Source organism: Gossypium hirsutum, chromosome A13 (assembly GCF_007990345.1).
Source record: "Gossypium hirsutum isolate 1008001.06 chromosome A13, Gossypium_hirsutum_v2.1, whole genome shotgun sequence".
In the NCBI taxonomy this organism is placed as follows: Eukaryota; Viridiplantae; Streptophyta; class Magnoliopsida; order Malvales; family Malvaceae; genus Gossypium; species Gossypium hirsutum.
In genome coordinates this window covers 11,414,701-11,486,789 of record NC_053436.1, presented here as the reverse complement: position 1 = coordinate 11,486,789, position 72,089 = coordinate 11,414,701, and the positions used below count along the sequence as shown (strand labels likewise).

The window sequence follows — 72,089 nt, the reverse complement described above, 5'->3', positions numbered from 1 at the left end:
ATTAGACTGAGTGGAGCATCATCACTCCTTGGCCGGCCACCATGTATTTTATGGGTAATTTGACATGCAAAGCCATGCTTCCTCTCCCTATTATTAATTACTCCTTATAATTCATCTATCATCTTTTCTAACTTCGTCAACTAGGTCCTTTTCGAATTAATTCACATTCCTAAAGCTAATATTAAGCATTTAATTTCTCATATATTCACTGTCACACAAAAATTTATGTAATTAAAACACAAAAATAAATTTTTGGCTCGGTAATGTGGTCTCGAAACCACATTCCGACCAGGGTCTAATTTGGGTTGTCACAACTCTCCCCCACATAAGAAATTTTCGTCCCCGAAAATCTTACCGGTAAATAATTTTGGATATCGATCCTTCATAGAGTCCTCAAGTTCCCAAGTGGCTTCTTCAATTCCGTGTTTATGCCACAGTACCTTCACTAATGAGATTTTCCTGTTTCGTAGTTCTTTTACTTCACGTGCTAAAATACGAACTGGTTCTTCTTCGTAACTCAAATTAGATTGAATCTCGATCTCCGATGGAGGAATTACGTGCGATGGATCGGACCTATATCGTCGAAGCATCGAGACATGAAAAACGTTGTGAATCTTTTCGAGCTCAGGGGGCAAAATTAATCGGTATGCAACTGGTCCAACTCGTTCGGATACTTCGTACGGACCGATGAACCTCGGACTCAATTTGCCCTTACGACCAAATCTAAGCACCTTCTTCCAGGGTGAAACTTTGAGAAATACTTTGTCTCCAACCTGATATTCAATGTCTTTTCTTTTCAAATCCGCATACGACTTTTGACGATCCGAAGCGGCTTTCAAACTTTCGCGAATTACTCGGACTTTCTGCTCGGCATCCTTAATCAAATCAACCCCAAGGATCTTACTTTCACTAAGTTCAGTCCAAAATAATGGGGTACGTCATTTACGACCGTATAAAGCCTCGTAAGGTGCCATCTTAATGCTTGACTGAAAACTATTGTTGTAAGCGAATTCGATCAAAGGCAGATATCTTTCCCATGAACCACAAAACTCTAAAACACAACATCTCAACATATCCTCGAGTATTTGAATTATCCGCTCAGATTGGCCATCGGTCTGAGGATGGAATGCGGTGCTAAAGTGCATCTTGGTACCCAATGCTTCTTGTAATTTCTTCCAAAATCGCGAGGTAAATCTTAGGTCTCTATCCGACACGATGGAAATAGGTACCCCATGCAACCGAACTATTTGGGAGACATATAATTCTGCCAATTTATCGAGCGAAAAATCCGTACGGACAGGGATAAAATGAGCAGACTTGGTCAATCTATCAACAATGACCCAGACTGAGTCTTTCTTACTCTGAGTCAAAGGCAACCCAGATACAAAGTCCATTGTCACTTGATCCCATTTCCATTCGGGTATCATGATTGGCTGAAGTAATCCAGATGGCACTTGATGTTCCGCTTATACTTGTTGACATATCAAACACCTTGAAACAAATTCAGAAATGTCTCGTTTCATACCGGGCCACCAAAATTGGCGTTTCAGGTCATTGTACATTTTAGTACTACCCGGGTGGACTGACATTCGACTACTATGAGCCTCGTTCAAAATCATCGAAATAAGTTCCGAATTTCTTGGAACACATAATCGACCTCTGAATGTCAAGCAATCATTGTCGTCAATCCGGAACTCTGATTCCTTATTCGAAGCACATTCAGCTCGTTTAGTGACCAATTTAGCATCGACTTTTTGGGATTCAAGTATTTGACGAATCAATAATGGTTTGGCCTCTAATTCAGCTACTAGCAGCCCATCGGGTGAGACGGATAAGTGAGCATTCACCGCTCTCAAAGCAAACAGTGCTTTCCGACTTAAAGCATTGGCAACTACGTTAGCCTTTCCCGGGTGATAATCAATAACAAGTTCGTAGTCCTTCAACAACTCAAGCTAACGTCTTTGTCGTAGATTTAGATCTCTTTGAGTCATCAGATATTTTAGACTCTTGTGGTCCGAATAAATATGACACCTTTCTCCAAACAAGTAATGTCGCCATATTTTCAAGGCGAACACTATGGCTGCTAATTCAAGATCGTGGGTTGGATAGTTTCTTTCATGCGGCTTTAATTGTCTCGACGCGTAAGCCACAACTCGACCTTCTTGCATCAACACACAACCTAGCCCAAGTAGGGATGCATCACTATAAATGACAAACTCTTTGCCGGACTCCGGTTGTACTAGCACTGGAGCTTCGGTTAAATAGGTCTTTAGTCGATCGAAACTCTTCCGACAGTTTTCTGTCCATTCAAACTCAACTTCTTTTTGGAGTAGTCTCGTCAACGGTGCAGCTATCATCGAGAAACCCTTACAAACCGTCGGTAGTATCCGGCAAGTCCCAAAAAGCTCCTAACTTCAGTAATATTCCTCGGAGGTTTCCAATCGAGTATGGCCGAAATTTTGTTCGGATCCACTCTAACACCCGATGCGGACACCACGTGCCCCAAAAAGCTAACCTCTCTCAACCAAAATTCACATTTACTAAATTTTGCGTATAACTGCTTGTCTCGTAAAATCTGTAATACTAACCTCAAATGCTAGGCGTGTTCGGCTTCACCTTGTGAATAAACTAAAATATCATCAATAAACACAACCATAAATCGATCCAAGTATGGCCTGAATACTCGATTCATTAAATCCATAAATACCGCAGGGGCATTAGTGAGCCCAAACGGCATCACTAAGAATTCGTAGTGACCGTACCTCGTTCTAAAAGCGGTTTTGGGTATGTCTGAGTCTCGAACCCTCAACTGATAATAACCAGATCTCAAATCTATCTTGGAAAATACTGAGGCTCCCTTTAATTGATCAAACAAATCATCAATACGTGGCAACGGGTATTTATTCTTTATGGTCACTTTATTCAACTGACGATAGTCGATGCACAATCTCATGGTTCCATCCTTCTTTTTCACAAACAATACGGGTGCGCCCCATGGAGAAAAACTCGGTCGAGCGAAACCTCTATCCATCAATTCTTGCAATTGAACTTTCAATTCCTTTAATTCTGTTAATGCCATACGATACGGGGCTATTGAGATTGGCGTGGTACCAGGTACAATCTCGATGCCGAATTCCACCTCTCGAACCGGTGGCAACCCCGGTAACTCCTCAGGAAAAACATCTGAATACTCACAAACCACTGGTACTGATTCAAGTTTCCTTTCCGTCTCTTTGCTATCAAATACATACGCAAGGTATGTTTCACAACCCTTTTTCACATATCTCTGAGCGGTCATTGAAGATATTATCACTAGCACCCCCTTCAAATCGGTAGACTCAACTCGGACTACCTCATCATTTGTACTCCTCAAATCGATGGTTTTTCTTTTGCAGTTCACCACTGCATCATGTACGGTCAACCAATCCATACCAAGAATAACATCAAATTCGTCAAACGGCAAAAGCATCAAATCGGCCAGAAAACAGGATTCTCGGATTATTAGAGGGCATCTCTTACACACTTTATCAACAAGTACGTATTGACCCAAAGGGTTTGACACTCGAATTACGAACTCAGTAGACTCAACAGGTAGAGTCTTACTGGATGCTAAGGTTTCACATACATATGAATGAGTAGAGCCAGGGTCAATCAATGCAATCACATTAGTATCAAAGAGAGTTAAGGTACCAGTGATGACGTCAGGGGAGGATGCCTCCTCTCGTGCGCGAATGGCATATGCTCTAGCAGGAGTATGGTTCTCGGCTCGAACAGCCGTATCAGAGGCCCCTCTCTGACTACCACCCCTACCTCCTAAAATTCTCGGTGGTCTACCTCTAGTTGTCACTCCACTAGGTCTTGCACCTTGAATCTTATTCTTCTCATCAAGCTCCGTGCAATCTCTAATGAAGTGGTCCTTCGAATCGCATCCGTAACAGGCCCTGTTAGTAGACTTACCCCAACATTCACCTAGGTGTCGTCTTCCGCATTGGGGACATTCAGGTTTCTCTTGACGATTATTGCCCACACTAGCTACCGAAGTAGCTCGGGAGTCCGTCGATGGTCGTGCTCTGATGGAAATTCCCGCAGTCGTCCTCGACTTATTAGTGTCCTCCCTGAACTTCTTTACAGCTGAGAACGGAGCTTTACCCGTCGATCTTTTACGATAGTCTCTAGCTTCAAATTCAGCCTTCTTCTTCTCCTTTCCAAGTTCTTCCGCCTTGCAGGCTCGTTCGACTAGTGTTACGAATTCTTTTATCTCCAAAATACCCACTAGTAGCTTTAAATCTTCATTCAATCCTTCTTCGAATCTTTTGCACATAGCAACCTCATCAGCTACACACTCCCGGGCATACCTACTGAGTCTTACGAATTCATGTTCGTATTCAGATACTGTCATACGGCCTTGCTTAAGTTCCAAGAATTCCTTACGCTTTTGATCAATGAACCGTTGACTAATATATTTATTTCGAAATTCCGTTTGAAAGAAGTCCCAAGTAACTCGTTCGTTTGGGACTATGGAAATCAGGGTCCTCCACCAATAGTAGGCTGAGTCCCGCAACAAGGATATAGCACACTTTAGACATTCATCGGGCGTGCATGACAGTTCATCAAACACTCGAATGGTGTTATCAAGCCAGAACTCGGCCCTTTCAGCATCATCAGTAACTATGGCCCTGAACTCTTCAGCCCCGCGCTTCCTAATCAAGTCTACAGGTGGCTTACTCAGCCTCACAGGATCAGTAACTGATGGCATTACGGGCTCTTGGGGTGGATTATTCAAATTCGGGAATTGTTGGACAGCCGGATTGGTTCGGGCATATTGCGCGACCCACTCATTCATCATGGTAAAGAAGGCTTGTTTAGCCCCCTCACCTTGATTATTCGCAGATGACTGAGGTTCAACAGGCGGTGTCCCTTGTGCAGGAGAAGCCGCTACACTTTCAACGTCATCCGCCAAGGTTCTCTCTACACCGGGATCCATTTACTAATCAAAACATAAATTTTAACCGTCAGAAGTCATCACACATTTAAACATTAACATTAAGGCATGTATAGCTATACTCATACGTGCTATGGTAGTCCTAGAACCGACTAAACCATAGCTCTGATACCAATTAAATTGTAACACCCCGAACCCGAGACCGTCGCCGGAGTCGAACACGAGGTGTTAACAGACTTCAAACCACTTATTAAAAATTTCCCAGACAAGCTGCCAATCTGCGTACTAGTCACTTTAAAAATCATATCTTGAGTTCTGAAACTCGAAATCCAGTTCCGTAAATTTTCCCCTGAACTAGACTCATATATCTATATGGTAGAATTTTTGTAGAATTTTTGGTCAGGCAAATTGGTACAGTTTATTAGTTAAAGTCGTCCCTGTTCCTGGGTTCAACTACTCTCACCCTTGTGCATTACGACTTAGATATATCCCTTTACAGAGCTCCAATACTTATGCCGTTGGTTTCTAATGAAACTAGACTCAAAAGGGAATCTATACATATAAAGCATGACTTCTAATTGTCTCTGATTAATTTAGGGTGAATTTCTAAAGTCGGGATAGGGGATCCAGAAATCGCTCTGGCCCTGTTTCACAAGAGTTTAATTATCTCCTAACATACAGCTCATATGGTCGTTTGGTTTCTTCTATATGAAAATAGACTCATCGAGCTTCGATTACATAATTTATTCATTAATTAATTCCTTTCCTACTATTTTTAGTGATTTTTCAATCTCACGTCACTGCTGCTGCCAGCATCTATTACTAAAGCAACTATGCCTATTTCGTGATTTCTCCTTGATCTAACTAGTAATTCATCATACATATCACAAATTATGATCATGACTAGCCATGCCAAAGGCTAATCATTGTCAAACATCTCCCTAATACACTATTGCCATATCATGAATTTTAACACCAAAAATAATCAACCATGACATATGGCATAAAAATCGAATTACCAAGACTTACGACCTAACATTATAGAACCAAATCCAACCGAACATTTATGCCATTTTCGCATGGCTAAAAGTTTACATACCAAATTTCAACAAAACATATTAGCCTATACATGCCGAAATGTTCTCCTAGACCGACTAAAAAGAAGATACCAAAAGTTGCTAGCCGGTGTGATGACTTCGATGACAGTCCCGAGCACGCAAAAAGACGAGTCCAAGAAACCTAAAGTAGGTGACAAGCAAACACCGAGTGAGTATATAACTCAGTAAGTCATAAGCATTACATTGCCGTTCAGTAATAATATATCATAAGAGAAAATAAATAATGCGGGATTAAAATCCCCCATCCATACCCAAACTGTGCTATAATTCCTTAGGCATTTCGGTTCGATCTCATACCAAGCCCTACTTTGACATTTCATACATTACACCATATGACATTGGAAGCATTTATCTTCAAGTATAATCACCACATAGGTTCAAGACTTACCAAGCTCAATCCCAAATATAAATAAAATGTCTATTCCTCATGAGCTCAAGGTGTTTACTCGTACCGTTGTCCATGATTGACTCGATAAGGCTGCACACTTAGAGCATGTATATTTATTAGAGAATGTATAATAAGCCCGCACACTTAGTGCTTAATAGTCGAACTCGCACACTTAGTGCTATATAATCAACCTCGCACACTTAGTGCTATACAATTTGAACCCGCACACTTAGTGCCGAAACCAACAACTCAATACATCTCACCTCTTTTCTTTTTCATTCAATACTTTCATCACCCCATGCATACATGTATACATATATTTATCATTCCATTCAGCATCATTACATAGACGTTATGACCATTTAAATTAATACAAAATATATGCTTAATGACTTACCTTGTGTTGGGTAAGACGGTTCCAACTCGGCTACTCGATGATCTTTTCTTTGCCTTTGCTTGATTCTCCTCCTTTAACTCCTTGAGCTTAATCAATAAATCAACTAGTTTAACCATCTTGCTAAACATTCATAATTCAATTACACATGCATATGTATGTTTGTATATTCGGCAACCATCCTCACTAATTACCCATTTAGTCGATTATACACATAATTAAAGGTAACATCACGAATGGGCATACTTATGTATATATATATGTATATATACTTCGGAATGGGCATCACAATTAGATTTAACACCACCTTCATACTCAATTAGATGGCCGAATGTATGTATATATGTACAATGTCAACTATAACATCATTTAAACACCTAATTTCATCTCATGAACACTCGATCGAATTTTCCTAATCTAGCATATTTTCACATCTATTTGTAACATCATGTAAATCCACATATAACTACATTTCTTAAGTTCCACATCTTAATGCCCATTATAGCCACTCCCATAGTCTAAATCTAACAATCGGCAACACCCACCTTTCCACTATGTTAGCCGAATACTCATTCTCTTCTTAGTCCTAAATTCGGCACCTCCAACAAAATAGCTTAACAATTTCAACTTTCATGCTAACATAACAAGCACCTTAACACATCCATATAACTAGCATGCTAATAGCATCAAGGTATCAACTAAAATTTTTTAAGCTCCTTAGCCGAATCCTAACTCTCCAACAACCCCAAATCCAACCATGGGATAGATAGAATTTAGACTCATCACCCAAAGGTTGTGTAAACTTCCAAAAATATCATTGAACATACCTTGATCTAAAGGACCACCTTGGCCGAATCTTGCTTCCTCTTCTTCCTCTAGTTACGACAATTGCAAAAGAAAGAAAACATGAACACTCCTTCTTCCCTCCTTATTAAGCATTCAAACTCCCTCATTTTCATGCCACAACATCAAACACTCCTCCTAGATACAAGCAATGGCCGAACTTCTTCAAAATTTTTCTCCCTTTCTTTTTCTTGGTTTTTCGGCTAGGAGATGGCAAGTATGAACACCCCTTTTTTTTGTTCACTTTCCTATTATTATTCCCATCATTTGTTAACCAAAAAAAACATATTAAATTAGAATGAGTGGAGCATCATCACTCCTTGGCCGGCCACCATGTATTTTATGGGTAATTTGACATGCAAAGCCATGCTTCCTCTCCCTATTATTAATTACTCCTTATAATTCATCTATCATCTTTTCTAACTTCGTCAACTAGGTCCTTTTCGAATTAATTCACATTCCTAAAGCTAATATTAAGCATTTAATTTCTCATATATTCACTGTCACACAAAAATTTATGTAATTAAAACACAAAAATAAATTTTTGGCTCGGTAATGTGGTCTCGAAACCACATTCCGACCAGGGTCTAATTTGGGTTGTCACATTATTTTTGGTAACGACTTGAAAACGGATGTATTCATCGATTGAAGTTGTGATTAACAGGGAGTTATCGTGAATGATTTTTATTATTTGATTTATTATAGCTAGTTCGGTAAGATTTTTATTTATCCTGTCGAACTTACTAAGCTTCATTAAGCTTATTTGAGTTGTTTAATTTCTTTATAGATTTTCGGAAGGTTAGACGATCGGACCAACACTCATGACACACTATCCAACTTATTCCGGTAGTTTTTGAAACGTTCAATATGGTTTTTATGGCATGTATAGGTTTTTGTACTATTTAGTCAAGGCTTGGCTTGTGAAAATGTTATTATAAATATTTTGTTTAAATAACCAACTTACATATTGGTATGAGAATGAGGTATATTGTGATATGAGTATAAGTGTTATATGTATGTATGTAATTGAATTATAGTGAACTTTGGTAACTTGGTTGGGTAAATAATTAGGTAAGTTTGGACATCTTTTTTAAAGTTCTCATTTAAGGCACTTAATGGCATATTGGTTGTATGTGGTGATAATACATGTTTAAGACATGATTTTAGCTTGTGTTGAATGCCTTATTATGGCTTGTTGATGTACAATTTGTTGAGGCTAGGTTGGTGTCAATTTGGGTGCGAAATATGGCATAAAAAATGGCCTATTTTTGTCCAAACGGGTAGAGACATGGGCGTGTGTCTCAGCCGTGTGACACCGTCGTGTGTCCCCTATATCTTTTGAGAATGCAAGTCAATATGCTCACACGGCTTGGCATATGGGCGTGTGACTTGGCCGTGTGACCCAAGTCAGATAGTTAAACGGGTATGGACACAGGCTAGACACGACCGTGTGTCCCTATTTCGAATGCCCACACGACCTGAGACAAAGGCATGTCACCTGACTGTATGAGTTACATGGCTGTGTGACCCTTGCAGTGTTGAACATTTTAAGTAATTCTGAAAAAAAAGATTCTCTGAGTTTTTTATTTAGTCCCGACTTGTTTCTAATATCTATTTCGAGCTTTGAGGGCTCGTTTAAACGACAATATATAGTATTTTAACTAGTTTTATTATAAATGTTGATATGTAATGAAATGTTTGAAAATTTTGTTTGATTGATCCGTAAACCCTAGTAATGCTCAATAACTTTGTTCTAGCGACGGATACGGGTTAGGGGTGTTACATTTATTGGTATCAGAGTTACGATTTAGTCGATTCTTAGACTGAATGTAGTATGTGAAATGGCTAGAATTACATGCCGTATAAGTCTGTGATAATATGATATGTATAATCCACTCTAACCTTTGTTTTCTTATAGATTGTAAAGATGTTAGACAGATCTGATCGTGCTGACAATAATGAGGTTAACAGTAAAGTATCGACTTCTAAACATAGGACAATTTAGTAATGTCCCGATTCCTTCGGCTCAGGAACATGAACTTAAAAATATGTTCTTTGGGTATATGAACCAGTGGTTTAGTGAGTTTATGCAAGAAAGAAATCCGGTTCAACAACCTCCACCCCTTACTGTACCACATGTTGTACCTCCGGTTGCACCTCCACCTCCTTTAGTGATTAAACCTAATAAACATTCTCCGATCGAGAAACTTAGAAAGTGTGGTGCTGAAAAATTTTGGGGTAGATTAGAGGATGATCCAGTTAAAACTGAGTATTGACTTCAAAATATAATAAGGGTTTTTGAAGAAATGGTTTGCTCTCTTGATGATTCTTTTAGATGTGTTGTTTCGTTATTAAAAGAGGAAGCGTATAGTTGGTGGTCGACAATAGTAGCTATGGTACCGAAGGAGAAAAATTCTTGGGAATTTTTTCCAGACTGAGTTTAAAAATATATATGTCGAAAAAAGTATCTAGACAAGAAAAAGAGAGAATTTCTTGAGTTATGTCAGGGAAATAGATCAGTAGCTGAATATGTGAAAGAATTTGTATATCTCAATAAATATGCTCAAGAAATTGTGCTTACTGAAGAAGAAATGTGTATCCAGTTTGAAGATGGTCTGAATGATGAAATTTGAATGATGACCGGAGGTAATGAAATACGAGAATTTGTTGTCCTGTCTGATCGTGCGCAGAAAATAGAAGAAGTGTATAACCGTAAGATACAACGGGATAGGCAAAATCGAGAATTCACAAGAAAAGTTCTTCCAAGTAATTTTCGGCATCATCGGTGAAAAAAACTAAAGATGATTTTAGCCAAGCTATCTCAGTACCTGAATTCTCGAATAAAAACAAGATGATTCAACATGATTTCAGGGTACCTACTAGACCAGTTGATAGTGTGGGTAGTGTACAAAATACTCTGAAGCCTAAATGTAGATATTGCGGGAAATATCACCTCGGTGAGTTAGAGGAAAAACAAGAGCTTGTTATAGATGTGGATCAACTGATCATTTTACTCGTAATTGTCCTAAATTGCCAAAAGAGGATGAAGATAGAAAAGAAAAGAAAATGTCTACCTCTAAAAAAAGTAGACGTTCGGGCCAAAATAGTGCTATTGGGACTACTCGTTCAGGAATGAAGACACTGTTGTTCGGTCAGAGGCTAAAGCACCTGCTCATACCTACGCTATTCGAGCTAGAGAGGAAGCTACTGCTCCAGATGTGATCGTTGGTACATTCTATCTCTTTGATGTTACTGTGTATGTATTAATTGACCCTAGGTCAACTCATTCATATATTTGTATTGCAGTAGTAACAGAAAAGAAGTTGCCTGTTGAATCTACTGATTATGATATTCAAGTTACAAATCCACTAGGTCAAAGTGTGATAGTTAATTTAGTCTGTCGTAATTGTCCACTGAAAGTCAAGGGCTATGAATTCCCTGCTGATTTGATGTTGTTACCTTTCGGGGAATTTGATGTTATCCTGGGTATGGATTGGTTATCTTTGCATGATGCTGTGGTAAATTGTAGGAAAAAACGGATTGATTTGAAATGTCAGACAGGAGAGATGATTTTAGTTGAGTCTGAGAATCCGAAATATGTTGTTAGAATTATTTCGGCTTTTTCTGCTCAGAGATTGATACGAAAAGGTAATGAAGCATTTCTAGTATATATCCTTGATACCCAAGATTTATAATCAAAGCTAGATTAGTTGCCAGTTGTTAGTGAGTTCATTGATGTATTTCCTGAAAAATTATCGGGTTTACCTCCTGATCGTAAAGTTCAGTTTGTAATTGATTTGATTCCTGGAACTACACCAATATCAATATCATTGTACTGTATGGCACCAGCTGAACTAAAAGAATTGAAAACACAGTTACAAGAGTTATTAAATCGAGGGTTTATTTGACCAAGCATGTCTTCCTGAGGTGCACCTGTTTTGTTTGTGAAAAAAAAGACGGCTCTTTAAGATTGTGTATAGACTACAGACAGTTGAACAGTGTCATAATTAAAAATAAATACCCTTTGCTACGTATCGACGATTTGTTTGATCAATTGAAAGGGGTCGCAATAAGATAGATCTTAGATCCGGGTATTATCAATTGAAGGTTAAAGACTGTTATGTGCCAAAGACTACTTTCAGAACTCATTACGGTCATTATGAGTTTCTGGTAATGCCATTTGGTTTAACTAATGCCCTTGTTGCTTTTATGGATTTAATGATTTGGATCTTTCAACATCATTTGGATAGATTTGTTGTTGTATTTATTAACAATATACTAATCTATTCCAAGACAGAATCTGAGCATGCACAACATTTGAGGACCGTACTACAGACTTTAATAAAAAAGCAGTTGTATGCAAAATTTAGTAAATGTAAATTTTGGCTTCATAAAGTTTGATTTTTGGGTCACATATATCAGCTGATGGGATTCGAGTTGATCCAAGTAAAGTTTCTGCTGTGATAAACTGGAAAACTCCGAAAAATGTCTCAGAAGTGCGAAGCTTTCTAGGTTTAGTAGGTTACTATCGACGTTTTGTTAAAAAGTTTTCAATTATTGCTTCGCCGATGACCAGATTATTACAAAACAAAATGTTGAGTTTGTTTGGCCTGATAAGTTCAAACAGAGTTTTGATCAGCTGAAGAGAATGTTGACGGAAGCCCTAGTTTTAACTCAGCCTGAATCTAGAGTAACATATGTTGTTTATAGTGATACGCCTCTCAATGGTTTGGGTTCTGTATTGCTGCATTTAGGAAAGGTAGCAGTCTATGCTTCTCAATAATTAATGCCGCATTAAAAGAATTATCCTACACACGATCTTGAGTTGGCCACGATCGTATTCGCTTTGAAGATTTAGAGACATTATTTATAAGGAAAAAAATGTCACGTGTTTACAAATCACAAAAGTTTAAAGTATTTGATGACTCAGAAAGAATTGAATTTAAGACAGAGGCGGTGGTTAGAATTACTGAAATATTACGATCTGGTTATTGATTACCATCCCGGAAAGGCTAATGTAGTTGCGGATGCACTTATTCAAAAATCATCATTGTTTGCACTTCAAGCATTAAACGCTTGTTTAACTTTTAATGAAGATGGTTCTGTATTAGCAAAACTGAGAATAAACCTATGTTTTTGCTATGAATTCAGCAATTTCAAGATGATGATCCAAAGTTGGTGCTGAAACAATAGATGGTTAAGAATAATTTGGATTCAGAGTACAGTGTCAATGATAGTGGTACATTGCGTTATCGTGATAGAATTTGTGTTCTGAATAATTTATATTTGAAAAATGATATTCTTTCTGAAGCTCACAGTAGCACGTACTCTATTCATCCGGGTAGCACGAAGATGTATTGTTATTTGAAACCGATGTATTGGTGGCTGGGTATGAAACGGGAAATTTCTGAGTTTATAGCTAAATGTTTAATTTGTCAGTAAGTGAAAGAAGAACATCAGGTACCAATAGGTTTACTACAACTTGTAATGATTCCTGAATGGAAATGGGAGTGAGTCACGATGGATTTTGTATCTGGCTTACCTATAACTCTGAGAAAGAAAGATTTGATCTAGGTGATTGTTGACAAATTGACTAAATCGACACATTTTATTCCAATCAGAACAGACTTTACACTGGAAAGATTAGAGGAACTATATATATCTGAGATTGTGAGATTACGGAGTTCTGACATCCATCATTTCAAATCGAGATCGGAGATTTACATTGAGATTTTGGAGTAAACTTCATGAGGCTTTTGGCACTAAACTTAATTTCAGCACAACATTTCATCCTCAGACTGACAGTCAATCAGAACAAGTGATTCAAATTTTGAAAGATATGTTAAGATGTTGTATACTCGAATTTGAAGGTAGCTGAGAAAAATATTTACCATTAGTTGAATTTGCATATAATAACAATTATCAATCTAGTATAAAAATGACACTGTTTGAAGCTCTTTACAAAATTTCCTAAAGGGGGAGAGTTGTAACAGTCTGATTTTCAGTGGTGTCGGAAATAGTGGTTTGAGGCCACCAAATCTGACTAGTAAGCTTGTAAATTTATTATTTAATATTTACGAGTCAAATATAGTATTCAAAATGTTTTGAATTGGTAATTTGTATTTTATAATGATTTATTAGGTCAAGTGGTTTTAGAAAGTGAGGTATCGGGACCTCGTTTCTATAAACCAAGCCGTAAACATTTTTATAAATACTTACGGAGTGTTATTAAGATGGTATTAAAGTTTTGTTGAAAAATTTAACATTTCGATAGTTAATTAATTAAAAAGGACTAAATTGAAAAAAGTGAAAAACTTACTAATTATAATAATTAAGTGATTAAATGGCTTGATTAATAAAAGATGGAGGACTTAAGAAACAATTACACCTAAAAGAAAAGGCTGAGGAGGCATAAGGAGAGAAAATAATAAAATAAAGCCATTTAATGACAAAATGGTAATTTAAGTAAAATTAAAACAAACAAATAGAAAATTCTAAAAGTTTCTATTGAATTCATCTTCAATTTCGGTTCAAAAACAGACATAGGAGAGAACTTAAGCTGGTTCTTCATATTTTTGCTTCATGTGAGTTCAATTCTTACCCGTTTCTTGTAATTTTTATATTTTTGAGATTGTTCCAATTAGGTCCAACTAAATCTTACCTTAGTTTTTTATTTTATTAAAAATTTTGGAAGTTACCATTGATGAATATTAGATGTTTTTGATGAATGACATGGATTTAGAGCTTTGATTATGTTATGTGATCATTTTATAAAGTGATTTTGTTAAATATTGATTTTAGGATTCAATTGTGAAATTTAAGGTTAAAAATATTAGGGTTTGATAGTAATTTTTGGTTTATTAGGGGTTGTATAATGGCTTAGAATATTTGAATAAATTATTGGTTGAGGAAAATGATATAATTTGATAGATTAACTAATTAAAGGATTAAATTGCAAAAATTGTAAAAGTTTAGGGTAATTGTGAATTCAAAAAAATAAAAGGGTATTAATTGTAAAATGAATTGGAAGTGAAATATATGCTAATGAATGGGTAATTTTATATTTTAGATCAAGATCCCGTAGAAACTTGTGAAAAAAGAAAAATAGCAGAATAGTTCTTGAACTTCTGCAATTGTTACAATTTAGCTCAGGTAAGTTCGTACAGTTAAAAAATTTAATAATTTGTATAAATTGATGAACGCGGGATTTGAGTACATTCGTATTTTGGTGTATGATGGTATTGGAATGAGACAATGACATTTTTCCCAAGTACACTGAGGTTCAGAATTTGTTGTGAACTTTCGTGTTTTACTTTTTGTTCAGCTCTTATGAGTTTTTGTTCAGCTCTTACGAGCTTTTGTTTAGGTCTTTCGAGCTTCTGTTTAGATTTTGAGCTTTTGATTGGCATATTTGGGAGGCCCAGCTCTTATGAGCTTCTATTGACGATGTACTCTTATCCGTAAGTCGTTCTTCGATTTTGGAAAGATTTGGTAAGGTGATTTATTTATTGAAATTGAAAGACATGTTATTTATTTTTGGTAACAACTTGAAAACGGATGTATTTATTGATTGATGTTGTGATTGACAAGGAGTTATCATGAATGATTTTTATTATTTAATTTATTATAGTTAGTTCGGTAAGATTTTTATTTATCCCGTCGAACTTACTGAACTTCATTAAGCTTATTTGTGTTGTTTAATGTCCTTATAGATTTTCAGAAGGTTATACGATCGGATCAACACTCACGACACACTATCCAAATTATTCCGGTAGTTTTTGAAACATTCAATATGGTTTATATGACATGTATAGGTTTTGTACAGTTTAGTCAAGGCTTGGCTTGTGAAAATATTATTATAATTTTTTTTTAAATAACCAACTTACATATTGGTATGAGAATGAAGTATATTGTGATATGAGTATGAGTGTTATATGTATGTATGTAATTGAATTATAGTGAACTTTCGTAACTTGGTTGGGTAAATAATTAGGTAAGTTTGGACATTTTTTTTAAAGTTATCATTTAAGGTACTTAATGGCATATTAGTTGTATGTGGTGATAATACATGTTTAAGACATGATTTTTGCTTGTGTTGAATGCCTTGTTATGGCTTGTTGATATGCAATTTGTTGAGGCTAGGTTAGTGTCAATTTGGGTGAGAAATATGGCATAGAAAATGACCTATTTTTGTCCATACGGGTAGAGACACGGGCGTGTGTCTCAGCCGTGTGACACGACCGTGTGTCCCCTGTATCTTTTAAGAATGCAAGTCAGTATGCTCACACGGCCTGGCAAACGGGCGTGTGACTTGGCTGTGTGACCCAAGTTAAAGAGTTAAACGGGTACGAACACGGGCTGGACATGGCCGTGTGTCCCTATTTTGAATGCCCATACTGCCTGAGACACGGGCGTGTCTCTTGATCGTGTGAGTCACATGGCCGTGTGACCCTTGTAGTGTTGAAAATTTTAAATAATTCTGAAAAAAATTTAAATTTCTGATTTAGTCCCGACTTGTTTCTAATATGTATTTTGGGCCTTGAGGGCTCGTTTAAGGGACAATATATAGGATTTTTGATTGGTTTTATTATGAATATTGATATGTAATGAAATGTTTAAAATTTCTATCTGATTGATCCGTAAAACCTGGTAATGCTCAGTAACCCTGTTTTGGCGACAGATACTCGTTAGGGATGTTACATCCTTTTAGCTCACCCATTTTGTTGAGGAGTATCAGCCCAAAATGTTTGAAAAATAATGTCATTTGCAAAAAAATAATCCTGGAGACAATTAAATTTCGTCTCATTATCACTTCTAACACTTTATTTGTTGAGAAAATTGATGATCAACCATAGTAATGTATAACATGAAAACTTTGAAAACCTTAGTTTTATTAACCAATAGATATACCCAAACAACACAAGAGAAATCATCAACCAATGTCAAAAAATAATGAGATCCACTAGATGAAGCAATGTTATAAAACCGTCATAAATCACAATGAACTAACTCAAAAATACAAGTGGTTTTTGTTCACTAATTGGAAAGTTATTTCTAGTCTGCTTAGCACGATGAAAAATTTCACATGATTTATTCAGATGATTTCTAGAGTTACTAACATAAGGAAGTAATTTTACTACTTTCTCGGAAGGGTGACACAATCTTTTATGTCAAAGTTCCAAAGAGGATGCAGCTTCAACCAAAACCGCTTTGACCATCGAAACCTACTGAAAGTAGTAAAGTCCATCTCGTCTCTCACCCACCCCAATCAACTCCCTCGAATGAAGGTCCTGAATAGCACATATGTTAGTAGAAAATTGGACAAAATAGTTCATATCATCATTCAACTGGGAAACCGAAATTAAATTGCAGTTTAATTCATGAACATAAAGAACATGTTTTAAGTGAATTTTGTTCGTCAATTTAACCATTCCTTATTGGGTAGCCACCACTATTTGGTCATTAGGGAGTCTTACGGGACATGCTACAACATCTTTCACATTCTTCAAACACATAAGATCACCTGTAGCATGATTTGAACACTCGTATTGGAAACACAAAAATATACATACTTTTTTCATACCCTTTTAAACTCAAATTCATCCAATTTCGTAGTAATTCTTATCGAAAAATATATAATAATTATAAATAATTAAAATGTACTTAATTTATTAACATATTGAATTTTAATTAATTTTATAATAAATTTTGATTAGTTTTGATCATTTTCGACAGATTCACACAAATGGCGAAAATTGGCTTAGCAGACACTACTAGAAGCGCAAAACCGAGAAGTGATTTTAGAAGCATCAAGGAAAATTAATTTTTCAGCCAAATATGGTCCAAATTATGAATATTAATTCATAATATAATTAATTTTAATTTTAATCCAATTTATTTTGGATCAAATAATTACTATTATTAATTAATTATGAAAAGAGGCCCAGTTCAACTGAACTGAGAAAACAGATCCAACCGAACACTGAGCTGCCCAAAATTGTCCCACATGCTGACCCAATCAGCTTGTTTGGCTGATTATTTGGCTTGCAAAATAGCCCTTTAAGATTCCTTTAATTTGTATTCAAACCCCTCCACTTCTCATGCCTTCCTAGATTTGCCCCTACCTTAAAATAGCAAGTTTGAAACCTTCAAACTTGCCACATGTGTGGCTAGCCATAGGCGAAGTCTATAGCTGCTGATTTTTTCTATTTGTAGCATCCATCTCAACCTATAAATACCCCCTGGCTGCTCATTTCAAACATACCTCAAAACTTCTTATCTTTCACTTCTCTCTCACTTTCCCTCTTCAAAACCCTTCCTTTGTTCTTCATTTTCCTTCCCATTCCTTTTCCGATTTCACCTCTTGGAAAAGATTCCTTCAACCACCATTTGAATCAGCATTCAAGTGTTTATGGAGGCCTTAGTTTAACAAGAACAAACGGAGAAGGAGGAGTGGAGCTAGTCAAGCTTCGGAGAAACACTAGACTTGATTCTTGTTCCTTATCCTTTTAATTTTATTGTTGTTGTTATGAACATGTCTATGAATACTTGTGATGTTGATATGTTTAATTTAATTAATATGGTTTAAATTTAATTCGTGTTAGGTTGATTGCATTTCGTCCACGTGAGTTATTAAAATTATGTTTGTGTTGTTATAGGTCTTGGTAAAATGTTTGATTAAGTAAAACCATGATTAAGTTATTCTTACATTATAATTGTAAGGTGACTAATGAATTAATTATTTAAACATGTTGAAATTGTAATTAATTGACACAATAATTAATCTGTGCATGTTTAATCTTCTAAGATAACTCAGGGTTAAATTAGCGATGGTATTAGACAATACATTAGCCTTGCATAACTTGAAAGATTATTATGATTAAACTGTTTCATGGTAGGAAAACATTGTTACCTCACTTAATCTTTTATGTGCTAATGAAGATTGATTAATTGTTTAAATTAGATTGGAAAATGTTCAAGAGATTAGTTAATTTAATAAGTATGTATGAGCAGTAGTTAGCAAATTATCGAGTTGTCATGAATTTATTCGTAACAACATAAACATGAATTTAGTAATTCTAAGTTAAGAAATGTAATTAATCTAACACAATTATGTCATCTTGATTAAAATTATCATTCGAAATCATGCATTGGAAATTTTATTTTATTTTACTTAGTTAAATTTTAGTTTTTAATCACTTCCTCAAAATCAAAATATTTTCTTTACCAAAGTGTTTTTAATTGCATTCATAAATAATTCTTTTCACAGTCCCTGTGGGTACAATAACTTGACATTTACTTGTCACTTTATTACTTGTTGCGATTATGTACACTTGCACGTTTCTGTCGTTCCATGTATCAATAATCTAATTATTCTTGGACTTACCATTCAACCGAGTGGAAGTTGATTGTTTATTACTGAGCACCATCAGAAGAGACTATCATTGCTCAACAGTAAAACCAAGAGGTGTGACCCCCTGGTGGTGGTAGAGGAGAAGAAGAAGACTCGCTGCTTGCCATTTAGAATGATGAAAAAAAATTGTGTCAAAAACCTTCTTAGATGCCATGACAAGAATAGAGTAATATCTTAAATTTTATTGATAGACCTCAAAAGTATATATATCTATACAGTAGTAGTAACGTAGAAATCAAATTGCTAAAAGATAATATACCATAATAATATCTTATAATATCCCATAATAATGTCTCATAATATCCCATTAAGAATCAAATTACTAAAAGATAATATCCAATAATAATATCCTAACACACATGGCAACATTTTACCCTTACTTGTGGAGTTTTTAAACTCCAGTGCACTAAATAATTTTTTAATTTTAATATTTCTCCTATTAGTAAATAATTTGAAACTTAATTACTATTTTATCGAATAAAAAAAATATTTTTATAAAAAAATGAATTACAACTAAAAGAAAATAAAAAAAAGGCAATGCATAATTTTGAAGGGCACAGATGGGGGCAAGGTTTTGGGGTGATGATTTTCATTCGGGAAATATTAGGTAAGGATCTAATTTACAACTTCTTCAAGAGTTGGAGATTTTTGCAAAATTAATGAGTTTCTATATTAGATATCACTTTTGGATGAGATTTCTTTTCATTTGGTTTCTAGAATTTATAATTTTTTTAGGGAAATTAGTTGGTATATTGTCAATGGAGTTTTTAGACGCTACAAGTAGGGTTAAAGATTGAAAAGTATTTAAGGGATATAGTAAAACATTTTAAAAAATATTAAAAAAAGAAATACGTGTAAATTTTTTAAAAATACTTGTAAGAAAACAAATACTCACTTTTTTTATATTTATATATTTTTTAATTTGTAAAAAAATTAATATTTTATGATGACATTATTATGACATCCTTGTCTAACACTTGGCAAACAATGAATGGCTGAAAGCCTTAACCATTTTATTTAATGGCAAAAGGATTAAACCAATGGATGACCGATAACTTTAAGTTTTTATTTGTGTAAAAAAACTTTAAAGATCAAAGTGAAAAAAGTGATATACTTTATATACTAAATGGTTCATTAAGTCTTTTTATAATTTACTTTAAGTTAATTATAGTTGAATCAATGTAAAAAATCCTTATTGATTTCTCAATCATTAATTAAATCCTTCAACTCCAAAAAGAAGTGGACAGGAATTAAACATGTTCATATGTCGGGTTTACATTTTTCAATCTCAGGTTCACCTAGTCCAATCCATTTTACTATTTTGAAATAATAATAAATGCTTTATATTAATATTAATATATTTTTATAATTAAGTCTAAATAAAAACTTTTTTTTATTTTTTTAAACAGTGAAACGAGTCATTTAGGTGAGCTTGAGCTGGCTGAGCTTAGTTTAAGGCTTGGGCTAGAATTTTTTTAAAATCGTGCCTTAACCATGAATGCCTCTATTGGTAATCTGTGCTTAGATATACAAAAGGCTTACATAGTTTTTAGATAGAAAATAGTCTTATTTATATACATCAAATCAGTATGAAAATCTCCGACACAAAAAAATACAAAAATGTTTAACATTTATTTCATTAATTGAAAGAATTTCCATGCAAAATCGACTTAAACCTGTACAAGACATACATTTAAAAGTAAATGACCTATACTAGACAAAAACCTAAAGGTCGTTGATTCTAATGTCACGGGGCTAGAACTTTAGTCTGGTAAAATGTGCAACCTTAGGTGATTTCTTTGCTTCAAATCTGCCTAAGTCAGCCTTACTCTTGAAAATGAGAATTCACAAAGGAAATTCTCTAAGTGCCACACTCGATTATCCTTATTGTCTCAAAATTTAAGAAAAGTTAGGATTAAATTTAATGAATTGGAGAATTGTCGGGCTTCGTCGAGGAAACTCAGAAATTTTAGTGGTCGAATTATGATTAGTTAGATCTCGATTCTGGTTTAGTTAGACTGGAACTAACTATCTCCCTAGTGGGAGACAAAATAATTAGCATTGATTGGCTAAAATGGACTAAGAGACTGTGCAAACTTTGGCTATAAATAAATGTGTATGGAGAGGAAAGAATTCTCTAGAAATTAGCTAATAATCTCTTTCTTGTCTGTGACATCTTCTTCAATTGCACCAAAAAAGAAGAAGAGGTTGGAGAAAGCTCTACATGAGGTGGTAAATGTGAGGTTTGAAGTTTGGGAAGTCGAGAATTCAATAAACTGGTAAGCCCTAAGCCTCATTGTACTCATGGATTAGAGGAAAGAGAAGTAAGAATTCTCGAAATATTTTTGTGGGTTTTGGGTTTTTAAGGTTTGACTACCTTCAAGTTAACCTATAAATGATTGTTTTGTTTAATTTTCAGGACGAAAGAGGATCTGGCATGGACAAGCTAAATCGTCGAGGATAAAGGAAGCAAGGTGAATTTCTGCACTCTGTCTTGGGTGGTTGATGAGATTGAGTTGTTAAATGATTTATGTTGTGACTATTCTGGGTTATTTGAGTCTGTCGTTGTGTGCAAAAATGGTGATTGAGCATACTATGAATGCATAATCTTATACAAGTATATGAGTATTTGTATGTATGATCATTGAACGTTAAGAAGATATTACATGGTATTGAATATGTGGCGTACTTTGTGTCATGTTTTAAGTACCTTGATCGCATGAAATGTATAAGTATCTTGTATGTAGAGTATGAAGGTACTTACCTTGACGGAGTAGATGAAGATAGGATTGATTGGCGTATTGGAGGAATGAATAGGTCGAAATAGGGATCCAAGGGGTTTGGGCGAAAATGTAGAATGTTATTGACTGACTCATTAAAATGAAATCATGATGACGTTCTATCGACTTTATGAAGCGACAACACAACAACAGTAAGGTCCTTCGAGCTGACACCATGGAAACGATTATTAGGTCATTCAAGGAAACACCTTAAGTGAAGTTTAATATGTAAGACCATAGCTTGGCTATGGCAACAAAGGGAGTCTACTAGGACGTTAAACATGAGTTCATACTGTGTAAGACCATAGCTCGGCAATGACAACAAATAGAGTCTGCTAGGACATTAAACATGGGCTCCTATTGTGTAAGACCATAGCTCGACTATGGAAACAAAGGGAGTCTGTTAGGAAGTTAAACATGGGTTCTTACTGTACAAGACCATAGCCGATGTGTAAGACCATAGCTCGACTATGGAAACAAAGGGAGTCTGTTAGGAAGTTAAACATGGGTTCTTACTGTACAAGACCATAGCTCGGCTATGGTAACAAAGAGAGTTTTCCAGGACGTTAAACATGGGTTTATACTATATAAGACCATAGCTCGGATATGGCGTCAGGTAAAGTCCATAAAATGTTGAGCTAGGAATCTAATAGGACAAGGTAAGGGAGATCATTGTATGACTCGCTTAGAGAGTAGTATGATCAGACGAATATAGCAAATCTGGGAACGCAAGTAAACAGGATAATCCAAGGATCCGCTAAATTACTAAGAAAAGAAAAGCCAGTAGGAATATCTGAGAATGCAGGTAAGCCTATTAATGAGGGATCCCACCAAATTGTCACAAAAAGAAAATTGAAATATACGATTCTTAACAATGGAGAAAGAAATAGGAAGGATAGCTATGTTGAGGAATGAAGTATCCGCAGACAAGAGATCACAAGTTTTAATGAGTAAACTTGAACAGATGAGTGATAGTAAGATGATCAAGCAGAACTTAAGCCTAAGGGCTTGCCGGTAAAAAGGTAACCAAAGACACGTAAGTCCCTTAAGGTTCACTCAGAGTTAATGATCGCTCGAATGATTTGAATGATAGAGTCTATCAAGAATATATAGAGAAGAAGAAGGTTGACAAGGACTAGGTAACATAGTTTAGACCACATGTGGCTAACAGAAGAAGGATCCCGTCAAGGGCTACTTTGGACAGATAATCTGCTGAAAAGTTGTAGAAGTTACGGTTAGTTAGAAACTACAGGTTAATTTCAGTTATTTAGAACATTAGAACAAGATAAACTAATAGCTTAGGGTCAGACCATAAAGTACAAGTCCACATGGAGGATGAGACTTCCACTTAGTCAGCATTCAACGTGTTCAAAACTGTGAATCTGGACTAGAGGAAGTGTTAAGGTGGAAAATCCTAAATTTGATTTTGTTTTGTATAAACGGGTCAGGTAAGGATCTGAATTTAGGGAGAACATTAGTGGAAGACAACCAATGGTAGGCAATAAACTTTATATCTAAGTATGTGGATACCAATGTGAGTTAAGCTAGGTAAGTTACAAATGAAACTAGGATACGGAGGAATCAGGCTAAGGCCATAGAGATTCATTATCGCAAAAGGAAGATTATACGTATAAGGTAGAGAATAAGTCTGCCAGTGGCGAACTACGAAAAAAGGGTAGGGTGACGACCGCGCTTGTGGGATCTGTAGAAGGCCAAGGATAGACAAGGAGTTGAAAATTTTTGTTTTAAATTTTATTTCTTGAAGATTACGAAATATTGTTGTGCACTGTTTCACAATACCTCACGAAGTTCATTTGAACTTATGAATTGACTGCCTATTTGTAGGATAAAAGTTTGACTCAAGAATCGAGTAGAGGGACCAAGCCGAACACTGCCAGTTTGAGGGATGGGCGTGTATGTCGTTCATGTGTATAGAGAGGCTCCTTTAAAGGCTTCGCCTTTGGGATCAAGTCAAATGTAAAAACCTTTAATTAAAATTTTTTTGTTGTAAATACTGCTAAGTTTGGGAGGCTATAACTTTAAAGAGTTATAATTATTAATATAGTTTGCTGTGTAATTTAAGAGTTTAAGTATGTAATTATAATAGAATTAGAGACATCACTAAGTAATTTGGGTCCTTGTATCATCTAGTACCCCAACTTGGCAAACAGGTCGGGTCTAGGGTGTTACAATAAGGCATCAAAATAAAGGGAAAGCAAGCTCAAAGACAATAAAGCCGAATTGAACAGAAAAACTACAAGAAAGCAATGCATACAAGGTCTTTGAGTAAATGCTCTCAAATACATTCAATAACTATGAATGAGATGATTACAAATGAGGGGGAAGACCTCTATTTATAGTTGAGCTCCCTAGATCCAATGGTACAATTTAAATTATATCAACGGTCAAGATTAAAGCCTATCTACAAGATGAGAGTCCTAAGAGATTTAAACACTATACAGTTTAAATATTCAACATGGTAACTCTAGTTTTACTGGAGTGTTTTATTGGGCTAGCACCAAAGCTTCAAGTAGATGGGCTTCTCCATGTGTTTTACAAAGCAAGTCAGTTCAAGTGGGTCAAATAAGTCTCATTTAAACAATTGACTTCCATGGGATGTTCTGTGTGCATTTGTCGTGGGTTTTGATCTGCGGCCCGTGACACTAACATCAAGTCTAGACATGATAGGCTTCGAATGATACAAACCACGTCAAGTTTTTTTTTTTGTCATGGGTGCAAAAGGAGACTCTCGCTTGTACCTCGAAAACTTATGTCATAATTATCATGGAGCGTGAGAGTCCCCTACCAAGTTTTCGCTTGCCTTGCACTAGATCCATCACAACAAGAAAGTGCTTATCATGTTGGTATCGTAGATTGAGTATAGCCTATCAGTGTTCTATACAACATCCTATAATAATAGGAGGAACCAACTTCTGCTACTCTTAACATCTTCAACATTATAAGGTAACCAACCTTGCACAACCAAACCAAAATACATGGCAACATTAGTACTACCCACCTTAACGGTGACTTTGGAATCTTTAGCCTTAACGCAAAATGGTGACAAGATCACCAACTCAAAACCTCCATAGAAGTCACATCGCCGCCGCTTGCCCACCACATAAATCCTCCCCTTCCATTGGGAAAAAATCCCCAACATGATAGCTTAGCACAACACCCATTTGTAGTGGCCTTGAAGTTGAAGACATTTAGCCCTTAAATGGGAGGAGGGCCATAACCCAACAAAAAATGGAGTTATGAAGAAAGAAAAAGAGAGATGAAAAAACAACGAGAGGTAAGAAGAGAAAGGAAAAGAAACAACAAGATAAGAGGCCTTCGAAAGAGGACAGGAGTCACAATGATCGACTAGGTTGCCGACCATGCAAGTGGTAAAACGAACAAAAAAAAACCAATGCCTTGATATTGCAAAATGAAAAAGAAAACCTCTTAAAAAAATATTAATTTCTTATTTAATTTTCTAACTTAAAATGTTTAGCCATTTAAATACTCCAAAAGAGTTGAAGGTAAATAAAAACAAAACAAAAATCAAAATCAAACTGGATTTGGTTGTATACTATATTATAAGGTCTCGTGATCTTCATTAAATAATGTCAGTTTTTGACCTTTCTCATTTCTATATATACATGTTTACTTGATAAAATTTAAACAACCTTAGAAATATACGTAACATTGCGGTAAAATGATCATAATAGCTCGTGTATTATGTTTCATATTGTATTTTGGTTTTTCGAACAAGAAAAGAGGTAAGCGAATTTTTGGATATTAGAGAAAAGGGTAAAATGATATCTATATTAAAATTATTCTATTAAATGTTTATTTTGATGTTTTATATATAAATTTATTCAATTTGATCTTAGAATAATATAATTTTTCAATATTTCACCATTATGTTTAAAATAAAAATAAAAAATAAAAAAAAAACTTTGAAGTCGTAGAAATGCAAAACGAATTCAAATTTCTTTTAAAAACATTCAAACAAGTTTAAAATGGATGAGATTATTGGTGGGATTCATTAGCCTTCTCGTCAAGTGATGGAAATGATAGTAAATAAGTAGTCTAGGAGGCATAGGTAAATACCGAATGCTAATTTGGGATTTTCCATTATACATATATTTATCTCTTCATTTTGGTGGAATCTGTTTAATCTTTAGAAACTACCAATTGTCTCTGTTTGTTATTTCTATTTGTTCAAGCCTAAGTGAATGAGCCGTCTATGGTTTTAGTTTTTAGTTCTAACTTTCAGAAAAATTCCAAGTCATTTAAAACAAAATAATAGTTGGGGCATTGAGCATCATCCCAGCGGAAAAACAATTTTGGATGAATCTATATGCGAGGTAATGGATCTAAGATAAAGTTCAAAGAATTTGTGTAGATTGAATAGAATCTGACAGCATCCTTCCAGCGCAAAAATTGAACCGCACCAACTTTTGTTTCCAGCTTTATTCTATCCACCCAATCAACAGGAAGATAATCCTTAAACTTTTTACAAAGTTTTCTTGAAACTTTCTCTTCGGCTACATAGATCATTTTCGGATGAAGTAATCAAGAGGGGATAATTAGATTATTTTTTTAATTTAAAACTGATTTCAATAACATTTATCATATAGATTTTTAGAAATTCAAACTAGAATGTGATATTTATTAAATTATTTCAACCTTTTCTTTTCAAAGATTTTTATTTAATTAAATTATTTGTATCAATTATTTTCATTTATTATTATAACCGCTACTCTCTTCCAAAACAAGGTTTTGGTTTTCAATTATATACTACATTAAAAGAAGGCATCAACTGTAAAAAATTATGAGTTTTTAGTAGCTAAAAGTTTTTATATAAATAATAAGGATTTAATATTTTACTTCTTTTTGTTATCATCTTATAATAATGAGAATTTACAAACGGATTTAAAATGTGAAGTAGTATATGTTTCATATATTTATGCACATCAACTTAATAATTTTATCAGATAAGTTAGTTCACCTAAATAGCCTGAAAATTAAACAGCACATATATTTCTTATGGTTTCATTTCCTGTGAAATCAAATGAACATGTATGTTCCTTCTCATTTTCTGAAGTGCCCAAGCTCATGAAGTTTTCAAGACCATTCTATTCCCATGGCTAATCACTGAACATGAATGAATTATGAAGGTCGTGTTTTGGCATCCATAAATGCTAGTTGTCGTGAGTCTAAAATTTAGAAATGAAGAGCACCAGGGCAGAGCAGCAGCAAAAAGTGATCGACTGGTCTTCAAAATGGACCAGAAAGCCATCGTCATGATTAGCATCTTTTTATCTTTATCTCCATCAAAAGGATATTTATCCTCTTCAAGCAATGGTGGGCCACCTACTGGTTCCATTGCAAGCCTCAGCATTAACTTGACATTTATTTAGTCTTTGGTCCCATCCTATTATATATCTTTCTTTTTTATGTATAACAGACAATAAAATATCCTATCCCATTATATATCACTCATTCTTCTTGCATGTCATCTCCTCCATCAATATTTACTGCAATGGTCCCACACTATACTAGTCTTTAATTGTCAACTACTTAAAGTGGACTGCATTTTGAATATGAAGTTTAAAATCATTTAATGGGTTTTAAGTTATCTAATACATGATTTATATCTATATTAACACTCCCTTTTTGAGTTAAAAGTAAAGCAGATAATGAAGATACAATTTTTTATTATTATTTTATATTTGTATGTGTGTAATAGTTTTTATTATAAAAGTCAAAATTGATGTAGAATCAACTTTTTTTTTAAAAATTTAATTTTATTTTTTATAATAATTTTTCATCTTAAAATTTATCTATTTAGTTCTCTATAATAATCTTTTATCCTAAATTTTAGTAAAATTAATTTTATTCTTAAGTGAAATAAAAATAATAAATTTTAATTAACATATTATAAAAATATACTAATCATATTTTATTAATGTAAGAAATCATTAATAAAATAAAATTACATTTATAAATTTTATTAAAGATATCGTCTAAATCCCACTAATTAATATTAACATATACTACATAAATGTTAGACTCAAATTATCATTTCCATTTAACGGCTGATGTCCCACTGATATGGCCGTTAACTTAATGACAAGGATTTTAGAATTTTTTTCACATAAATTTTCATGTTATTTATTTGATAAAAACTAAACAAAATAAAAATCAAATCTATCTCTAATAATCTTCTCGATCACCTTTACCGGAACAACTTTCTTCACCATAGGACTCACCGGATTCTTCTTTTTCTTCCTAACAATCCACTTCTTTCTGGTCGGGTAGCTCATTTGTCACCTTCCTCTCCGACGTAGTTCATTGCGGCCATGGACAAAGAAGTTGAGATGGAAAATGACGGTGCGACGATCGGACTGGAACTGTTGCCAAAACAAAACTGGAAAAAGAGGGCAGGTGCTACCATATACGAAACTGTTGCAGAAAACTACTTTTAGAGGCCCTTTAAGTTTTTAATTTTTTTTTAATTTTAATATTTATAATTAGTGTTTAGAAAAAGGATAAATTTATGTTTGGCCCCCCTCCAAAGTTTTTCAAAGTTTTTTTTTAATTTGATATATTTTATAGAATTTATAAATTTTGATGATAAATTTAGTAACATTTTTAATTTAATTTGACAAACTAATATAAACTAGTATCTAAATATTAATTTGGTAAAAATAAAGTTTAATAATTGCAATATCTAAGTATAAACTGTAATGACCCGAAAGTTAATGATTTTGGAACCCCGATTCCATAAATCTGAATTGTAAATATTTTTATTAAATATTTATGGAGTTATATTAGAAGTGAATTGAATTTTTGGTCAAGTAATTTTGTTAAATTAGTGTTTAATTACGGTATAGGGACTAAATCATAAAAGTGTTAAAAATTCAATTCTTAAGGAATCTACAATTAGAATTTAGTCTGGGGGCCTTGTATAACAATTATACCACTTAAGTGAGGTTAATGGACGATTGTATTAAGAATTGGATGTATTTAAGGTTAAACTTGTAATTAAAAATTTATGTTATAAATCATTATCATAAGATTTTATCATAAGAAATAATACATTAGCGGATTGAAAGAGAAAAGTTTATTTTCATCTTTCATCAAACTGAATTGAGCTAGGGGGAGAAGAGAAGAACGCCGGCCTAAGTTCTTTAAGCATCAAGCTTCAATTGGTTAGTCAATTTAGTCTTTTTTTTTTTGGTAATTTTTATGTTTTTGGAATCTCAGGAGCTCAAGTTAGCTGACCCATGCTGTATTTCTCAATACTATTAAAGTTTGAGAATGTTACCATTTTTGAATGGTTGAAGCTTTAGGGACCAATTTGAAGATTTTAAGTTTAGTATTGAAAAAGGACTAAATTGTAAAGTCAATTGATGATTTTGTGCAATAGGGACTAAAAAAAATTTCGAAATTTTTGGTAGAAATGAGAAATAGGGATTTAAATTAGGCCTAGAATGAAATTGGTATAAAAATTGGAGGTTAAATTTGAAAGTTATGTTAGTCTTGGTTTTAGGGGACTAAATTGAATAAAATGTAAATGTTGAATAAAATAGCAATTGAATGTGAAAATGGCTGTGTATTGATAAATTTATATGCTTTTTTTTTAATCCATAGCTAATGTTGAATCAAATTCCTCAAAAAAGAAAGGGAAAAACAAAGTTGTCAACGAATAGCTTGGAGTTTACGATTTGTGTTTCTATAATTCGAACTAACTTGTAATTGTTCCATATTGGCTTGTTTATGCATGGTAAGAATATAAGGTGAGATATTTGTTAAATAGAGATGTATTGGATTGATTTGAAATGATGATGATAATGAAGACTAATTTGAATATATTTGAAAAATATGTGTATTTATACGAACATGAAATTGAGTATATATTGAGATGGCTATTGTTGCCTGAATATCTATAAATGTGTTATCATTTATAGTTAAATAATACACCAATAATATAAGAAACTAAACCGACAGTGTCCGCAAGCGTACTGGTCAAATTATAATATAGTTTAGTACAATGAATGACTTTGGAAGTATTCCGAGGATCGTACATAAGTGATTGCAGATTGAAGAAATCGTTATTAAATTAACTACATAAAATAATTATTAATTTAATCGAGTGGCAAATTAGTTGTGTGAATCCAAATTAATCTTTTAATTAAACTAATTAAAGTAACTATCCTAAACTAACCTAATGAAATTTCTTATTCTTAGTGTTGACAATGCAAGCCTCTAGCCTATGATCGATTAAATCCCTAATTAATAAATAGAAGATTAATTAGCTATTAATTAACTAGTATTACCTCCCAGTTTTTACTAATTAATTAATCGACAGATACTCGCTTATCTCCTGACCTCACTTTCTTCGCCTGGATAAGTACGATTTACTCGATTCTACTTATCTTTCGATTTGTCTTCCCTATGATTACTTATTAGAGTTATCAAACCTAACCATTTAAAAACACATAATTTATACAAACTAATCTTATTATGAACCCTTATTATTTTGTTAATTAATTGACTTGATTAATTAATTAGTTCAATAAACAAATCATGCAAAATATGAATAAAGCACAATAATCTATTCAATTATTCATACAAACATCAATTGACTAGATTAAAGAAAAATAAATAAAATAAGAGAATGCTCATGGATAATTATATTGAAGTGTGGATTCGAAGTAATCTCAGCTCGCAAATGTTTTCACATTGGAGTAGGATCTTTCGACAATGGAAGAATAAAAATAAAAACTAAAACTAAAGGCCTGAAGAAGTGTTTGATGAATAGGTTGATGGGTTGATGCCTTAATTTGTGCACATAAGCCTCTTATTTATAGGCTAAAGATGTGCACTTTATGCCCGATATACCCCAATATGCACCCGATACTTTGGGTGAAAGTAATTAATAAAATCTCCGAGAATCTGCCAAAATATGGCTACTGACGTCATCCTCGCTTGTAGCCCACGTTCAGATTTTATGGCTCAACATAGGTTGATGTGGCTTAACACAAGGCTGCATGCTCCAACACAGAACTTGCGTGTTGCGTGTTGCACCACACAAGACATTTTATGGCTTTGGGCATTTTTCTCATGCTTTCATGGTCTGGGAAGCTTGTGCATCACTCGCCCCAAGTTCCTACGTCAATTAGGCCTAAAATTAAGCCTCCTACACACCTAAATACCCAAATTAAACCTACCTAAGACTCGTGTCGGCCTAATAGGTCATCAACACTCAAAAATGTGTTTAAAACACTTATTTTTATTAACTTTTAATTCTAACCTACTAATATTGAAAATATAATAATTAATTATAAAATGCCTAGAAAACAAGCTCGTTAAGTGCAAAAATATAACTACTACAAGTGAAGTCAGGCCACTTACCCCCATATTTAAGTCCTTTCTTGTCCTCAAGTAGGAAAAGGAAAATAAATAAGATCTATAGTTAAACAATATACTTGAGTCGGCTTAATACACAAGATTGGATCGGAGCATAGACACTAAGAAGATTTGCCTAAATATATAACTCTAGCTAGAAATTTAAACAATTCAAAGTTATTTACTCTTAAACGGATTAGTTCAATAAATTACAAAATAAACAAAACAAAGAAAAATTAAATATATATTTCTATCAAAATGTATATACGAATATGGTATTTATTTTTGCAAGGTATAGTTAGTTTGAATATTTTTTTCCTACTTGGTTTATTTTTATCCATGCTTTGAACTCTAATGCAGTAATACTTCCCCAATAAATCTTATGGTGATTTGTTTGTTTGTTTATTTGTGCCAATACGATGGAGATTTTTCCCGAACACTTTTTTTTAAGGGTTACTAGTCATACTGCACCGCTTCAATAACCATTAATTTTACTCTTTTTACTTCAAACATCTTATATTTCTACAAATATAATTACTTATTCATATCTACCTTTACCACTTGGTATATTTAGTCTCTTTTTCCTATTTATAGTCTAATAAACTGAACTAATTAGTGTAAATATAAACAACCTAAATTATTTAATTTCAGGCTAGATTTACAAATTAAACAAACAACCTAGGTATATGTTCTTAACCAATCACTTGTATTTCTACAAGCTCAAGCACCAACAAAACACATAAAATAAAAATTAAAAATGACTAAAACAAACAAAAAAATAGAAAAAAATAAAAAATTTTCCTATGTCACCCCCACATTTTATTCGACACATTGTCCCTAATATGCAATTAAAGATAAAGGGAAGAGGTTACTCGATTGACATGGTACGTTCAATCACAATTGGTGGGCCTTATCCTCCTTGCGATTTTGGCTCGAGATGGTAATGTCGTAAAAAATATGAGGTTCCTACAAAGAAAACTAAACACACAATATATATAAAATATAAATCCAAAATAAAATAAAAAATGTTTTAGAACTAGTCAAAATCAAGTTCTAATGCCTCCATCATTGGTACTTTACCCCTCTTGTGCCTCATTGACACTTTAGTAGTCCGCCTTCGCAAAGTCTGGACTGAGCTGTAATGACTCTAGTTGTGAATCACCACGCCCTTCGTCGATGAGTGGTCTAGTCAAAATCTCAGTCATAATCTGGTGGCACAATCGGGGTCTCCTCCTCCTCCTCCTTGTCATCATCATCATCATCCTCTCATTCATTGTGCTCATTGCCTAGCGGTAAAAATCTATTGAATATATCTGGGAGTGACGTTGGCGTTGGCCTTCTATATCGCCCATGTCTTGCATCCCTCGTGTCTACCACTCGAAGATGGGCATGTTTGTGATTCCCATCATCTTTGACATTTAAGCTTTACTCTTTCTCTTGGTTGGTCCTTAGAGATTGTACAAAGCTTTTCCCGACCATGTTATTCAATTATGTCTCTTTTTTTGCTCATCAAAGATGCTAAGGGCTCTAAACCTCTCTCATGAAGAGGATATTTCCGTCGAATGGTTCGAAGATAAGTTCCAAGCTGCCTTTCTCTATGATTAAAATTATTAGCTATCGATTCTATGCTGGAAAGGTAGCTGCTCATCTTTCAGAGATTACAAAACAAGTGAACAACAAAGGAAGTGCAGATTTCTAATAAGTGGGATGTCAAAGGGTTGTAGGTTTCTTGTAGAGGCTTGGACACTGTGGCGACTGCTAAGGATAATATATGGAGGCCGTCTAAGGTATGACTTGCTGTGAAAAATTTGGGTAGGTCTCTGAAGATCATGTCGAACCAAGAGCAGAAAGTTCTGAAGATGGCCTGTGTGGCACAACACAAAGTAGGTGTGGCGCCACATGATAGGAATTTTCCTATATTTTTGCTCTGAAGTGGTCGTGTAGTGCCACAAGGTAGGCATGGTGTGACACGACTCTAATTTTTCATGTTTCCTACTTTGAAGTGTGTGTTACACCACAACATTTCTATGTTGCGACATGGCTCCAATTGAACCTCTCTAAGACTTGCCAAAATCTGTCAATTGTCCGTAGTTGCCTCCAAATAACTTCTAGCTCTTCTGTTGCACTCGGAACAAGTTTTCTTCCAATTCTAACATCAAATTAAAAATCTAAATCCTAAAATCTAACTAATAAAAAAACAACAGAAAATAAAATTTAAAATAAAAAAAATTTAAAAGTGAAGTTTTTTTCGGAGTTGAGAGATCCATATCGCCGTCAAAGAAAAACTACCAACCTCTAGCCTATGATAAATTAAATCTCTAATTAATAAACAAAAGATTAACTAATTTAGAATTTGGGCTTCAATATGAATTAGCTATTAATTAACTAGTATTACCTCTTGGGTTTTATTAATTAATTAATCAGTGGATACTTGTTTATCTCTTGACCTCACTTTCTCTGCCAGGATAATTATGATTTACTTGGTTTGACTTATCTCCCGATTTGTCTCCCTTATGATTACTTATTAGGGTTATAAACCTAATAATTTAAGAACATATAATTTATATCAACTAATCCTATTATGAACTCTTATTCTTTTGTTAATTAATCGACTTGATTAATTAATTAGTTCAATAAATGAAACATGCAAAATATGAATAAGGCATAATAACCTATTCAATTATTCATACAAACATTAATTGTCTAGATTAAAGAAAGATAAATAAAAGAATAGAAGAGAAGAGATAAAAGAATGCTCATGAATAATTATATTGAAGTGTGGATCTAGAGCAATCTTCGCTCACAAATGTCTTCACATTGGAGCAAGATCTTCCGACTATGGAAGAACAAAAGAAAACTAAAACTAAAGAATTGAAGAAGTGCTTGATGAATAGGTTGATGGATTGATGCCCTAATTTGTGTACATAAGTCTCTTATTTATAGGATAAATATGTGCCCGATATACCCTCGATATGCTCCCGATACTTTGGGTGCAAGTAAGAAATAAAATCTCTGGAAATCTACCAAAATATAATTGCCGACATCATCCTTTCTTGTAGCCCACATTCAGGTTTTTTGGCTCAATACAGGTTGATGTGGCTCAACATAAGGCTTCCTATTGCAACAAAAACCTTGAGTGTCATGCCACACATATTGCATGTCGTGCCACACAAGGCATTTTGTGGCTTTGAACATTTTTCTCATGCTTTCACAGCCCGGTAAGCTTGTGCATCACTTGCCCCAAGTTCTTACGTCAGTTGGCTCTAAAATTAAGCCTCCTACACACTTAAATACCCAAATTAAACCTACCTAAGACCATGTCAGCCTAATAGGTCATCAACACTAAAAAATGTGTTAAAAACACTTATATTTATTAACTTTTAATCCTAACCTAATAATACTGAAAATATAGTAATTAATTATGAAGTTCGTAGAAAACAAACTCGTTAAGTGCAAAGATGACCTAAAATAACTACTACAAGTGATGTCAGGTCATTTCCATGTGTGGGATAAATGTATACAATGTAAATTGATGTGAATTGATGTATTGGTTGATAATAAAATATGTAATGAATACCCTATTAACTGTTCGAGTAGAATCAGATATAATTGGCATGCTATAGGATAGGAAGAGTTCATGGTTACTTCAATTACGAGTCGATGAGGCACTGGGTGTCAAACTTACTGGTTAGCGTTGGACGCAACTATTTACTTCAGGTTTATCCCATGAGGCACTGGGTGCCAAATTATTGTGTTTGTTGGATCGGTGTATCCGTTTGAGCTCGAATTGTGTTAATAGGGGGAATAAATTATAAAACTAAAATGTTTATAATGAAAATGGTGATGTTGAGTAAGTTTACAAATTCAAGTGAATGAATATTCTATAAGAGATGTGAATTGTTATTGGGATGGCAAATAGTTAGAAAAGAAAAGTATTTGTGGAAAATATTGAAACAATGACATATAAGTTCATTGACTTCATGAATTTGAAAATGGTAATAGGTTGTGCTATCATATGACTTGAAAAATCAAGGATTTGTGAAGTGTTTATCATGTTTTCATATTGGTAAATTGTATTAGTTTGTTTCAAGAATGTAATAAATGATCATGGCATGTTGATAGCATATCAACATTTATTTTTAACTTATGCTACTAAAATAATTTTTGTTATGCTTAATTGTTTGGATTATAGAAATACCACTAAGTTATACTTAGTGTACGGTTTGTTTTCCATGCGTAGGTTAGGTACTTTACGATTTGATCATCGACTCAACATCTAGTGGCAATCTTAGACTCAATCATTGGTGATGTTTTAAATTTTGGTCATGGCATGTACTAAGGTGTCATTTGGGCATTTAATGTTTTATTTTTGGATTCTTGTAGCATTTTGAGAAATTATGTATATGTTTATGTATATATGTGTGTCATGGCAATGATCATGAAAATGGCATCCTGATGAGTAGTTTGCCTTGTATATTTGCTTGCTTAGATGGTGATATGATGATCTACCAAGGAATAGGTGTATAAGGTAATTTATAAGCTTATGTATGCTTGAAATGTTTTGGTAGACTTGATGCATAAATCATGAGATTGCTTGGATGACTATTTGATGCATTACTAGTTGGTAATTGAAGTGTCATGGAAGGTTTATTGAATTGATATGAATATGATCTTTTGGTCAGTTTTGAATTGTTGATTGAGGTGCCAAATTCTGGCATATTGGTTAGGCACTTAGGTTGGTTGTTATAAGTGATATTTTGGTATGATTTTGATGCTTTTGAATTGGTTGAAACATGATTTAATGGTTACTTGAGGCCTAAGTGATTTAAGGTTGAACACTTGTATCAAAAGGTATTTTTTAGGTACATATGGCCTGGCACACGACCTGGCACACGACCGTGTGCCTTACACGATACCAGACACGACTGTGTGGCCTGTAGGATTTGGATGATTTTTGGTGCATACAGCCACAATCTGTTACATGGTCCAACGGCATTGGCCATGTGACATCTTTTTTATTATTTACACTTTTAACCCACACGACCTTGGTAAGTGTACACGACTGTTTGCACAACTGTGTGACTCCAACCCCACACGATATCAATTTGTTGCATGGCTTGCTTACACGATCATGTGTCCCATCTAGAGGTGATCATGGGCCGGGCCGGGCCGGATTCGGGCCGGGCCAAGATAAAATTTTAGGCCCGTCTACTAGGGCCCGGGCCTGGCCCGGCCTGAAATATGGGCCTAAAATTTTGTCCAAGCCCGGCCCGAAATAAAATTACTAAGCCCGGCCCGGCCCGGCCCATATTAAAATTTTTTTCTTATTTTATTAAATAAAAAAATTTAAAAATATAATAAATCAAATATATTTAAAAACATAAAAAAAATTAAAACAAATAAAAAGAATACTAAAATAATTCTTAAAATAATACACAAATTAACAATATAATAAAAATAGTTATATTAAAAATTTAAAATAATTTTAAAAAATAAAAAATATATATATTAATATATAATTCGGGCCGGGCCGGGCTGGGCCCGGGCCAAAAAGCTCTTACCCGAGGCCCAGCCCGTTTTCTAAATGGGTCTCGTTTTTTTGCCCAAGCCCGTTTTTCGGGCCTATATTTTTACCCAAACCCTCCCATTTTTTGGGCGGGCTTTCGGGTCGGGTCGGGCCGCCCGGCCCATGATCAGCTCTAGTCCCATCCCACATGGCCTTAGCATTTCCACACTGTCAGAGGACACAACCGTGTGACCTCAGTTTGCAGATTTTTCCCATCTTTTTATTTTTACTTCAAATTTATCCCTGTATGATACCAAGTTGGTTTTAAGCTTTCTTAAACTCGATATAAACTCGAAATTGATTGAATTACATGTTACACTTGATCATATTTGATGTAATGATTTTTTATTGAGATTTTGAATTATAAATTGCATGTGATTGTTTGGTATTTGTTCGTAGCATCCTATAGCTCGGGTTCAGTGACTGAATCGGGTAAAGGGTGTTACATAAATGGTATCTAAATATTAATTAGGTAAAAATAAAGTTAAATAATTATAATATCTAATATAAATTAAGTATTTAATTTATTTTTTATTTAAATTTTTGTAATTATTATCTTGAATTTAAAAATAACTTATTCAAAGTAAGCCCAACCCTCTATCAATAATTCTGGCTTCGCCCCCTTCATAAGAGCCCATTTTATACATTCTTTCTCAAATTGCCATAATCAGTTCATACACGAAAAAGTCAAAAGAAATAAAATACCTGTTCTTTTGGAAATAAAAAAAATCTAAAGATTATAAAAAACAAAAAATAAGGGGGAAATGTGCAAAGATAAAGACTTAATGAAGAGAGTGATCTAGATGAAGTATAGGAGTGAGATTGCAGTTTGGTGAGTATTTTGAGCTTGAATTGCATTATTTGTTCTTTTATAGTGGATTACTCTTTGAATAAGTCCCTGCAAATGCAAGAAATTTTCGAACTATGTAACCAAGCTTTTGAACGTAATTATTAGTAAATTTGTCCAGACGTAACTAAACAAAAATCTAAAAAGTGAATTCAATGATTTTCATTGTTTATAAAGCAAATAAAATTTCAAAAATAAAATCGTTTAAAAGCAAATAAAATGAAAATCATTATTTGAAAAAAAGAATTGAAGCAAAAATTGGAGAAACCCACGATGCATATATATTCAATTTCTGAATGGAGATGTGATAGGGATAATCGAATGCTTCGAATACTTTTTAACATAATGGTGTTGAGGATTGTGAGTTGTAATATGATGTTGGCCAACATTAGCAACTTAACTATAGCGATAGATTCCAGGGTCATTTCATTTATTTATCTCAATGAGTGGAAAAATGGATCAGAAGTATTTCATTCCTTTAGCTCCGCAACATGAAAACCACATAGCCCATAATTTTACTTGGAGCGTAACAATTTATATCGGCCTTAAGGCTTAAAATCCAAAATCATTTATATATGAAGAGTAGGCCCAGTTTTTTTTCTTTATTTCTTTTTTCTTTTTGGGTCTATTTAAGGACTGCCGTTTTATGTTTAGTACGAGGTGAGCGAAGAGACAGGGATGCGAGCTGGCTCAGCATTAACCCAAAAATAATAGGTGAAAATCGAATTTCATAGTTTATGTTTACTAAGAGCTTGATTTGATAAGTGATACAAATTTAATCATTAATTTTTTTTATTAGTCGTTAAATCGGTAAACATAAATAAATTTAATTATTATAGTAAATATATATTTTCTTCAAAAAAAGCAAGTGTATATCTTTGAAGGGGCATTTAGTCCATGAATTTTTATATTGTTAGTTGTAATGTAAGATTTTGGGGTTAACATTTATTTTGTTATTTTTTCATTTATTAATTTTCAATACAATGATTATCATCATTCAAATGTGTAAGATCTACTTTTGTAAGCAAGTCCTTGAAACATAGAAAAAACCTTCATCTATTTACATTCCTTTGTCTTTTGACACGCTTTCTCTCTATCTTTTGACACGCTTTCTGTTTTTCTAGAATTGTTCCTGTTTTATTTTTGCTGTTGGGGGTTGTCTACTATTTTCGTGTAGAAAGATAATGGAGGACTCAATTGCTGGGCTTTCATTGGATGATGAAGAGGACGAGACCCTTCAGTTGGAGGTGGAAGAGCCTAATCAAGAGATCTCGTATGAAAATTGTCTAGTTGGAGTTTTTCTTACTTCTAGTGTTGTGCATTTCCAAGCAATGATCGACTTTGGCGAGTGTTTGGCATCCTGTAGGGGGTGTTTCAATTTCAAATCTGGGAAGGGAACGCTATTTATTTTGTTTTTATTATGAAGTGGATGCTAAAAGGGTTATGAAGTCTGGACCATGGAACTTTAATTCTCACCTTCTTATTCTTTATCGATTGAAACCAAGAGAGGATCCTTTAGTTGTTCAGCTAAATTGGGTGGATTTTTAGGTACTTATATATGATCTTCCTCTTGGGTTAATGGCAGATTCTGTGGCGCACTGTTGGGGAATTTTATTGGGGTTTTTTGTGAATACGATACTACTGCTATTCAACTGGGGCATAAACGTATAATAAGAATCAGGGTGAAAATAGATGTTCGGAAGCCGCTGAAGAGAAAAAAGAGGATTGTGTTGAAGAATGGCGATTCAGTATTTGTCCGTTTTGAGTACGAAAAGTTGACCTTATTCTGTTTTCTATGTGGCAGATTGGGACATGGGGAAAGCTTTTGTCCGGTACGAGTTACACAATCACAGACAGAATATGTACGTAATTGGGATATTTCTCTATGTGCTCAATCAAGAAGGAGTCAGTCATGGAAAAGCAAATGGCTTGTGGAAGACGATGGAAGGAAATCTCCTAATTTTGGTAATACAATGTTAACAGGGGAAAGGAGAAATGAAGGGATTCTATCTTCAAATTACATTAATAAAGGTGGGAATTGGGGTTCAATCCCAAAAGTTCCTGTTTTTGTTGCTACTGAAGATAAAGGAAAGTCAACTGTTACTTTAGGCCCATTAAAAATGGGGAACAGGCCCAGACCAATATGGATTTCGATGAGGAAATGGTGACCCATAAGGAAGACAGCAATCCAATAATGTTCAGTGAGGGTCTTAAACGTCCCTGAGTACATGCTACTGTTTCACGAGTTTCTGGATACGAGGATTCAAATAAAACTTTTGGTACTTCTTTGCAGGTACAAAATAATACACGAGTGGCAGGCCTTACTAAGCAGGCCAGCCGAGAGTCATGAAACTCTTAAGCTGGAATGTTCGAGGTTTGGGGAGACCTCAAACTGTTAATCGTCTCTGACACATGTTGAGAGACATAAATCCCACGGTAGTTTTTTAATTGAAACAAAGCTGAAGGGAAGTAGGATGGAAAAAGTTAGGCGTAAGTGTGGTTTTTCTAATAGAATTAATCTGGATTCGTATGGTAGTAGCGGGGGCTTATCTTTGGGGTTGAATAGTGATTGTAAGATTACTCTTCGGTCTTTTTCAAGAAGACACATAGATGTCATGATTGAGGAAGATTTGGATGGGCAAACTTGGAGATGTACGGGGTTTTACGGTGCTCCGGTGGAGATAATGCGTAAAGTATCTTGGGATTTTTTACGCACTTTGAATGATTTTCCAAAAATTCCTTGGATTCTTTTAGGGGATTTTAATAAAATTGTATACTCAATGGAGAAGAAAGGAGGTCTCCCTAGAAGAGAAAGGCAAATGGGTCATTTTCGGGAAGTGATGGAGGACTGTGCTCTTACTGATATTGGTTACAGTGGTCAGTGGTTTACATGGGAAATAGGTCGCACAAATCTCAATAATATTCGAGAACGCCTTGATAGAGGAATTGCGAACTCTATTTGGTGGGACTCATTTCCCGATTTTAAGTTATATCATTTGCAGTATGCATTTTCAGATCATTGCCCTTTGCTGTTGAATACGACTATTGAGAACCAACACCCAAAGTAGTGGCATTTCAGATTTGAAGCTTCGTGGCTTATGGAGGAATCGTGCGAAAGGGAGGTTAGTAGAATTTGGGCTGAGAGTTCGGGGGATGTTCCAAGCAAGGTGAGAGCAATGGGAGTGGGTCTCGAAGGCTGGTTTTGGAGGATTAGGAAGCAGAAGTTTATCACGAAGAAGAAGTTGGAATGGCAGTTGTCTAAGTTGAATGAAGCTATTCCCACTGATGATATTTTGGGAGCTATAGTGGAGACCAAACTTGCACTTAACATGGAGGCGGATAGAGAGGAACTGTATTGGGAGCAGAGAGCGAGAGCGAACTGGTTGAAAAATGAGGATAGAAATACAAAATTTTTCCATCAGATGGCAACGGACCGTTGTCGAAGAAATAGGGTGGGGGAGTTGCTGGATGGTGAAAGTAATAGATATGAGAGTAATGCAGAATTATTAGAGCTGGCATCAAATTATTTTAATTCTTTATTTTTATCAAAAGGTGTTGGGGATCCTAGTTCAATTTTGGATTGGGTTGAACCGTGCATATCTCAACAGATGAACGGGAATCTTGAGAAGGTTTTTACGTATGAAGAGGTGTGTTCAACTTTAAAGGATATGAGCCCTTTAAAGGCTTCTGGGGAAGACGGTTTAGGGGCGATTTTTTATCAAAGGTTTTGGCACATTGTGGGCAGAGATGTTGCTGATTTCTGTATCGAAATGCTACAGGGGCGTCATGATATGGCTGTTATTAATGGTACAAGAATTGTTTTGATTCCCAGGGTTAGTTCCCCTCGTTACATGACTCATTTTAGGCCCATTAGTCTTTGTAATATTTTGTACAAGATTATTTCAAAGATGCTGGCAGATAGATTTCAAAAGATTCTCCACGTGTGTATTGACGAAGCACAGAGTGCTTTTCTTCTGGGAAGACTTATTACTGATAACATTATAGTTGTATACGAAATTTTGCACTCTATGAAGAAAAAGCGAGTAGGGCCTAAGGGTTCATTTGCTTTAAAACTTGATATGAGTAAAGCATATGATCGGGTTGAATGGTGCTTTGTGCAAGTTATGCTTAAAAGGATGGGTTTCTCGGATAGGTGGGTGGAGAATGTCAAGCGTTGTGTTACATCAGTTTCTTATTCTGTGGTTATGAATGGGGAGGTGGGCAATTTGTTTATCCTGAGAAGAGGTCTTCGCCAAGGGAATCCTATTAGTCCATATTTATTTCTCATTTGTGGCGAAAGGTTGTCGACTCTCCTCCGAATGACTGCCTCTAGAGGTGCTCTTAGTGGCTTTCGGGTAAATAGGTATGCCCCTCGAATCACCCATTTATTTTTTGCCGATGATAGCCTTATTTTTTGAGATGCAACAATTTTTGGGGCTAATGCGATCAAAGATACGTTAGAGGTTTATGCATAATGCTCTGGACAAGAAGTTAATTTCGATAAGTCGGGGATTTTTTTCAGTTCTAATGTTTATTAGAATAGAAGTGAGGATGTGTGTAGGGTTCTGGGAGTTGATTGGAATAATAACCCGGAGAAATATCTTGGTCTTCCTTCAATGGTGGGGCATAACAAACGAAGGGCGTTTAAGGAGCTTAAAGAAAATTAACTAAAAGAGTTTCAAATTAGAGCTCGAGATTGTTGTCTTTGAGAGGGAGGGAAGTACTAATAAGGGCTGTGCTTCAGGCTATTCCATTGTATACCATGAATTGTTTTTTGTTTCCATCGTTTGTGTGTAAGGAGTTGGAAGCGGTCGCAGCCCAGTTTTGGTAGCAAAAGAAGGCTGGGAGAAAAAGCATTCACTGGTGTTCGTGGAATGAGTTGTCTGTGCCGAAAGAGGATGGGGGATGTGGTTTCGAGATTTGTCCAAATTTAATATTGCTCTTCTTGCGAAACAGGGCTGGTGTATAATGGAGAATCCGAGTTCACTTATTTCTTGTGTTCTTAGAGATAAATATTTAAATGGCTCTAATTTTATGGAGGCTCCTCTTGGGACGAATCCATCACTTATTTGGAAGAGTATTTGGTGTGCTAAGGGTTTTTTGGGCTTGGGTTTGAAATTGAGGATTGGTTCTGGAACAGAGGTGTCAATTTGGCATGGTTACTGGTTGCCAGGAAATGATCAACGGCTTATTTCTACAGAAAAGGTGGTGCGGTTGAACTGGGTGTCTGATTTAATCCTGCTGAATCCTAACCGATGGAATAGAGATATCATTTATTCAAATTTTGCAAAGGAAGAAGCTGATAAGATTGTAAGTATACCTATTCCTACTACTCGTCAATCAGATAAAGTAGTATGGTTTAATGATAAGTCAGGCACTTATTCGGTGAAGAGTGGTTATAAAATGCTATTGAATCAGTCCAATGTGAATGTCAATGAGAAAAAACAATTCAAGCAGATATGGAGCTTAACATGTCCATCTAAAGTTCGTATTTTAATGTGAAAATTTGTGAAAAATTTTATCCTAAATTTTCAGAACTTACATTTTAGGAGACTGATATCCGATGACCGTTGCCCACGCTGTCGATAGCTCTACGAGTCTTCAATTCATGCTGTTCGGGATTGTATGACCCCTGCACAAGTTTGGTCAAAGTTGAACATTCAGTGGCCGAGTTCAATGGATAATTCTAATTTTAAAGAGTGGCTAAGTTGGTTGTTTGAAAACTCCAACAGTAATAGAAACGAAGAAATTGCCATTGCAATTTGGGCGCTTTGGTTCTCTCGAAATAGATATGTGCATGAGAATAAGTTGCAAAGTGCTGAAGAATTAGTTACCTTTATTAAGGGCTTTGCTTTGGAGCATAGGGATTGCGCATTGATTCTGAAGTATCCCAAGCCGAGATCCATGGTTGTATGGATGCCCCCTCCGCAACGATGGGTAAAAATCAATGTTGATGCAAGGATTTCTGCAGCAAATAATCGAGCAGTTTCGGGATTTATTATCAGAAACGAGGAAGGCTTCGTTATGGGGTCAGGTTTTAAGGGTCATAACCTGGTTCACTCAGTGGTAATTGCTGAAGCTGTTGCAGTTCTTCACGGACTTCAATTCGCCCTTGACATGGGTTTTTCAAAAGTGGTCCTTGAGAGCGATTCCAGGTTGGTAGTCCAAAATATTCAAAAGAGAAATGAGGACTATTTATAAACCAGGCCTTTTACCTGGGATGTGCAGAATTTGGCGAGGAACTTTTCTTCTTGTCAATTCCAGTTCATTGCGCAGGAAGGTAATAAAGCAGCACATGCAATTGCGGCTGAGGGTTTGCGAGCCAAGGAGGACTTGTTGTGGGTTGAGGATGCTCCTTCGAAAGCCATGGAAGCGGTCGATTCTGATCGACGATTCAGTCGACCACCATAGTCTTTGCTTCGGTTTTGCTGTTTAGGTTGAGAAATTCTGAAATTTGGCTGACTGTCTCAACTAATGTTCTTTCTCGGGGTGATTCATTGCTGAGTTTAGGGGTTTTTTGCTGTCTATTGGGAGGGTTCTTGGACATGAGAAAAACCTGAAATTTTTTGGCTGGAGAGGATGATGTTTTTGTTTCCTTTTTGTTTCTGTTTTGTTTTTCTTTTTTTTTTTTGTTTTTGTTTGGTTCATGTTGTGACTATTTTTGGATCTTCTCCGAGTAGTTTTTTAGGCCCATTAATAAACGGACTATTTTTCAAAAAAAAATGTGTAAGATCTATGTAGAATCTATCTATTAACTGTAAAAATTAATTTATAAATAAAGACTAAACAAATATTGGATATTAATAGATGAAAAAATATAGAAATAAAAATAATCAATTCAAATTGAAATTAATGAAAATAATTGCACTTTTCATTCAACAGTGTGTGAATTGAATTTTAATTGAAATCCATTAAGTAATATTTAAAAATTCCTTTTCGAGACATAATAGATTAGACATAGTTATAAATGCTTATCAAATTATATATATACTGTAATAATTTGAGGTTACAATAAAAGAAAATAATTTCTATATGAGATATCTAATAACATACCATTTATCACTATAAAAATTTTCCATGTGTGACTATTTATTTATATTTTAAAAAATTTCATTAAAAAGCATTTATAAAATTTAAATCAGTGAGTGAAACTATATTATGGTAAAAGCTAGAATATGGTAAGAAACTTCATGAATATATTTATGCATATATATATTGTGACACCCCTAAATTGACCCTAGTCGGAAAGCGGTTTCGGAACCGCTAAACCGAGTCACCAAATTATTTGAATATGATATTTATTGTCTAAAATATGTGAATATGAATGTGTGAAAGTTTTAAGCTTCGATTTAGTTAATTGCATGTGAATTTAGTTAATAAGGACTTATGTATGACACTTTTAAAATGTGATAGTTAATCTATAAGGATCAATTAGTGCATGTCATATGAATAAAGGGTTTGCATGTCAAATATCCATTATTAATGAGTAGTGGCCGGCCATGGATGGGTCATTGATGATAATATGAATTCTTTTATTAGCACTATGAGTTTAGAAAATAAAAGAATGAATTAAGAATGATAAAACATGAGGTGAGTGGGAGGAGAAACCAAAGTTGTCTCCCCCTTACTCCCCATTGCCGTGACTAGTGAAAGAGGAGAAAAACAAAGTTCTTTCTTTGTTGTTCAACTCGGCCGAATAGAAGAAACAAAGGAGGAGAAGAATTTTTGGTCACTTGAGTCATTAAAAAGGTTAGTATATTATGTTAAATTGTGAAATTTTAACTTGTTTTAGGTAAATAATCATGGTTCTTACTTAGCCCATGCTAAAATTTGTAATTTTGATGGATGATTGGAGCATTCGGCTAGGGTATAAAGGAAGGGATTTTGGTTGTTTCATCTAAGTATTGATGATGAATGTGTTATGGAAAGAAATCGGTCTTCCTAAGAATATGATTTGTGAATGTTTATATTAGTAATAGCCAAATTAAAGAGGGTTGATGTCTTGAACAAATGTTGTTTATATGTTTTGAATTAAGTAAAAGAATTTATGTTTGAACACTTAAGGATTCGGCATTGTTCATGACTATTGTATTTAGAATGTGATTTTGAATATTACGAATATTGGAATGTAAGTATAGGTGTGATCGGTCATAGGAACTTGATATGAAGTTTTGTTAGGTGAGTGATGAATGGCCGAATGAATTATATACATTGTGAGGATGAAATTTGTATATAAATTGTGTATGTGTGATTTTATTAGTTAATGGCGTTTTGGCATTATATTTTGTTATGTGTGCATTCGGACTTTAGGGGGTAATAAGATGAAGTTAAAAGGGTTAAAGAAGTTTCTAAGGCTTGATAAGTTATTGTAGCCATTGCCGATTATATAATTGGTTAAAGGAAACTTCAAATCGTCCATGTATGAATATATGAGTTGATTATTAAATGAGTATTCAGCAACATTTATAATAATGAATATGAGAGTGTATATACATACATGTTGTGCATAACTTGAGTAATCGACTAAAATATATTTATATGTATGTTGATACCTTATGTATACGCCTTGTGTCAGTAAGACATTCGAATATAAATATGTGTTAAAGTTACATATACAATTGTTTAATGTGACTTATCAAGTACACAAATTTGAAAACGAACGATAATAAACTTAAGTGGTCAATTGATTCAAATGAATTGGTTTTAAAATGTATATGGATGCCGTATGACTATGTTTGATTGGGAAGTAAATTTGCTTGAATTATCTCAAGAGCTTAGAGGACCAAAGTTGGATAAAGGAAAGGAAAAAGTGATCGAATAGTCGCCGAAATCGTTCGACAACATCCGAGGTAAGTTTTAAGTGATTAAATGTTGAGTAAATTCAATTATAATAGGACATGATGAGTTGATTTAATAAGATATGATGTGGCCATGATATGTTCTAAGCTCAAATGGTAAGTTCTTAAGTGTTTGAGCTTGGGAATTTAAGGGTAATTTGAAATAGTCTGCTTAGGATAGCAGCAGTAACGTAACTTTAGAAAATCACCATAAATTTATGGTTTTGAATTAGAGGCTGGATGAGACATGAAATTAAAGCTTAATGAGTCTAGTTTCTTATAAAAGAAACCGTGTAAGCAAAGGAATTTCCGATAATGAGATACTTAAAGTTGTGTGAGACAGCGCAGAATGACACTGTAATCCTCTGTTCTGTTTTTAGGAAATCATTATAAATCGTACAAAAATGGTTATAAGGTAAAATTTATATGCTTAGACTCCTTAATGAGTCTAGTTTCAAATGAAATCAAATACAACACATTTTGAATTCTGTAAAATGAGAAATTTGATTCGTAGTGAAGAGTGGTCAGATTAGTCAAACAGTGAAACAGGGGAAACTTTAAGAAAAATCTGGTATTGATTGGCCAAACCTAAAATTCTGGAAATTTTATGGATGGAAGATATACGAGCCTATATTCAGTAAAAATTAACGGAAAGTGATTTGGAGTTTTGTAGCTCCAGTTATAAATAATTTAGTGACTATTGCTCAGGAAAAACAGCTTGTGCTGAATTTGAGATTGTGTTGTAAACCTTGATAAACTTGTTTTAGTTGCTCATAAGCTATTGATTAAACCCATAAGTGAATTCTAAATTGTGATATTGGAAAATGATAGATGTAGATTCAGCCAGGACAGTGTATATATATGTGATAAGGCCTAATGGCCGATGTGATGAATGTGAAAGTGTATATATATGTGATAAGGCCTAATGGCCGATGTGATGAATGTGAAAGTGTATATATGTGATAAGGCCTAATGGCCGATGTGATGAATGTGAAGGTGTATATATGTGATAAGGCCTAATGGCCGATGTGATTAATGTGAAGGTGTATATATATGTGATAAGGCCTAATGGCCGATGTGATGAATGTGAAAGTGTATATATATGTGATAAGGCCTAATGGCCGATGTGATGAATGTGAAAGTGTATATATGTGATAAGGCCTAATGGCCGATGTGATGAATGTGAAGGTGTATATATGTGATAAGGCCTAATGGCCGATGTGATGAATGTGAAGGTGTATATATATGTGATAAGGCCTAATGGCCGATGTGATGAATGTGAAAGTGTATATATATGTGATAAGGCTAATGGCCGATGTGATGAATGTGAAAGTGTATATATGTGATAAGGCCTAATGGCCGATGTGATGAATGTGAAAGTGTATATATGTGATAAGGCCTAATAGCCGATGTGATGAATGTGAAAGTGTATATATGTGATAAGGCCTAATGGCCGATGTGATGAATGTGAAGGTGTATATATGTGATAAGGCCTAATGGCCGATGTGATGAATGTGAAAGTGTATATATGTGATAAGGCCTAATGGCCGATGTGATGAATGTGAAAGTGTATATATGTGACAGGGCCGAGTGGCCAACGTGATGGATGTGAAAGTGTGTAAATGTGATAAGTCCCGAAGGGCATTTGTGTCAGTACTATATCCGGGTTAAAACCCCGCAGGCTTTATGCAAGAATATTATCACTGATTAATGTCCATAAGCTTCGTGCTCGTACTATATCCGAGCTCTAAAGACCCGATGACTACGTGTGGAGATTATGTCCGGGTAAGACCCAATGACTACGTGTGGAGATTATGTCCGGGTAAGACCCGATGACTACGTGTGGAGATTTTGTCCGGGTAAGACCCGATAACTTCGTGTGGAGATTTCGTCTGAGCTAAAGGTCTCACCGATAATCCGAGTAGAGGTTAAAGCTATAAGACTTCGTAATAAGAATTGCTTATAAATATATTCAATGCGAAAGGTTAAACAGGTATGTACTCAAATTTTATATGTGAGCTTGATTTGCACTAAATCATAAGGTAGTTATGTGATGCATACGAGAGCAATCTATGAGACTATTCCTATGATTATGTGACGTCGGATCAGTGTGAGAGGTTATGTGAAATCATACGATATATCTATGTCACATGAGCTCACTTTTATGTGAAAGTTTATCTGCCTATTGTATATGATGAGATGTGCATATTCCCTAAAGGGATGGTATGCCCGAAGGAAGAGTGAAATAAAAATACGAACAACTATGTTATAATTTGATTGTTATCTGTTGACACTGCTTAAAACTTACTAAGCATTGTAATGCTTACTCCGTTTACTCTGTTTCCTCTGTTTTATAGATCTCATTGCGAAGCTACAGGCTCGGGGATCGTCAGCAACTAGTCACACTATCACTATCCACTGCTTGTTACTGTTATGTTTAGAACTATTTTATAGCATGTATAGAATAGACTAGTGGCGGAAGAATATTTTTGGTTAATGTATATAAGCCATGCGAAAATGGCATCTTTTGAATGTTTACTTAGTGAAGTTTAAATTTTATCTCTGGCTGTGCTTAGTACTTATTTAAATGAATGATCTTTATTTCAAGAAAAAGTTTAAAATTTTACTGTTCTGACATGAGTTACAAGTCCGGTAATGCCCCTTACCTATTCCGGCGACGGTTACGGGATAGGGGTGTTACATATATAATTATGCGCGTATATGCAATAAAATATTTTCCTGGCAATATTTATGCACATATATTTTATAAATATGCATATAAAAAACTATTAACCAGAATCATTAATTTATGCATATATGGTATACCATAAAAGATTTATTTTCATATATTGAGATTAAAATCTGTACACAATTGTCAACAATTTTTTAATTTAATGACAAGAGTATTATATTGTAGGAGAAATTATTACATGAACCCTTCCTACTACCTCGTATATGGTACCACATCAACTACTTTTTCTAACTCAAATTAAAAAGGATTAAAACAATTTCCATGTCAAATTTAATTTGATTCATTTTTTTGACATAAACTTTTCCTTCCTTTCATCGTCTTTCATTGTTAAAAGAAAAAGATTTAGAGTTTTGTTGATTTTCCTAATTTTTTTCCTTTCTTCATCATCTCTTCACTATTAGAAAAAAAAGTATTTAGGGTTTTGGGCAATTCAAAATGAACAATGGAAGGATTATAGGCTGAGCAAAAAAACGGAGGGATTACATAATCAAGTTCGTTCCTATTTTTATTGATTAAAACCAATGGTTTTTAATCTTTTCATTCAACTATGAAATAGTTATTGAATTTAGTTCATAACAATTTTTTTATTTATTAGAAAAAAAAAGCAAAATTGAAGTAAAAAGTGAGAGTAACCTTTTTCAAATTTCTGTCAATATATATGTAGTAGGGAGTGACTAGCTTCTTGTTCTTTTTGTTTTTTAAGTTTTGGTTTATAACCTAATTGCAAATATGTTGCAAATTGCATCTTTACTGTGTCTTAAGTGCATAATAAAATTCTTGTTGGAGCCTTTATATGAATTCAATTTGTAGTGTAGTGTTAGTTGCTTTGGATTACTGGTAATTTCCTGTCATATTATTGATGTAATTCCTGTTTATGTAGATCTCTAGTGCTGCACTTATTTTCTTTAAAGTCTTTAAATCAGTTTGGGTATTCTTTTCGTAGTTCTATTATTGTTTTCTCACTTTTACATTTAAGCAAAGGATTTTGATATTTTACTTTTCTACTTTCAACTCTGCTAAACCAAAACATATTGTGTTTTGCCCATGGTTATTATGTTTTGGTTTATACCCAAATTGCAAATATGTTGCAAATTTTCTTTTATCTTTTTACTTGTAATTTGTTTTATTTAGGAATTGGGTTTTTGGATCATTTGATCGAAACTTTAGCTTTTGTTTGGTTGTTAGAAAGTAAAAGAACATAAAGAAAATGTAAGGTCTTTTTCAATTTTGAAGTGAACGAGAAATTTTTTATACTTTCGTGTCTTTTTTAAAAAATTTTTTTTTATAATTTTGCACAATATCTAGGTGGATGAGAAATTTTTTTATGAATCCTCCTTACCACATCATTCATGCTCACTATTGATTTGAGTAATTTTTTTTTTTAGATTCTGTAATTGTTCTATATTATATGATTAATTTGATGCAAATATGTTTCATGACATGGATGAAGAAAATTCTCAAAGTTTTACTTACATAGAAAGGATAAAAATTGATAATGGTAATTTGAAGGGACTTATGGTGAACAGTGAAGATGAAGCTTATAATTTGTATACAGATTATGACCATTGCATTGTTTTTAGTGTTCGAAAAGGAAAAAAATAGATATATTTTTGGCACAAAGATTATTCGCACTAAATACTTTTATTGTTCCAAACAAGGTTTCAAAGAATTTGAAGATGTTGTGGATATAAAAAAAATAACAAATTGGAAACAAGAATTGGATGTCTGACAATGATTCGCTTTACAGTACAAGATGACCAATGGAAAGTCACTTGTTTTATTTTTAAGCATAATCATGATTTAGCAACTCCTTCAAAAAGACATCTACTTAGGTCAGCTCGATCAATTCCGGTAGCTAAAGATGATTCATTAATTCAATGGTTAGTGCTGGTATGTGTCCTACAAATGTTTACTCCTACATGTCAAAGGAAGTTGGTAGAACTAGAAATGTTGGGTTTACAGAATGAGTTTGCTACAATTACATTAACAAATAGAAGATGATGATGATTGAAGCTGGAGATGGTCAAAGTTTACTTAACCATTTCAAGGTTAAAGTAAGTGAAGATCCAATATTTTTTTACACAATTCAAGTGGATCAAGAAAATCGAATGACAAGCTTTTTGGAGAGATTGTAGATCAAGAATTGATTATGATTGCTTCGGAGATGTTTTGGTTTTTGATACAACTTATTATACCAATAATAACCTAATGTGTGCTCCCTTTTTGGGTATTAATCATCATCGATAAACAATAAAGTTTGGGTGTGCATTTTTGTTAGATGGGCTGCTGTTTCCTTTGCATGATTGTTCAAGTCTTTTTTTCAATCTATGGGTAATTAGTTTCCAAAGACTATAATGACTGATCAAGATCATGCAATTAGAAAAGCAATAGGAGAATTTTTTCCTGATTCATGTCACAGATTAAGTTTATGGCACATTTCTAGGAATGCCCAATTCACATCTTGGTAATCTTAATGGAAATGTTAATTTTCATGCTTTGTTTCATAAGTGCATGCAAGGTTGTGAATCAAAAATAGAATTTGAGAAGACATGGTAAAAAATGATAAATGGTCATAAATCTTCAAGATCATTCATGGTTGAAAGGGTTGTACAAATGCTGTGAAAAATGGAGTACTGTTTTTAACATCGATATATTTTCTTCTCAAATTAAATCTGTACAAAGGGCTGAGGTTACAAATAATTTTTTGCATGGTATTTCTAAAGCCACTACTTCTCTTACCGATTTTTTTTTATGAATTCAAGAATTTAATAGGAAGATGGCGTTCTTCGAAGTTAAGAAAGATTTTCAGTGCAAAAATGGCTCAATCACATGTGCAATTAAAAATTGTGGCATTTTGACTAATGCATCAAAATTTTATACTCATGAAATATACAGGTGCTTTGAGAAAGAGTTTCTTGATGGTGTTCCATTAATATAGAGAGAAATTGAACAAAATGATACATCTTATACTTTTGAAGTAATGATGGATGAAAATAGTTCAAGAGTTCGAATGGTTTATTTTAAAAAAGCCACCATGGAGATTCATTATACATGCAAGAAGTATTATTTTTATGGCTATATGCCGTGTATGAATATGTAATGCGAATGTGCAAGTATACACGTCGAATAAAGTAATAAAGTGATAAGTGAGATCGTCTCTATAGGGATCAGAATAGGTAAAAATATGGTTTAGTTATTACTATAAACTATACTAATTAGGCTTATGGCAAAGTAAGCGGACTAATGGTTTGAAGTGAAGTATTAATGTATGAAATATAAAAATCAAATAATGAATAAAATGCTGTGGCAATTCTACGAGACAAAGTTGAGAGGATTGATGCTATTGAATGGGAAGGTTGGAATTACTTGGACTATATTTAATAACATAATAATGTAATGGAAAAATCTTGACCAAATTACTGTTCAGAGTATAAATACTGCATTCTGCTTCTTCCAAGAGCTAGAATTAAAGCTATCATTCTAAGTTTTTGTATGTCTACAAGTCTCAAGAACAATACTTAACAATATTCTTCCTTACTCTTTATAGATCACAACTCTATGTTTAGAGTGCTATGAGTATTCACTCGAGTACTTGCTGGAAACACGAAAATATACACACTTTTTCATGCCCTTTTTAACTCAAATTCATGTAGTTTCGGTAAAATTCATGTCGAAAAATATATAATTATTATAAAATAATTAAATTATACTTAAATTATTAACATGTATAATTTTACTTAATTTTATAATAAATTTTGATTAATTTTGATAGATTCGTACAAAGGGCGAAAAATGGCTCGGCAGACACTACTAGAAGCGCAAAAACGAGAAGCAGTTTTGAAGCATCAAGGCGAATTAATTTTTCAGCCTAAGATGGTCCAAATTATGTGTATCAATTCATAATATAATTAATTTTAATTTTAATCCAATTTAATTTGGGTTAAATAAATTATTGTTAATTAATTATGAAAAGGGGCCCAGTTAAGCTGAATCGAGAAAACCGATCCAACTGGGCATTGGGCAGCCCAAAACTGTTCCACATGCTGATCCAATCAGCTTGTTTATCTTATTATTTGGCTTGCAAAATGGCCCTTGAAGACTCCTTCAATTTGCATTCAAACCCCTCCACTATTCATTCCTTTCTAGATTTGCCCTTACCTAAAAATAACATGTTTGAAATCTTCAAACATGCCACACATGTGGCCGGCCATGGGGGGAGTCATTGGCTACTGATTTTAGCTATTTTTAGCAACCTTCTCAACCTATAAATACCCCCTTTGGCTTCTCACTTGAAACACTACTCAAGTCTTCTTATCTCTTCACTTCTCTTTCATTTTTTCTCTCTTCATTCCCTTCTATTGTTCTTCACTTTCTTCCCCTATTCCCTTGTTGATTTCACCTCTTGAAAAAGAGTCAATCAACCACCATTTGGAGTAGTATTCAAGTGTAATCTTTTATGTGCTTATGAGATTGAATTAATTGTTTGAATTAACATAGAGATATGTACAAGAGATTATTTTAATTTCATAAGTATGTATGTGCTAACACATTTGCTTATTAAAATTTGTTTAATCGGCTGAATTGACGTAGAGATATAGTCAAGAGATAAATAGATTTTGGTAGGCAAGTATGTCCATAAGTTAGCAAATTACTGAGTTGCCGTGAATTTATTCGTAACAACATAAACATAAGTTTAATAATTCTAAGTTAAGAAATGTAATTAATCTAGCACAATTATGTCATTTTGATTAAAATCATCTTTTGAAATCGTGTATTGGAACTTTTATTTTATTTTTATTTATTTTACTTAGGTAAAAATCTAAGTTTTTAATCACCTCCTCAAATCAAAGTATTTTTCTTTACCAAAGTGTTTTTAATTGCATTCATAAATAATTCTTTTCACAGTCCCTGTGGGTACGATAATTCGGCATTTACTTGTCACTTTATTACTTGTTATGATTGTGTCCACTTGCACATTTTCGTCGTTCCAAATTTTTGGCGCCATTTCCGGGAACTGTTTTAAAGGACATTATTTGCGAAGTTGTTAATTTTGCATTTTGTTTTATTTTTTGTTAAATTTTAATTCCATTTTTATTTTGTGTTTGTTTCAGGTGTTTATGAGTGTTGATAAAATTATTAACTTACTTCCTGTAAACCCTGAAATTGAAAGGACTTTCTGACAAAGGAGAAGACAAGTGAACCAAAAAAGAACTGATGATATGAATTTCGAAAATCCAAACCAAAATCTAGGAAGAACATTCGCTTATAATAGTCACAATCCGATCATTGTTGCCGGTGATAGAAACAGTGCCATTCAACTATATGCCATTCCTCTATTCAACGAGCTCAATCCGAGTATTAGGAGATGTAATGCGTAGGTTTGTGTAAGTGTACACAGTCGTTATCAAGTAATAACTAAGAACCGAGTTATCGTCTCTATAAGGATCGTATTTGTGTTAAATCACTTAATTGTGAAATTATATTAACATCTTGGTAAATAAAATCACAATATGATTGAGAAGTGATGATTAAAATTAAATATATTAAACTAAATGCAATACTCCCCAATGCAAATTATCCTAAATATGCAAACTATATGAATGAAATAGATTTTAGCGAAATTAAACACAATTTGCAACAATTATAACATAAATAAACTAGGATAATTACTTTAATTACACTCAATTTATTATCAACATGCTTAATAACATTCAGAAAAGCATTCCATGGCAACTCGATCTCTTATGAGTTTGGAAACCACATTAGGTCCTTTCGGAATCTTTTACTTAGTAAATATGCATTTTACTGATCCTTATTTACTAAGGGTTTCTTAGCATTCGTGCAAGGTAATAGGGGCGTGTTAGGTTTCAAACAGTTTAATCACACAAATCTAACAACTATGCAGATAACAGAGCTTGGTTAGAGTTGTTATGCAAACTGCAATTTAATTAGGTTAGGATCTAAATTGAGCATGCGCATTTCAATTATGTGTCCACTAGCCGTCATTTGTTTAGGATAGCCTCAGCTAATTCAAGTGCATTTCAATCACGTATGAATGAAATACAGACTTGATTTTAATTGAAAACATGATCGATTGAGGCACAAACATTATAAGCATGAATCAAATAAATATTATTTAATCAAAGCAATAATCCTAGCTTAAATAAAATTAAGCTAACATTTTTGTAACAAGAGCAAAGAACACATAGCAAACATTTTTAGATTAAATCAGAGAAAAGAAAGATTAAACCCAAATCAAGTGGTTGTCACCCAAAACTCTAACTGACGAGGCTCCTTTGCTTCTTCGCTTTGCTCCTTTGTTAGTGCCTCTCTAAGGTGGCCGATCAAGGGCTCTTTAAGAGGCTTAATTTCTAAAATCTCTATAAAGAGATGATGCTAGGCGTGGGGAATGAAAAATGCTAAAGAGAATTGAGAGAAAAGAGAGAATGATGAGGAATGATTAGGAATGGTGAAATGAAGTCTTATTTATAGGTGAAGAGAGGAGAGTAGTTTGCTAAAAATAGAGAGGTTTAGTCTCTTCAAGCTTCTTCAATGTGTGGCCGGCCATGATTAGTGGATTTTGATTTCAATTTTGCTTGATTTTTAAGTAATTTAAATGCCATAACAACTCAGGACTGAGACTCGGTCAAATGTAAATCTTCGGGCAAATCTCTAATTTCTTAAACATTATATGGAACTTGTGTAATTAAACCAAAAAGTGGTTTATGTGGACAACCATGTGTAGCCGAAAATTGGGTTGACTTGGTCTTCAGTTTGGATGGTTTTTGTAATCCAACAGAGCTATCAGACCTGTCCAAAATAAATCAATAAATTAAAGAACCAAATAATAAAATAAATAATTAGTTAAAACCCAAATTATTAATGAAATAGTTTAAAATGAATTATTAAATATAAATTTATATTTTATTATTTAATTTAATCATGCATGGCCCATTTTATGTCTTAAAAATATAATATGGTCAAATAAATATAAAATAAGCCAATTTATGCATGAAAACTATATAATTTCATATTTTCACACATTTCATTAATTTATTAAATAATTACTTAGTTTTAACAATGAATTTAATTAAAAAGGTGATAAATTACATAGGAAAAATCTTATATATTTTTGAGTTTACAAGAGTCCCGAAATTAATGCACAACAATTCAAGTTAAAGCCGGTCATGTTCTAAATGTTGCAAAATATGGGTCAATTTAGTGGGATTCCTACTGAAGATCCACATCTTCATCTCCGGCTATTCATGGAAGTGAGTGACTCATTTAAACTAGTCAGGGTGATTGAGGACGCCTTAAGACTGAGATTATTTTCATACTCCTTAAGAAATAGAGCATTAGCGTGGTTGAACTCCCTACCATTTGGTTCCATAACTGCATGGAAAGAGTTGGTTGAACGTTTCTTAATGAAATATTTCCCTCCATCTTTAACCACCAAGGTCCGAAATGAAATCACTTCATTTCAACAACTTGATGAAGAATCTTTATATGAGGCATGAGAGCAGTTCAAGGAGTTATTACAAAAGTGCCCTTATCACGACATACCTTGCTGCGTTCAAATAGAGACTTTCTATATTGGTTTCAATATTCATACTAGAATGATGGTGGATGTTTTGAAAAATAGAGCCCTTTTTTCTAAGTCTTATAATGATGTTTACGTGATTATTGAAAGAATTGCCAGCAATAACTATCAGTGGCCAACCAACCGAACAGCCTCAGAAAGACGAGTAGCAGGAGTACATGAAGTGAACACAGTTGCTTCTTTAGTAGCCCAGGTATCCTCTATGTCTTCTATGCTTAAGAACATAATTGTTAATGGTTTCAATGGTAATTTGTTAGGTCAGCAGTCGAACCAGTTTGAGAATATTTCTTGTGAATACTGTTGAGATGGCCATTTCTTTGAAAATTTCCCATCAAATCAAGAGTCAAATTTGTAACACCCCCTAACACCAAACTGTCTCCAGAATAGGGTTACGAGGCATTACCGGACTTATATACTGGCATTTATACAAAACTGAGTCATAAATTTGCATTCCAAATCGAAACTTCTCAAATTACACGATAAAGTCCCTAATATGGATCTACGGGGCCTAATACATGCTTTAGAAGTAATTCGGGATTAAACCGGCAACTTTAGAAAATTTACCTTGAAAATAGGGGCACACGCCCGTGTGGCCTGGGACATGGCTGTGTGGCCAGCCTGTGGGGTTCCCATGGCCGTGGGGCCAAGCCGTGGACAGATCTGACTTGCACACACGACTGTGAGGACAGCCCGTGTGACATAAACAGAGAGCCATACGGCCTGAGCACACGCCCAAGTGACTTGGCCGTGTGAAAACATGATTTTTGACCATTTTAAAGCTATTTTCACATGCTAAACACATCTAATTCATGCCCAAACATTTACTAATAGTTCTTAAATCAAATATCATTCATTATGCCATTCAAACTTAGCAAATATTCATTCATTCACTTCAATACCTTTTAAGGATTATGTACCACAATTCATATCAAAATTATACTACATTATCATACTAGTCAAACTCATGTAAGTTTAACTTCCAAAATATGCATATTTCATACTATATTTCAACATCTTTCATGCTCATTCTTATCATTTACAAAATAAAATCTTATCTGCCTAGGTACATGCCATTTTACCAAAAGAAAGGTACTTCACCACTTTGAGTTTGGGATTGGCTTGGATGTTGAGTCCTTAACTTTCTTTCATACCTAATCCTGCTGTAACACCCTTAACTCGTAACTGACATCGGATTAGGGTTACGAGGCATTACCAGATAGGCAGAACATTTCAGACCAATTTAGAATCACATATATTATTTAACATCATTTCATAAGCAATCATCTCTTAAGATGGTCTACGAGACCTAAAACATACGTTTAAGAACGGTTAGAGCTAAACCGAATACATTCATAAAGTTCAGAACATAGAAAATTTTACAATTCTATTGAGCTCACACGCCCGTGCGTCCAGGCCATGTGCCTCACACGGGCATCAGACACACCCATGTGAACCAACCGTGCCAAACCAGGGTAACCATAATGACTTTCACCCATGGCCAATAAACATGCCCGTGTGCTACAGCTGTGTGATACTTAGCTAGCTACTGACTTTAGCCTATGGCCACATGACACGCCCGTGTCCCCTGATTGTGTGACACTATGCAGGCTTGATTTAAGCCAAATTTCCACCCCTTTTTAAATGTCATCCCAACAAGCCATAATAGACATCATTTGTACATAAAATTTTCAACCAATTCCATACTTAAAACATGCTTCATTATAACAAAAACATATTAGCTCATAAAAAACTACAACCATACACCATTTGGAACCATCAACCAAATAACAAAACTATATACAACATTTCATTTGTTAGCCAACTCTCATGGCATAATATATACACATCAAAACTTATATACATAGACCTTCTAGCCTATACATGCCATACTTTAAAATATTTACACTTGTAAAAGTACCAAAATGGGATCGATAGTGTGGTGAAAATCCTCGACTATCCCCGAGCCTTTAGTAGCTATGATAACTATAAAACAGACAGTAAACACACAGAGTAAGCTACAAAGAGCTTAGTAAGCCAAATACAATTGGTCTAACTACTAAAGCATATAAATACAATTCAACCAAATAGATTCATAACCATTTCATAGAATAATTCATAAACTTAACCATGCTCATTTGTTTCCATATATGTCATGCTTCATTTCCATACATATTTCACAGAGACAGAGTTTTTCATATTCAAAAATTTAGTACGATACAAACATACCTGCATAGTTTATACATTTCATATACTCAATCTCAGATTTCGTATGCTATCATCAGACGGGTCAGAAACGATATAGATGCTCATAAACAGGTACAATGCCGACGTTCCATACGTGGTCTTACATGTAATTCAATATCAATGCCTCTATCCCAGACAGGGTCTTACATGAAATCAGATACGATGCCGATGTCCCAGACATGGTCTTATACGTAAATCTCAATCGAGGCCTGTGTCCCAGACACGGTCTTACACAATGTCTCAGACATATGTCAACTTTTCTTAGAAACGTACAGAGCTTTTCAGATATTAACATATTATCATACTTTACTCCAAAGATATTCATCAGGCACTCAAGGCCATCCAATACAGATTGCAGTTTATATGTGTAGAATTTATTTCAATTAACATGTAATTGTAATTTGACTTACCTCAGACAGATTTCGGATAAAACGAGTCAACTATTCAACTATTTTGGACTTTCCCTGATCTAAGTCCCATTTTCTTTGTTCTTTATCTAATACAATACAAATTCAACCATTCAACCATTCATTTCATTCAATATAATCCATATACACATATTTAGGGCACTCTGCATTGTAGCCCTTACATTTTCACACTTTGACAATTTAGTCCATTTTTCATAAAATCACAAATATGCAAAATTTATTTGCAACAAGGGCTAGCCAAATTTTCATGGCTTTTATATAAGCCCATACAACATGTTTAATTCACAATTTAGTCCTTCAAAACCTCATTTTCAAAATTTAACCCAAATAGCTCAATTTCATCAAAAACTCAAAGACAAGACTTATGAACCATCTACCAAGCCTTCATAATTCATTCAAAAACATCACAAAAATCATGATATCAATAATGACATTTCATGAAATCTTTAACAGAAACAAAAATTCAGACATGGGTTTTGAAGAACACGAAGCAACAATCACAGAAACGTAGAAATTATCAAAAACTGAGTTAAAACCGTACCTTAATCAAGCAATCAAAGTGCCGAAACCTAAAATGGCTTTCTCCTTTTTCTTTTTCTTTGATTTTCGGCTATATGCATGATAATATGACCAATTTCATGTTTTCATTTTATTATAATATACATTAATATTCATTTTACCATTTTAACCTTATTAAAATAATGTTTTCAACATATAATGGATGTCCAACAATGTCCACTACCATTTAAAATGGTTTATTTGACATGCAAGGAAATTACTTTAAAAGCCAAGGCCAATTTGCCCTATTAACAATTAGTATGCAACATTTGCATTTTACTCGATTAGGTCCTTTCTCATAATTAAGCACAGAAACAGAGAAATTAAGTCACAGAAATTTCAAAGATGTAAATTCCCATATCACAGACACAGAAAATAATATTAAAATGTTTCTTGGACTTGGATTTGTGGTCCCGAAACCACTATTCCGATTAGGGTCAAAATCAGACTGTTACAATTCTCCTCCTTAAGGATTTTCATCCCCGAAAATCTTACCATTAAACAGATTCAGATATTATTGTTTCATAGCATCTTCAGACTCCCACGTGGCCTCTTCAACACCGTGTCGATGCCACATCACTTTAACCAATGGAATTTTCTTGTTTCGCAACTCTTTAACCTCATGAGCTAAAATACGGATCAGTTTTTCTTCGTAAGTCATATCAGACTGAATTTCAATCTCAGACGGTGAAATTACATGTGAGGGATCAGATTTGTATCATTTAAGCATCGATACGTGAAACTCATTATGAATCTTTTCTAACCCAGATGGCAGCCTCAATCTATAAGCAACTGGTCCAACTCGCTCGATGATTTCATACGGTCCAATGAACCTCAAACTCAACTTGCCCTTTTTGCCAAATCGGAACAGTTTCTTCCACGGAAATACTTTCAGAAACACTTTATCACCGATCTAAAATTCAATATCTTTTCGTTTTAAATCCGCATAAGATTTCTGACGATCAGAGGTAGTTTTCAAGCTATCTCGGATTACTTTCACTTTCTATTCTATTTCTTTTATCAAATCAATACCGTAAATCTTATTCTCACTGAGCTCAGACCAGTATAACGGAGTTCTACACTTTCTACCGTATAAGGCTTCGTACGTTGCCATTTTTATGCTCGATTGAAAGCTATTATTATAAGCAAATTCAATCAGAGGTAGATACTGTTCCCATGTACCTTCAAGCTCAAGAATACAACTTCTCAATATATCCTCGAGTATCTGAATAATCCGTTCTGATTGACCATCTATTTGCAGATGAAAGCAATGCTAAAATGCAATTTAGTACCCAAAGCATCTTGCAATTTCTTTCAAAATCGCGACGTAAATCTCGAGTCTCTATCTGACACTATCGACAATGGCACACCATGCAATCTCACAATATTAGAAATATACAACTCAGCTAGCTTATCAAGTGAATAATCAAACCGAATTGGAATAAAATGAGCTGATTTCGTCAAACGATCAACTACAAACCAAATTGAGTTTTTCTTTTTCGGAGACAGAGGCAAACCCGAAACAAAATCCATGGTCACAAGATCCCATTTCCACTCCGGAATCATAATCGGTTGTAATAACCCAGATGGCAGCTGATGTTCAGCTTTAACTTGCTGACAGATTAAACATCTCAAAACAAAGTCAGAAATAGCTCTTTTCATTCCCGACCACCAATATAGTTGTTTCAAATCGTTTTACATTTTCGTACTTCCCGGATGTACAGAAAATCTACTACTGTGAGCTTCATTCAAAATTGTTTGAATCAAATCTGGATTTCTTGGAACATAAAGTCTATTTCTGAGCCTCAAACAATCATCTTCATCTATTCGAAATTTAGAATCAGAATAAGAATTACATTGAGTTTGTTTAGCCATAATCTCATTATCAACCTTCTGAGCTTTGATAATCTATTGTAAAAATAAAGGTCTCGCTTTTAATTCAGCTAAAACTGAACCATCATCAGACAGAACTAAATGAGCATTCATTGCAAATAATGATTTTCGATTCAAAGCATCAGCAACCACATTTTCTTTTCCCAGGTGATAATCAATCAAAAGTTCGTAGTCTTTTAGCAGTTCTAACCATCTTCTCTGTCGCAAATTCAAATCTTTTTGCGTCATTAAATACTTCAGACTTTTATGATCAGAAAACACGTGATATTTCTCATCAAACAGATAGTGATGCCAGATCTTCAAAGCAAATACAATGGCAGCTAACTTAAGGTTGTGTGTTGGATAGTTCTTCTCATGCGGCTTTAATTGTCTCGAAGCATAAGCAACAACTTTTCCTTCTTGCATTAAGACACAACCGAGTCCATTCAATGAAGCATCGCTGTAAATAACGAATTCTTTACTTGACTCAGGTTGTACCAGTACCAGAGCTTCAGTTAACAGAGCTTTTAATCGATCAAAACTTTTCTGACATTACTTAGACCATTCAAATTTCACATCTTTCTGAAGCAATTTTGTCAATGGAGTCGTTATCGCAGATAAATCTTTTACAAATCGTCTGTAGTAACCGACAAGTCCCAGAAAATTGCGGACTTCAGATACATTCCTCAGAGGCTTCCAGTCCAGAATAGCTGAAATCTTGCTCGGATCAACTCTGATACTGGAAGCTGATACAATATGACCCAGAAAACCAACTTCTCGCAACCAGAATTCACCTAAGCTTTGCATACAACTGTTTATCTCGCAGAGTCTGTAGCACTATTTCAAATGCTTGGCATGTTCAGATTCATCACATGAATATATCAATATGTCATCAATGAATGCTACAACAAATTGATCTAAATACGATCCAAAAATTCTATTCATTAAATCCATAAATACAATAGGTGCATTCGTTAAACCAAAAGGCATAACTAAAAATTCATAATGCCCATACCTCGTTCTGAAAGTAGTTTTCAGAATATTAGAATCCTTTACTCGCAACTGGTAGTAACCCGATCTCAGATCTACCTTAGAAAACACAGTAGCACCTTTCAACTGATTGAATAAATCATCAATTCTAGGCAGAGGGTATTTGTTCTTTACAATCACTTTATTAAGCTGTTGGTAATCAATACACATTCTCATTGTGCCATCTTTCTTTTTCACAAACAGAACAGGGGCACCCCATAGTGAAATACTTGGTCTAGCAAACCCTCGATCGGTCAATTCTTGCAACTGAGATTTTAATTCCTTTAACTCAGTTGGAGCCATTCTATACGGAGCTATTGAAATAAGAGTAGTACCAGGTACTAATTCAACGCCAAACTCAACTTCTCGAATCGGAGGCAAACCAGGCAGTTCTTTAGGAAACACATCAGAGAATTCACAGACAACAAGCACTGATTCAACTTTCTTATCATTCACTTTCGAATCTACCACATGAGCTAAGTAGGCTTCACAACCTTTCTTCACATATTTTCGTATTTTCATTGCAGATACCACAGCTGGTAGTCCATTCAGATCACTACACTCAATTCGGATTATTTCATCATTCTTACACCTTAAATCAATGACTTTTCATTTGCAATTCACAATAGCATGATGCAAAGTTAACCAATCCATTCCCAGAATTATGTCAAATTCATCAAAAGGTAAAAGCATCAAATCAGTAGGAAAACAGATATCTCGTATCATTAACGGACAATTCTTCCAGACTTTATCAACCAAGACACTTTGCCTAAGGGGTTCGATACTCTAATTACGAATTCAATAGACTCTACAGGCAAAGTCTTACTATGCACTAAATTCGTTCAAATATAAGAATGCGTTGATCCAAGATCTATCAATGTAATCATAGAAGTATCATAGAGAGTAAAAGTACCAGTAATCACGTCTGGAGACGAGGCTTCCTCACGTGCTCGGATAACATAGGCTCTGGTAGGTACTCTGGCCTCAGATCTAACAATAGTATCTCCAGTAGCTCTTTGACCATTACTTGCATTTCTTGCATTTCTGGAAGGTCTACCTCTAGCTGAGGTGTTGCTCGGTCTCAAATTCTGTAAATTCTCTTGCTCAGCAGGTTTAGAATAATCTTTTACAAAATGGTCCAAAGATCCACATCAGAAACAAGCTCGGTCATTCAATCTACAATTTCCCGGATGTCTTTTATCACAGTGTTTACATTCAGGTCTCTCAGATTGGACATTCCCAACACTTGCAATAGAAGTAGCAGGGACTCTGAAGTTTGAATGCGATCTGGCTCGATCTCGGCTTGAGTGTCCCATATTAACATTTGGACAGCTTTGATCATCTCGGAATTTGTTTAACATAGATTGAAATGATCTACTCGAAGATCTCTTTCTAGCATCCTTAGCATCAGAATCAACTTTTCTTTTCTCTTTACTTAATTCTTCAGCTTTACATGCTCGCTCAACAAGAACTACCATTTCTTTAATTTCCAAAATCCCAACTAACAGACGGATATCTTCGTTTAGTCCATCTTCAAACCGTTTGCACATTATTGCTTCATTCGATACACATTCTCGAGCATACTAGCTCAATCTCACAAATTCACGTTCGTATTCAGTAACAGACATACGACCCTGTTTAAGCTCAAGAAACTCTTTACTTTTCTAATCAATGAACCTCTGACTGATATATTTCTTCCAGAATTCAGATTGAAAGAAATCCCAAGTAACCCGTTCACTCGGGACTACAGATATTAAAGTTTTCCACCAATGATACGCCGTATCTCTCAGAAGTGAAATGACACATTTAATACATTCCTCAGGACTCAGAGACATTTCATCAAACACTCGTATTTTATTTTCTAACCAGAATTTGGCTCTTTCAATATCATCATTCGTTGTAACTCGGAACTCTTCAGCCCCATACTTTTTAATCTTATCAACCGGTGGTCTACTCAACTATACCAGATTCACTCGTGGAATTTTAGGAATTAGAGAAGGATTAACCGGGGGTGGAGGTTGTTGTACAGTCGGATTGGTTCTAATGTATTGAGTGGACCATTCATTCATTATCTGATAGAAGGCTTGCTTAGCCTCACCATCACGGCTACTCGTAGCCGGTCTAGAATCAGCTTGCACCATCCCTTGCGCGGGAGTAGGCGCATTGCTTTCTACATCGTCAGCTACAGCTCTATCGGGATCCATTTGTTATATAAAAGCACATTTCAAAGTCAGGAGTCATCACACTATCACAAATTCATATATATGGCATGTATAGCTATACTCATATACGCCATAGTAGTCCTAGAACCGACTAAACCATAGCTTTGATGCCAATAAAATGTAACACCCCTAACGCGTAACTGACATCGGATTAGGGTTACGAGGCATTACCAGACAGACAGAACATTTCAGACCAATTTAGAATCACAGATATTATTTAACATCATTTCATAAGCAATCATCTCTTAAGATGGTTTATGAGACCTAAAACATACATTTAAGAACGGTTAGAGCTAAACCAAATACATTCATAAAGTTCAGAACATAGAAAATTTTACAATTCTATTGAGGTCACATGCCCGTGCGTCCAGACCATGTGCCTCACACGGGCATTAGACACACCCATGTGAACCAGCCATGCCAAACCAAGGTAACCATACTGACTTTCACCCACGGCCAATAAACACGCTCGTGTGCTACAGCTGTGTGATACTTAGCTAGCTACTGACTTTAGCCCATGGCCACATGACACGCCCGTGTCCCCTGACCGTGTGACACTATGCAGGCTTGATTTAAGCCAAATTGCCACCCCTTTTTAAAGGTCATCCCTACAAGCTATAATAAACAACATTTGTACCTAAAATTTTCAACCAATTTCATACTCGTAACATGCTTCATTATAACAAAAACATATTAGCTCATAAAGCACTACAACCATACACCATTTGGCACCATCAACCAAATAACAAAACTATATACAACATTTCATTTGTTAGCCAACTCTCATGGCATAATATATACACATCAAAACTTATATACATAGACCTTCTAGCCTATACATGCCATACTTTAAAATATTTACACTTTTAAAGTACCAAAATGGGATCGATAGTGTGGTGACAATCCTCGACTATCTCTGAGCCTTCAGTAGCTACGATAGTTGTAAAACAGATAGTAAACACACAGAGTAAGCTACAAAGAGCTTAGTAAGCCAAATACAATTGGTCTAACTACTAAAGCATATAAATAAAATTCAACCATATAGATTCATAACCATTGCATAGAATAATTCATAAACTTAACCATGCTCCTTTGTTTGCATATATGTCATGCTTCATTTCCATACATATTTCACAGAGATAGAGTTTTTCATATTTAGAAATTTAGTACGATACAAATGTACCTACTGATAAACTGTAATTTATACATATTTTGACCTCATGTTTAACGCATTTTATGGATAATTTCCATTAGAATTGGTGAATTCGATGCTCCTAATGCTTTAATTTCATGTTTTATACTTAAGAGAGCATAGGAGAGCGAAAGGAATGAGAAACGGGCCAAAAAGAGAGAAAATAGGCCAAAGTACGAAATCAACACGGCCTGGACCTCCTCACACGGGCAGACCACACGGCCGTGTCAATTTGGCAGGCTTGAATACGGCCTGATGTAATCGCACACGGGCATGTCACATGGTCGTGTCCCTGCCGAGCCCAAGTTGAGTCCAATTCGGAAAAGGCTAATTTTGAGGGCTCTTAGGCATTCCAAAGCATATAAATACACCCTAGAGGAGGAAGAAAAGGGGACACACAGGGAGAAAGGAAGGAATTACTCAAAGGAAGCCAATTGATCCATCTCAGAAGCCGGATTCATCATCAAGACTGAAGATCTCCCCTTAATTTCCCTTCAGGAGTTTTGGGTTTTCTTTATGTTTTGTATTCTTTATTATTTTGAGATGTTTTCTTATTTAGTTGTGAACTAAAACCCCTAAATACCTAAGGGGAGTGAAACCTAAGACGAATCTTGTTATTATTTTTTGAATTGTATGATAAATATTTAACTTGCTCTTAATTATGTGTTCTTAATTCTTGTTTGATATCCCAGGATACTGATTCAAGATAAGCTCTTATTTAGAGGAGGAATAGACCCTGTCTAAGAGTACATTTGTCATAATTAAGCAGAGTTGATTACGCACCTAGAGATAGGGTGACAAGATTTTACCAGATTAGGGTGAAACCTAATAAGGGGATCCATAGATCGAGTTAATGCAACCTTAGGGTGTTAATTAGAGAAAGGTCTCAATTATTCAATCTAGGGATTAGACGTTATTAGTCTTGAATAGGGATAATAACATAACTTAGGGATCTCTAGGGAACAAGTTGAATGAATAAATCGTCCGATTCGGAGCCAAAATAACAAGTAAAGTCTAGGTGGATTTTTTCCTTAGGTATTGTCTGAATTCAATCGATTTTCCCAAAAGCAATTCCCCAATTATATTCTCTGTGAGTTCTTAGATTAGATAATTAGTTAGTTAAAATAAAACCTTTATATTCTTAGGCTAGATAATAAAAAGACAGTCATTACTAGTACTTTTAGTTCCTTTGGGTTCGACAATCCGGTCTTGCTAAAACTATATTACTGTTTAATAGGTACACTTGCCTACATCGCGATAATAGTTAGTTTCAAGAACGATTAATTATAAATATTTAAAACCTATGGCGAAATCATGCGATCACCTACATAGGTTATACATTTCATATACTCAATCTCAGATTTCGCATGCTATCATCAGACGGGTCAGAAACGATATAAATGTTCATAAACAAGTACAATGCCGACGTCCTAGACGTGGTCTTACATGTAATTCAATATCGATGTCTCTGTCCCAGACAGGGTCTTACACGAAATCAGATACAATGCCGATGTCCTAGACATGGTCTTATACGTAAATCTCAATCGAGGCCTGTGTCCCAGACAAGGTCTTACACGATGTCTCAGACAGATGTCAACTTTTCTTAGAAAAGTAGAGAGCTTTTCAGATATTAACATATTATCATACTTTACTCCAAAGATATTCATCATGCACTCAAGGCCATCCAATACAGATTACATTTTATATGTGCAGAATTTATTTCAATTAACACGTAATTGTAATTTGAGTTACCTCGGACGGATTTCGGATAAAACGAGTCGACTATTCAACTATTTTGGACTTCCCTCGATCTAAGTCCGATTTTCTTTGTTCTTGATCTAGTACAATACAAATTCAACTATTCAATCATTCATTTCATTCAATATAATCCATATACACATATTTAGGGCACTTTACATTTTAGTCCTTACATTTTCACACTTTGACAATTTAGTCCATTTTTCATAAAATCACAAATATGCAAAATTTCTTTGCATCAAAGGCTAGCTGAATTTTCATGGCTTCTATATAAGCTCATACAACATGTTTAATTCACAATTTTGTCCTTCAAAACCTCATTTTCAAAATTTAACCCAAATAGCTCAATTCATCAAAAACTCAAAGACAAAACTTATGAACCATCTACCAAGCCTTCATAATTCATTCAAAAACATCACAAAACTCATGATATCAACAATGACATTTCATGAAATCTTTAACAGAAACAGAAATTCAGACATGGGTTTTGAAGAACATGAAGTAACAATCACAGAAACGTAGAAATTATCAAAAACCGAGTTAAAACCGTACCTTAATCAAGCAATCAAAGTGCCAAAACCTAAAATGGCTTTCTCCTTTTTCTTTTTCTTTGATTTTTGGCTATATGCATGATAATATGGCTAATTTCATGTTTTCATTTTATTATAATATATATTAATATGCATTTTACCATTTTAACATTGTTAAAATAATATTTTCAACATATAATGGATGTCCAACAATGTCCACTACCATTTAAAATGGTTTATTTGACATGCAAGGACATTACTTTAAAAGCCAATGCAAATTTGCCCCATTAACAATTAGTATGCAACATTTGCATTTTACTTGATTAGGTCTTTTCTCATAATTAAGCATAGACAGACAAATTAAATCACAGAAATTTCACAGATGTAAATTCACATATCACAGACACAAAAAATAATATTAAAATATTTTTTAGACTCGGATTCATGGTCCCGAACCACTATTCCGACTAGGTTCAAAATCAGACTGTTACACCTGCGTACGGAAAACAAATCGTACGCTGAGTATACACTCAATGGTATTTCTATAAACCAATACTTAACATGCATTTAAAATATAACTATAAATTCTAACAATAAGAACTTTATAAATTACCATTCAATTATCCTTAAATTACAATAACACTTATTAATAAAATCGTATTCAATAAGATCATATAGTAACAACAGCATCTTTCAGTGCTTAGTACAATAGTTTACCCCTAGTAACATAACTTGAACTTGGATGGATACACGTATTCCAACCCACACACTGGGATATTATATAGTGTTTCATCAGCCAGAGCCGGAATACACTGTAACAGTAACAGTAACAGTAATAGTAATAGTAACGGTACAGAGAGTACCTCATCGGAACGAATCTGGAATAGTAACAGTAAGGCGACACTAATAGTGTCTCATTGACACAAAGTTAGAATATCCCTGAACACTTCTAATCCTATGGCATTGCAATTATATCTGACTAGCCCGACACTGTTAATAGGGTTTCCAGTTCACTTCTTAATTCATCATCAACAATCAATATACATCTCAATTCAACTAGTCATAAGTCAAAACAATACCACAATATCAATACTTACTTTAAATTCAGTAGCCATACATAATATCAATCATATGTATCAAAATAACTACTAAGTTTGGTTATAGAAATACAAACCGTAATTCTCGAGTCTACTCAATATCCTTGTTTACTTTCTCCTTTCCCTTCTTCGATGACGTTTCCGGTGCTATGTTTGCTACATAATAGTTAACATTAAAATAAAATTATCAACATACTATATCACATTACACATTTCAATTTCTACACAACTTTTGCTTAAATTCCAACTTAGTCCTATCACCATAACCATTCTTTCTCTTCAAAATAAATCCTATATTTTCATTCAATTGTCACTTTAAACCATTCCCACTCTTAAAATTTAAAACATTAATTATAAAATCCTCTCAATTCAATCCTTACTATTACAAAACTTATATCTATCTTTACAATTCAATCCTTCTCCCACTTCTAGCTTGAATTTCTATAAATTAAACCAATAATTCCCCCATTCATTCAACTTAATCAACACCTAAAAATTCAATAACTTTCTAAATTTCAACAAAATTCAAATAGTATTTCTTCCTAGGATTCCATAGACACCAAAATTACAAGAAAAAGGATTAAATTGACTTACTACTTAAAGCTTGAACCTTAAAACCCTATTTTTCCTTTCTTTTTCTTTCTTTCTTTCCCTGTTCTGTTTCGTCCTTCTTTCTTTCCTTTTTCTTTATTTTATTTCTTTTTATTTACTTTATGCTTTATTATATTATTATAATATATATTACATATATTAAATATCTTATACTTAAAATATAAGTAAATATATATATATATACATTTGTACCAATTAAAATAATGTACTTGTATTTATACTTACCACACACTTGTCACATAAGGCTTATTTGATTTAGTCCCTTGAATTTTATTTATTCTACAATTCAACTTTTATCCTTTATTCAATCTAGTCCTTTCACTAACTTAGCCTTAATTCAAGCTAATTCACTTAACCAAAATCTAATTAACCACACTACTAACTTCGTAAATATTTCTAGTAAATATTTACGAATTCATTTTGCGGAAATAATGACCCGAAAATTCAATTTTTCAATGACCTTAAAATTTGGATCGTTACATTTCTTCCCCCTTAATAAATTTCGTCCTCGAAATTTGCCTGAAAAGAGATGGGGGTACTGTGATCTCATTGTATCCTCTGATTCTCACGTTGCTTCTTCAAGATTATGACTTCTCCACAACACTTTTACTAAGGGAACTCATTTATTACGTAATTCCTTTACCTCATGTGCCAGTATCTTAACTGATTCTTCTTTATATGACAAATCAGGTCGAATCTCTATATCTTCAATTGAAATCACATGAGATGGATCTGATCAGTATTTTCTTAACATAGAAACATGAAAAAAATCCCGAATCTTCTGTAATTCAGGAGGCAGAGCTAAACGATAAGCCATTGGTCCAATTCTTTCTATAATCTCATACGGTCTAATATATCGTGGACTCAATTTACCCTTCAGACCAAATCTCAAGATTTTCTTCCAATGAGAGACTTTAAGAAATACTTTGTCTCCAATTGAGTACTCAATATCCCGTTGTTTCAGATCTGTATATGATTTCTGCCTATCAAAAGCTATTCTTAATCTTTCTCGAATCTTTTTAACAGTACTTTCTGTTTCTTGGATCAATTTTGGACCGACCACCTTTCTTTCATTCAATTCTGTCCAACACACTGGTGATCGACATCTCCGATCATATAGAGCTTCATACGGTGCCATTTGAATACTTGATTGGAAGCTATTGTTATATTCAAACTCAACTAACGGTAAATAACATTGCCAACTTGATTCAAAATTAATGATACAAGCTCGAAGCATGTCTTCTAAAATCTGAATGACTCGTTCTGACTGTCCATCAGTCTGTGGATGAAAAGCGGTACTAAAATGAAGTGGAGTACTGAGAGACTCATGCAACTATTTCCAGAACCTTGATGTAAACCGTGGATCCCGGTCAGAAATTACCAATACAGGAATACCATGTAGTCTGACTATTTCCAGGATGTAAATTTCTGCCAACTTTTGAAGTGACCAATCCATTCTGACTGCTATAAAATGAACTGAATTTGTGAGTCGATCAACAATCACCCAAATTGGATTTTCTTACTTGTTGACAGTGGTAATTTGGTTACAAAGTCCATCGTGATGCAGTCTCATTTCCATTCAGGAATATTAAAAGGCTGAAGTAAACCAGTTGAAACCTGATGTTTAGCTTTAACTCACTGACATGTTAAACATTTAGTCAC

General features: G+C 34.3%; 2 protein-coding genes and 1 non-coding gene across 5 annotated transcripts; all 3 read right to left on the bottom strand.

The window, feature by feature from the left end:
* Positions 1 to 27,816: 27,816 nt before the first annotated feature.
* On the bottom strand, positions 27,817 to 44,324 carry LOC107894941 (uncharacterized). Of its 3 annotated transcripts, none has more exons than XM_041084892.1 (5): positions 43,912 to 44,324; positions 43,748 to 43,834; positions 43,531 to 43,661; positions 43,239 to 43,328; positions 27,817 to 28,334 (listed from the first exon to the last, which is right to left on the bottom strand). In XM_041084892.1, the coding sequence occupies exons 1-4, from the start codon at positions 43,991 to 43,993 to the stop codon at positions 43,242 to 43,244; spliced, it is 387 nt and encodes a 128-aa protein (XP_040940826.1). In that variant the 5' UTR covers positions 43,994 to 44,324; the 3' UTR covers positions 27,817 to 28,334; positions 43,239 to 43,241. The 3 variants fall into 3 exon arrangements, with proteins under 3 accessions (XP_040940826.1, XP_040940827.1, XP_040940825.1); XM_041084893.1 differs by lacking the exon at positions 27,817 to 28,334 and adding an exon at positions 37,459 to 37,747; XM_041084891.1 differs by lacking the exon at positions 27,817 to 28,334 and having other exon boundaries at positions 43,122 to 43,328; positions 43,912 to 44,323.
* A 12,415-nt stretch (positions 44,325 to 56,739) lies between these two features.
* LOC121213210 (small nucleolar RNA R71) lies at positions 56,740 to 56,846 on the bottom strand. Its single transcript, XR_005908584.1, has one exon. It is a non-coding gene; the product is annotated as a small nucleolar RNA R71 (small nucleolar RNA).
* Positions 56,847 to 69,437: 12,591 nt separating this feature from the next.
* On the bottom strand, positions 69,438 to 71,565 carry LOC107894677 (uncharacterized). The gene is made up of 3 exons (XM_016819929.1): positions 71,301 to 71,565; positions 71,071 to 71,159; positions 69,438 to 69,530 (listed from the first exon to the last, which is right to left on the bottom strand). The coding sequence occupies exons 1-3, from the start codon at positions 71,563 to 71,565 to the stop codon at positions 69,438 to 69,440; spliced, it is 447 nt and encodes a 148-aa protein (XP_016675418.1).
* Positions 71,566 to 72,089: the final 524 nt, after the last annotated feature.

Excerpts from the sequence above, each read along its gene's own strand:
- LOC107894677 (XM_016819929.1), bottom strand. The coding sequence starts at position 71,565 with ATGGCACCGTATGAAGCTCTATATGATCGGAGATGTCGATCACCAGTG. Across the intron at positions 71,160-71,300 it reads CTTGAGATTTGGTCTGAAGG|ATCCATCTCATGTGATTTCA; the intron begins GTAAATTGAGTC and ends AATACTGATCAG. Across the intron at positions 69,531-71,070 it reads TTAAGATACTGGCACATGAG|TGTATTCCGGCTCTGGCTGA; the intron begins GTAAAGGAATTA and ends TTACTGTTACAG.
- LOC107894941 (XM_041084892.1), bottom strand. The coding sequence starts at position 43,993 with ATGTGCTGCTTTATTACCTTCCTGCGCAATGAACTGGAATTGACAAGA. Across the intron at positions 43,662-43,747 it reads ATTACCACTGAGTGAACCAG|AAATCCTTGCATCAACATTG; the intron begins GTTATGACCCTT and ends TATTTGCTGCAG. Across the intron at positions 43,329-43,530 it reads AAGCAAAGCCCTTAATAAAG|GGGTCATACAATCCCGAACA; the intron begins GTAACTAATTCT and ends AAACTTGTGCAG.